General features: G+C 37.0%; 2 protein-coding genes, 1 long non-coding RNA gene and 1 pseudogene across 8 annotated transcripts in view; 1 reads left to right on the plus strand and 3 right to left on the minus strand.

Moving 5' to 3' along the window:
• The first annotated feature begins 7,618 nt into the window (after positions 1-7,618).
• LOC107819753 (uncharacterized) lies at positions 7,619-17,732 on the plus strand. 2 transcript variants are annotated; one of them, XM_016645899.2, is made up of 10 exons: positions 7,619-7,902; positions 10,545-10,742; positions 10,860-10,982; positions 11,893-11,921; positions 12,019-12,097; positions 12,834-14,445; positions 14,562-16,459; positions 16,548-16,649; positions 16,788-16,924; positions 17,116-17,732. In XM_016645899.2, exons 1-10 carry the CDS (start codon positions 7,786-7,788, stop codon positions 17,351-17,353), a joined length of 4,533 nt encoding a protein of 1,510 aa, XP_016501385.1. In that variant the 5' UTR covers positions 7,619-7,785; the 3' UTR covers positions 17,354-17,732. The 2 variants fall into 2 exon arrangements, with proteins under 2 accessions (XP_016501385.1, XP_075084542.1); XM_075228441.1 differs by lacking the exons at positions 7,619-7,902; positions 10,545-10,742; positions 10,860-10,982 and adding an exon at positions 11,683-11,749.
• A 21-nt stretch (positions 17,733-17,753) lies between these two features.
• On the minus strand, positions 17,754-17,853 carry LOC142168577 (U6atac minor spliceosomal RNA; annotated as a pseudogene).
• Positions 17,854-20,880: 3,027 nt separating this feature from the next.
• On the minus strand, positions 20,881-27,116 carry LOC107819276 (uncharacterized). 2 transcript variants are annotated; one of them, XM_016645375.2, is made up of 9 exons: positions 26,896-27,116; positions 25,267-26,664; positions 24,982-25,097; positions 23,657-23,687; positions 23,076-23,563; positions 22,678-22,984; positions 21,729-21,894; positions 21,403-21,502; positions 20,881-21,223 (listed from the first exon to the last, which is right to left on the minus strand). In XM_016645375.2, exons 2-9 carry the CDS (start codon positions 26,431-26,433, stop codon positions 21,106-21,108), a joined length of 2,493 nt encoding a protein of 830 aa, XP_016500861.1. In that variant the 5' UTR covers positions 26,434-26,664; positions 26,896-27,116; the 3' UTR covers positions 20,881-21,105. The 2 variants fall into 2 exon arrangements, with proteins under 2 accessions (XP_016500861.1, XP_016500860.1); XM_016645374.2 differs by having other exon boundaries at positions 23,645-23,687.
• Positions 27,117-63,651: 36,535 nt separating this feature from the next.
• Positions 63,652-72,089, minus strand: part of LOC107819275 (uncharacterized) — a 9,573-nt gene continuing 1,135 nt past the window's right edge. The window contains exons 1-6 of one of the 4 annotated variants that reach the window (XR_012698169.1): positions 70,453-72,089; positions 70,175-70,340; positions 69,176-69,265; positions 68,934-68,979; positions 68,712-68,818; positions 67,568-68,405 (exon numbers count right to left, since the gene is read on the minus strand). The exon at positions 70,453-72,089 is cut by the window's right edge and continues 1,123 nt beyond it. This is a non-coding gene — a long non-coding RNA (uncharacterized LOC107819275). Of the gene's footprint in view, positions 64,202-67,567; positions 68,425-68,711; positions 68,819-68,933; positions 68,980-69,175; positions 70,341-70,452 lie in introns of those variants that run through there. The other 3 variants (XR_012698171.1, XR_012698170.1, XR_001655683.2) reach the window with 3 other exon arrangements.

The following is a 72,089-nucleotide window of genomic DNA, read 5'->3' on the forward strand; positions in this document are numbered from 1 at the left end:
CACACTGTTGCGGCGTGCAACTCGATCCAAACAACATACCTATGGCGGCGTGCCACTCGATCCGCACAAAAAGAATCTATAAGGAAATACTTACCGAGCTAGAATGCTCAATACTACAAAACATCTGAATATCGGACACAAGAACGCTAAGTGCATAACACCATCACTGGAAGGACCGACATCGCCATACGCTACAAAACTCAAGCACAACTAAGGTGCGACATATGATCTGAATCTCGAGAGCCATCTTGCTCACATAACACTATCGCTACGCGAAACCTCAACACATAAGAAATTTATCAAGCTGTTTCACAACTCACACGGCACAATATAGTATTACATGAAATAACTGACGACAAAATGACATCCAACGTCTGAATACTCCTCCATAGGGAGCGTTTATGCTGAAATGAACACGTCCGGCCTGATATAAAGCCTGTATTCATATTTAAATCCACTGATTCTGATCGCACCGTAATAGGTTAATAACCTTTCAAGGATCCATAATAACCCTTTTTCCCATAACGCACAAGAACAACCATCATAACCGGAACAAACTTCCACAGTCCACAACCAAATGAACTGAGCGCCCTCCAGGCATAAATTCTCGAATTAGCGATACCGCCACAATCTTCATACTTGGTTGTTAAATATTTAATCAATTAGGTGATTACTTGTCATACTTATACAATCTTCCCGTGGAATACGCTCCCACGACCTTCCGCAACAGATAAAAAGTCTGCGCATCCATACCACCGGCCATACTAATACTGTAAGGAGAATCAAGGATCCACAAATCAATACACAAAGCCTCTTACACATAACACCAATCTCAGGTGACACTGAAGACAATACCAGCTTGCTTTAAACCTCTAAATCTTTTTCTGCTGGTCCGAGCTTGTGACACTCTTGTCAAAACCGAACTGCAACCTCGATCCTCAACTTCCATATTCCCATGCCGTTCATTGTACCTAGCATGCCAATACTCAAGAGTACAAGAATTCCATCATAACTCTTGAACCACTAACAGACCCAACACTTCATCATATAACAACCTTTTTCTTAACTCAATTCAGGATAACCATTACAACACGCGACTGAATTCCTATATCCGCAGGAAATAAACTCCTCAAGTAGTGGTCTAAACCACCATAACTCTCCCGGGATCCATCTACATATAACATGCCATAATACTTGAATTCCTACAAATACAATCAATTATGGTGGCCGTCAAGCCTCGCACGTACCGCCACAAATCACATGCATAACTTAATGCGCTGAAGGAACTGATCATTTCCACCATCATGCCAATTCAGCCATTGTTAGTTGACCCGTCTTTTTCTCAATTTGTTTTCAGCTTTCCTAAGAAATTATAATAGTCCCATTCATTACATCACAAATTCAAATTCGCACTCATCCCGAGTGACCTTTTTTCACGAGACCATGTTGTTTCAAAACCCACGAATCATCCCATACTCTTCCTTGTGCGCATTTTTACATCTTCAACTGGTACACCCCTTCTGATACTTCTTTTATGAATCCGAAGTTATTTTCTTTTGTTTTTCTACTGCTATACCACAACCTGAAGATAACGCAGAGTACTCCAAGCCCCATTTCATAATCTGCTGCAAAAGCTCGATACTCAACCATACTAAGGACTCGGGATCCTTAGACACCGTACTTTAAATTTTTGAACCCACTACGACCGTTGTTGAGAGTTACTTGCTCTGACTTGTTCCCAAACATGATCAACTCCAAGGCCTTGTTAACACATAGACACTTTATCAAGGAAACATCTGACTGTCTCACTTTCCCTGTGCATTACATATACACGAAGCATAAACTCTAAGTCTTCCCAAAGCCTGAACATGAATCGATAAGGTCAAATATGGCACACTTTCCCCCAATTCTGTGCTCAAATTACCACTGATGTTTTCTTTCCTTAGTTGAAATGACCCACCAATACACCAATAACCAGAAACCTCACAAATAGACAACCATGCAATCCAATTGTAGACGGTGGGGCTCTCCCACTTAGCTTGACTCTACAATTATATTAATTCTGGAATCCACCGAGATTCTTTCTTCATCGTTGACATGATTCTGCACACGCAACTCGTTTTTTTTTTGAAATCCTTCTATTAACCTTTAATAACCGCTCCGAACTACTAGCCACATTTACATATTAAATCTCTTACCGGGTGGCCAGTAGAATTATTCGCAGAAGCTTCGTCAACACCACGCGACTGCTAACCTGCTCACAGGAGATAACCCGCCTGTGAAAATTACATGCCGACATATTCCAACATCATTGCATTGTGTGCAATTACTACGAAATCAGTATATCATCCTGAGTCCGACCTATTCACCAGCTGCACCAGTCCGTTCACTCCTCATGGATGTCAACTAAAGGTGCGACAATACATTCTAATCCAAAGTCATGTTGTACCCTTCTTTATATCAAGTAACTCCCTCCTGTCACACCCAATCTTTCTCAATATAGCAGCCAATATTCCAAATTAAGCCCGTAGACCTAGTCACTATCTATCATGAATCCCAAATCACTCTAAACTTTCCTCAAGACGTGTAGTTATCCTACCCCGTAATCCCATATGCTACCTTGCCACTCTCCCACTTTGGTCAAACCCTGTCCTTTAAGCAATTACTCAACTTATGTTTCTCACACTTGGCCTTCTAGGAACTTAACCACCACAAGACACCTCCCACATGTCCTTCCTCATCCTTTGGGGCCCAGTTGTTTCCTTAACTTAAAATCCGTCTCTGTAGCACTTGAACCAATAGGTCGTTACCAGCTTTAAACCTCTCCGAAGATCATCCTTATAGAGCCATCAACGCTAGGAACACCGATTCGATCTTGAATCACTGCACACCGCGATTGCTGACAACTGCTTCCCCGATACCAATTCCTAACACCCCACCGTGAAGGCGAGTTGAAGAAAACCATAACACCGGCGAACTTTAATGCATTTAACAAGGAGATGACACCACATCACAATTGAGAACTCTACCACGCTCGAAAATATCAAGCTTCGTTACTCCATCAACCCCAAACCTGAACATTCATAGTCCGACTGCCTTTTCTCTGCTGGAAATAAAACCTGGAACCTCTGAATCATGTACTGAGAAAACCTTTTTCCGTTTATTGCCCTGACACCTAGACATGCATTCTACCATTACATAAACACTGTGCGATAACAACGCACGAATCGTCATAACAATCAATGCCAAATCTCAAAACCTTAGGTAGTACTTATACTGAACTGAAACGACAGAGCGGCCTTCCGCAAGGCGACGACAATAGCCCAATTAATTACGCAAGGAGAAGCATACTGCACTACATCTGTAGTACCATTAAAATTTCCTCGATCCCCAATTTATAACAAGTGCTTCCCGTCGCATAAGATTGAATAGGAAGGAAATGAAGGCATAAGCCTAAAAGAAATCGAATCGCACGATGAGGAATCAAAAAGAGAAGTATTTCTAACAGCCCTGTAGTCTCTCGAAGATAAGCACGGACGTCTACGTACCGATCCACAAGACTCTACTAGACTTGCTCATGACTCGTGAGACCTAAGTGAACCTAGTGCTCTGATACCATGTTGTCACGACTCAATCTCACCTAAAGGTCGTGATGACGCCGGACACCGCTGTCACGTAAGCCAACAATACAAACTTCACTTAATTACACAATTAGTATTTTTGAAATCAAAATTTCTTTAATGAAAAAGCAAGGATATAACGCATAGAGTAAATGATAAATATTTTTTAGCAACTAAATTTTTAAATAATTCGTAACTGTTCCCAAAATCCGGTGTTACAAGTGCATGAGCATTACTAAGAAATTAAAAATAAAATACAATATTTGTCCAGAATACAAATTAGACAGAAAAATATAAATAACTCTGAAGGAGACTCTTTTGGCTGCAGATCGTAATATAGAATGCAGCTCACCTAATTCCCCGTATTTTAACCACATCTCTGCGCCCACAAGGCTACTAGACATATATGTGCATGGACAATAAATGTGCAGCAAGTGTAGTATGAGTACGTAAACAACGTGTATCCAGTAAGTATCAAGCCTAATCTCGAAGTGGTAGAGACGAGATGGCCGACTTTGACACTCACTATGGGTCATTAATAAAAATTGAAATAAAACTAGAATATCTAAATCAGCATGATTCACAAAATTTACAATAATTTATTTAACCAGCAGAAATAATTAAATTCCTTCAAATGCAACAATTCTCAATATATTAATTAAATTTCTTCAATTTCAATAAATTTCCAATTTATCAATTAGTCTCATTTACAGGAATAACAATAATTCCTTATCAAGCAGGAATAATAATTCTTTAAATTCCAAAAAATTTTAATTTATCAATTAGCTTCGCAAGCTGCAATAAACTATCAAAGTATCATGTAATTATTATTATCAAGCACCATTTCTGCCGAGGTCGTACGGCCCGATCCAGAATGTTGTGTACACTGCCGAGGGACGAGCGGCACGATCCATAAATGCATCTATCCTGTCGAGGCGTTCGGCCTGATCCATAAGAAAGGAGGACATTTTCTTATGTACCTCAGGAATAAGAATATTTATTGTAAAATTTATTCAATAGGATAACAATTTATTTTAATAATTAATTAACCTAAACAAAAATTAAGTATATAAAAATTTCATCTTTTACTACATTTCATAACAATTCACAATATATATACATCAAATAATTTAACTAATAAAGAATACAATCTACACAAGTAATTCATGCTTTTAGTCCTAAACTACCCGGACTTGAGCATTAATAGTAGCTACGCACGGACTCTCGTCACCTCCTGCGTACGTAGCCCCCGCAATTAGCAATAATTATTTAATTTAATCACCTATGGGGTAAATTTTCCCCTCACAAGATTAGACAAGAGACTTACCTTGTCTTGCTCCAATTTAATCCACTAATAGGCCTTTTCTTCGATTATCCAACTTCGATTGGCTCGAATCTAACCAACAATAATTCGATACAATCATTAAAATTTATAGGAATCACTTCTATAAGAAAATACTACATTTTCATTAAAAATTCCGAAATTAATTAAAAAATCACACGTGGGGCCCACGTCTCAGAATCCGGCGAAAGTTACGAAATCCGACAACCCATTCAATTATGAGTTCAACCATACCAATTTCACTCAAATCCAACTCTGAATCGATACCGAAATCTCAAAAATTTGTTTCTAGGAGATTTCTAAAATTTCCCCAAATTTTAACTCAAAACACTAATTAAATGGTGAAAACAATGATATATTTGTATTTATAGACAAAATCGAAGTTAGAATCACTTACCTCAATGTCTTTTCCTTGAAAATCTATCAAAGATCGTCTCTGCTCAAGCTCCAATTTGTTAAAAATGACAAATGAGACGAATACCCTCTTTTATAATTCTGGCTAGGCAGCCTTCGATCATGGCTTCGATCCTCGGCCTCGATCGTGGCCTCGATCCTCGGCCTCGGTCATGGCTTTGATCTTGAGTGTCGATCTTGGGCCTCGATCTTGGGTTTGATTTTGGGCTCGATCTTGGCCCAGAATTTCCAGCATAAAGGAAAAATTGCAGGAGTTGTTTTAAGTCTAACTTTTGATTCGTTAACCATCGAAAACTCACCCGAGACCCTCGGGACCTCAACCAAATATATCAACAAGTCCTAAAACATCATACGAACTTATTTGAAACCTCAAATCACATAAAACGAAGCTAAAACCACTAATTATGCTCCAATTCAAGCTTAATGAAACTTAAAATTTCCAACTTCTACATTCGATGTCGAAACCTATCAAATCAACTCCGATTGACCTCAAATTTTGCACACAAGTCATAAATGATATTACGGAACTATAAAAAATTTTGGAACTGGATTCCCACTCCGGTATCAAAAAGTCAATTCCCCGGTCAAACTTCCAAACTTTAAATTCCTATTTTAGCCATTTCAAGCCTAATTTCACTACGGACTTCCAAATAAAATTCCGATCACGCTCCTAAGTCCAAAATCACCATATAGAGCTGTTGAAATCATCAAAATTCTATTCCAGAGTCGTTTGCACATAATGTTGACCGAAGTCAAACTTAGACTTTTAAGGCTAACTTAAGGAAGCGAGTGTTCTGATTTCAACCCGAACACTTCCAAATTCCGAACCAACCATCCCTGCAAGTCATAAATCAATAAAAGAACATTCGGGGAGTTTTATTTTAGGGAATGTGGTTCTAAAAGTTAAAATGACCGATTGGTTCATTACACTTTCCAAGATCTTTCATTTCAAACTCTTTCTTCAAACAGCCTACTGATTTTGGAAGTTTCCCAGGAGTTCCAATAATATTTAGATCATCAACATACACAACGATTATAACAAATTCAGATCCAGACCTCCTTATAAATACATAAGGACAAATTGGATCATTCTTATACCCTTCTTTCAGCAAATACTCACTCAAGCGATTATACCACATTCGCCCTGATTGTTTCAATCCATATAAGGATTTTTGAAGCTTTATTGAACAAGTTTCCCGAAAACTTTTACTAGTTTCAGAAACTTTTAGCCCTTCAGGGATTTTTATATAAATTTCGTTGTCTAATGTGTCATACAAATAGGTTGTGACAACATCCATTAGACGCATATCAAGTTTTTCATGGACTGCCAAATTTATAAGATACCTGAAAGTGATCGCATCCACCACAGGAGAATATGTCTCCATATAATCAATGCCAGGTCTTTGCGAAAATCTTTGTGCCACAAGTCGTGCTTTATATCTAACAACTTCATTTTTATCATTTCGTTTTCGCACAAAAACTCATTTGTATCTCACTGGCTTTATTCCTTCAGGTGTTCGGATTATACGTCTGAATACTTCACGTTTTTCAAGTGACGCTAATTCTACCTGAATAGCGTCTTTCCATTTTTGCCAATCATTTCTCTGTCTACATTCATCGACAGATCTTGGTTCAAGATCCTCATCTTGTTACATTATTTCAACAGCAACATTATAAGCAAAAATGTTGTCGACAATAATATTATTTCGGTTCCACCTTTTTGCCGCAGAGACATAACTTATTGAGATTTTTTCATTCTTATTATTTTCAGGTACCTGAACCCTCTCTGAGGTCTTATCATTTGTTATGTCGCAGGGCTCTTTTTGAGCAATTACCTCCATATTATGATCACCTAGATCATTTGCTCCTTTTTGCTTTCGAAGATTTTTATCTTTGGAACCAATTGGTCTACCACGCTTCGAACGTGGCTTAAACTCATTTGTATTTATAGATTGTCCAATCGGGATATCAATTCGAATAGGAGTATTAGCAGCTGAAATATGTGACTTAGTCACCCCTTAGTAGGTTATTGTTGTGGTTGTTGTAATAATACCTTTTTTCTTCTTCTTGTGACCAGTTGGAACGTAACCCATTATAACTAGAAGGTAAGTTGTTAATGAACAGTAAACGCCAAAATAACCCCATCTAATTACCAACCAACTCCAACTCCAACTCCTAAATTGAATAACGATAATGACAGCAGCGAATATAGCTAAAGCCCACTAGTGCGCTCTACTTTTATATTAGCACACAGCCCCCACAGAAGAGAATTCAGTTATCCACTCCACTCCTCTTTCCACTTTCACCTTCTACACACACAACGTCCCTCCCCTCCATTAATATTCTGCTATATGATCTTCTATATTCCAACTCTAGCTATTACCATTGCATTATTACTAAGGATTTGAGATGATGATCAGAGATAAGATTTTCAAATTGCACCGCCACAGGTCATCTTCTTCTTCGTTTTCTGAGAAATCAGGCCAACGACTCGATTTCTCCTTCTCCAATCTTCACGCTCGTCAGGTATGTGTGTGTGTGTGTGTGTATTTTGAGTACCTCGAGGTATAATTTACAGCTTAATATATACGAATTACACTATGTGCAATTAGCACTTGAAACTGATTTTTTTTTTTTTCTGTTTTCTTATGCTGTTCGATTGGTTTACTGTTTATATGCCTGCTCAAGTTCGGAATTTCTGCTATAATTTGTGATTTTTCTGAGCGTTGAACCAATAAATCAATATGCGTGTGTTTGTGTGTGTTAATACATGTGTATTTGAGTATCTCGAGGTATAATTTACATTTTGAGTATCTCGAGGTATAATATACAGCTTAATTAGTACGAATTGCACTATGTGTTAGCTCTTGATCCTGATTTTTTCCTGATGTATGATGCTGTTTAATTGGTTTACTATTTACATACCTGATTACAGTTTGGATTTTCTGTGATAATTTGTCGATTTTATTTTAGTTTAAAGCAAATAAATCAATGTATTGTGATACATATTGAATTGTGCTTTTTCGTGTTTGATTCTGGGTGTAAGTTACTGTTACAGCTTAATATAGAGTTTGGCAGAGTGTGTGTATAAAGGAGCAGAAATGCATGTGCGCTTTATTCTTATATTCTTCTGCAACAAGATGTGCTTTTATTTGGACATATCTGTTAGGTAGGCTGGAATTTATCTTCTTCTGTATTATTTTATTATAGGAGTATTTCTTATTGTTCCATGTCAGGGGAAGCTATTAGATAACAGTTAATTTGTTGGTTTATCGAAATAATAGTAGGAATTTCTAGAGAGGTGAAACAAAAACTTGTGATATACCAAATAGGGAAATTGTGCAAAGTTCTATGCTCCTCTGTCCCATTTTTATATGGCACATTTTCCTCTTTAGTCAGTCACAAAAGAATGACAAGTTTTTATATTTAGAAACAATTTTAACTTTAAACTTCTCATTTTACCGTTAACGAGATAATATATAGCCACACAAATATCTATGGTTTGTTTTAGATCGCAAGTTTCCAAAGTCTTTATTTCTTTCTTAAACTGTGTAAACTCCATGTCCAGTCAACCACTGTCATATACTGTCATATATAGATGTCCATGTAGCTAATGATAAATGTACATGTGCACTTGCAATTTTGTTCGCAAGTTTTGGTTCCTCTTCTGCTAATTTAAGTTGTAAAAGTAACTGTAGTCCTTAGAGTTCTTCTCATGCTAAAGTCATCTTTGGCATAGACTAAAACTGAAAGAAACCATATGTTCCAGCTATAGGACTGTTATTTACACATTCAACTTTAGTGGTGTAGGTACTATTGCAAAAGATAAGCATTATACAATTAGTCTACCCCTTGTCAATAGTCACTCAATGTTCCAATACGTAAGAAAAAAATTCACAAGATAATACCAGAGAAGCAACAAGAATTATTATAGTATTTTATTTTGAAAGTGGGGAGTAGCCAGAAGATACAGAAATAACTTCATTTGACCAGATAAAAGATGTCGGAGTACATCTGAGGCATTTTTTTCTCCTTTATTACATGGAAAAAGGATAAGGTTTTCTTGAAAGTTGACAGGAGACAGAAAGAAAGAAACACCAGAAAACGTACTTTTGAAAACAACTGAAGTGCCAGTTGCTCCGGAATTGATACAACCAGTCTGTTACTCTGATATCACTAGTAGTAAATGGTTGAACTAGGAAGCACAGTGTAGTATAAACCATATGTACAATGGTACGAATAAATGGCACGTTGGAGGTATATGGAAGAATTAGTTCCTGAACTCAAAAGTGGAAAACAGAAAAAGAGAACATAATACCTTGAGGGATAGTTTGGTACAAGGGATAAGGATAATTATCCATGATAGAATTTGGCATTGTATTTATCTCATATTTGGTTATAGGTATTAGCTAATCTCGGGATAAGTTTTACACTAAAATGGTGGGGGATAGCTAATCCCATGGGATACCTACCCACCCCATGGATATCCTGGTTTATCCCACCATTGTACCAAACGTCCCCTAATAGCATACAAGGAAATAAATATAAACAGTGCAATAGTGCATAAAGATTTCAGGGATAGAAAGTTTGACAATGTGGAAATAGAATAACTAATAGAGGAACCTTCAAAGAATTTAGGTCAAATTAGTCCCATAAACATGCCCTGCCACTTTATATGCCTCTTTCCATGAAACTTGGTGCTACTTATCTCCAATGTGGTTCAATTTCATTGATTTGTCCACACTCTTTATGAATCTAAGAGCTAAACTGTCTTGTCTCATATATTCACTTACTGACCGATATAGACTCTATTTTCCTCTTTTTTCACTTCGTACCTCATTAAATGTTTCAAAAGATCCAATCACTGGTCCTTTAAATTGTTATTTTTTAACATGGAATGGTTTAACATGGGAATGTCTTCTCTGCTTGCAGTATTTGTGACTGAACAGATACTCTTAAGATAATGGCAAGCTACAAAATCCTTTTCTCAAACTGTTTTTACCTGTGGAATGCTTTGTTTTTGTGTTTATATTTCTGTTGCTTAATAAGTGGATTTCAGAGATTAATCATCTAATATTGATGCCTTAATGGCCTCACTATATCATCTTGGCTGAATATTTCACATCTAATTTCAGATTTATCAAAGTTTCTATGGTTTGGTATCTCAGGTACCTAAAGGATGGGACAAACTTTCCATCTCTCTTGTCTCCGTGGAAACAGGGAAAACAGTAAGCAAATCAGGGAAAGCCTCGGTACGAAATGGCAATTGCCAATGGACAGAGACATGGTCGCAGTCTATATGGATTACCCCAGATGATATCTCAAGCCAACAAGAGCAATTCCCTTTTAAGTTTATTGTAACAATGGTCTGACATCTTCCTACATTTCTGTCTATTGATATTATTGGTTCAATAAGCTTTAAGCATTTGCTACACTTGACTCTCAGTTTTCATGCTTATAATTTTACCACCTTTCTGTTTCAGGGATCTGCGAGATCTAGCATCCTCGGAGAGGCTGCTGTAAATCCTGCTCGCTACAAGGATGCAAAAGCTAATACTCTCGTTTCCTTACCTTTGAAAAAATGTAACTATGCCACAGTTCTACAGGTGAGACCTCTTCTGATGCTTTCAAGTTTGATATTAGCACTTTAAATTGCAAACCATTATCTAGTATATCCTATGATTACCATTTCTTTCCTGCATCCCAGTTCAACATGTTCAGGCATTACTCTTTGTAGACCCATCCTATCGTATTTACCAATATTCCATGCTTCTTTTGCAATAAACCGGTTCTTCCTCTACTCAAGTACAAAGGGAAAAAAATTCTTTCCTGTTTTCTTACTGGACAAAAGCACAAAACAACCTGTTTTTCTTTTAACAAATGAATCAGTCACTACTTTTATCTGTGAGCTTAGCTCAGGAACTGTGTTTATCTACTAGCTTCTCAGATCTTAGTAATCCCCTAGAAAGCTTTTCATTTCATTTGTGCTTAATAATTCTCAAGTAAATAAACTGTAGGTTTGCTTCTCAGTAATACAATGTAATTTGTTTTCTGTTCAATAGTATACTTGTAATTATACAAGCTATATACTGAAAGGATATTAGTTTTATCATTTACTTTGCTCATAAAATTTGAGAGCCCCATCTACTACTTTGCATGCTTATGCTATATTTTACATACTTTGAATGTGAAGTTGAATATGTTATTATTACAAATTACTTAACTTAATAAACGTGATGATCAAAGAAACAATATTGGACAAATTTACTTAACATAATAAATATGTTTCCAGCTTTAACTTCCTCATCTGAACTGCACCAAATTACTCATAATTTGGAGCATCCTAATGTTCATCCCATCCTGAATACTCAAGGTACTTGTCAAAGATTTTCAGTCAATTCCCTTACGTGCTTGGCCTATATTTAATTCAACATGTTAGCTCAAGTACACCTGAGTACATACACTTTCAGTTTTTGGCCTTACCTGCCATTGATTCAGTTTCTTATGTTTCTGCAGCTGGAGATCAAGTGTCTGACAGCACTCAGGTTTGTCCCTAGAAGATAGCAACTTCTAGCTGAGTTTTCCAGATTTCTATTTCTTTTTCGTTATCCATACTAAAAAGAATCAGTTTGGAACTTGTAGGGGGAATGAATTTAAAGACATGCCCATCTACATAGAAGAAGAGAACGTGGAATACAATAACATGGAGATCAAATCAGAGGTATCTAACTATCTAGTCATAAAGATTTATGCATTTGTCAATATCCGTTAGGATATTATATGAGAAAATCTCTTTTTTCAACTAATTTCCAAATATTTGATTATTCACACAATTAAAATTTAACTAGTCTCGTACTTAATATTTGGATAACTACTACTTTTTTATTCACACATTCAGTGCAATTAATAATAGAAAATTAGGCAGTGAGTGGAATTGACCAATAGAATTATAGATTAATACGTCCTGTCTTCGTTTTCAGTGTTAGCCAGATCTGAGTTTCATGCATTGCTTTCAGTCGGTAATCTATCTAGAATTGACCAGGAAAAGAGTGTACCATAACCTCTCAGGAAACTTATGCCAGTTACTCAATTACATTTAAAGAGCTAAAAAGTGGCTGCAGTATTGCCTGGAATCTAAATCTTGAATTGAACGCAGCCTTAGTAGCTTAGACATGGACACAGACAGGTATACAGTTACTGCAAATCAAAATTTATGGGACACAACAATAAGTGCTAGTTAGAAATCATAGATATATATCAAACTACTTGAATAATTGAACCCACCGGATGCATATATAGACACAAATATAACAAAGCAAAGTATATTTCTCATTATTATTTTACCCATGTCTTCTCTTGGGGGTCTTGTATTACAAGTATCTATGGTGCATTTATTTGGTTGCTTTATCATCTCCAGCTTCCTATAGAATTTAAGCAATATTATGTTTTCCCAACAGGAAACTGGTTTCCGAGCTCTGAGTTCATCTCATAGCTTTGGCTCTACTGAGGATTCATTGGGCAGAGAAAGTTTTTCCTCCCTAAGTGACTCAAACAGGCCTGTTAATCACATAATTGGCAGACAAGAATCAATTGATTCCAGGAGTAGTGCATCCTGCAGTTCTTACTCTTTTTGTGAGTCGCCCAAATCATACAACTCTCCCTATAATTTAATGAATTCGGGATCAGGAAAGAATGCTCAAAATCAAAAAGATGATTTCAAACAGTTCTCACATGATAACACTGCATCAGTGCAACTTGCTGCTTCCTCTAGAAACTCCTTACAAGCCAAGGATATTACCAGTAAAGAACTAATTGCAGAGGCCTTGATGTGGGAACAAAATGCTCAAAGCTTAAAGACCGACTTGGAAATGTCAAGGAAGGAGTTTTTTGACCAGACACAGCAGATAGCAAACCTTAAGATGGAGCTTTGCTCATTGGGCACCGAACATGGTGGATTGGTGCAAGAAATAAAACACCTGGAGGTCCTTTTACAAGAATCCATGGAAAAGGAAAAAGCAACTGAGAGTTTAATGCTTCAAGTCAAAGATATGGAAAGTTTCCAAAAGATTGTAAAAGAGGAGCTAAGGATTCAGAAAGAATCAAATGACAGTATGGCTTTACAGCTAAGTAAAACTCAAGAATCAAATATTCAATTAGTCGCCATTCTGCAGGAGATGGAAGAAACTGTTGAAAATCAGAAGCTGGAGATTGAGAACCTACGTATAGTAAACCAGCAGAACCCAGAGGACAAGCTTCAACAGTTGCAGGAATCACAGATAAATCTGGAAAACACCACTCTCCATCTGGAAAAAATTATCAGGGAGAAATCTCATGAGATTGAACTCGAGCAAGGTCAAAGAACTCAGGCTCTTTTAGATTGCGAAGAAAAATGGAGCAGTAGGTCAAGAGAACAAGAAGAGGAAATTGCTTATTTGAAGGCAGAGTTATCCAGACTTTTAAGTGCAGAGGGTTCCGAGACGAATAAGGCCAAACCTGCAACTGACTGTGATCTAATGAAGGAAAATGAGACTCTCAAGGAAAAACTTCAGGAACTTGAGAGAGACTGCAAGGAGCTGACAGAAGAAAATCTGGAACTTCTGTACAAACTGAAACCAAAGGGAGCTTCCTCTATCAGTGGTCCCATTTTAAGTTCATCGTCTGTCGAGGGTCAGCTAAGTGAACGATCACCTGGTGGTTCCGAATTTGAAGTAAGTAACGGTGAGCTCCTTTCTTCACCATTTCAAGATGATATGGGGAAGAAGAAAATAATTGCTGAGACAGCTGCCTCCGAAAGTAAGCAGAAAACCTGTGATCAGGAAGAGAACTTAGCTCAAATGGAGTTGCACAAACAAGTTAAGGACAATACTTTGAGGTTTAATGCTGAAATCAACTCATGTTGCTTTGAAGTACAAGAACAAGATCAGAGAACTGAAATTGCTCCAATCCCATCAGAATGTCATCAGGAAGAAAGTTGTCATGGTGGTTTCACTCATGAAAATGTATCCGCATTGTTCCAGAGTTCTGAGTCAGGATGTATTGAAGATGTCTATGCCTTGCTCAATACATTATGTAAGTATCTAGACTGTTTCTCGTGCAACAGGAATACAAGATAAACTGTCCTTTCTTCACTATCAACACTGAGTTTAAAGATGCTATTTGTAATTTAGATCTTTGTGAATGTACAGGTCATACCACTAAGGACGAGCAAGCTGATATGGTGTTGAAAAAACTGCTCCAGTTATTGGGGTGCAGATCGGCTATATGTCTTGATGGTAGTAAACATATCGAGGATGAACCCAAAATAACAGTAAAGGATGCATGTGAAGTCCAAGATGGAGAAAAGGATGACCTTCCAGAGGAAAAAACTCTTTGTTCTTGCTGTCAAAGGCTTGAGGATTCAAATAAGGTGCTAGACGGCAAGGTTCAAAATTTAAGCAGTGATAATTTAGCAAAGAACTCGGAGATACTGGAGCTGAAAACAGACTGTCTGAAAAAGGATGCAGAGATCGAAGCTCTAAGGCACCAGGAGATTGATTTGAGAACTGAAATCTCTGATCTCCAGATGAACAAATGTCAGATGGAGGAAGGAATGGAAAGCGTGCAACAAGAATTTAGTGCCACCTCTAAATCTTTACAAACTTCCACAAATGGTTTGATGTTTCTTGATCAATGTATTTGTGGAGATGTCTCTAAGATGACATTCAAAATGAAATCATTAGAGCTAGAGAGTGATAAATATGAGTTAGAACTTAGTTTGGATGAATTAGAAAAAGAAAATGTAGATCTGTCGGAACGAGTATCAGGGTTGGAAGCTCAACTAAGGCATTTGACTGATGCAATGGAATTGAATCGTTTGGAACTGCAGCATTCAGGTAATCGCGTTGTGAACTTTCAGGACAAGGTCAGAGAATTAGAACATGAAAAGGATTCACAAAAGCTCGATATGAAAGAAAAGTTGCTGGAGATGCAACACCGATGGTTAGATGCTCAAGAAGAGTGCGAGTATCTGAAGAAAGTAAATCCAAAACTCCAAGCGACAACAGAAAGTCTTATGGAAGAGTGTCGTTTGCTTCAAAACTTGAACGCAGAACTAAGGCAACAAAAGTTAAAATTGCATACGAGCCATAATGTTTTGGAAGCAGAACTGAGGAAATCTCAGTATTCTTTCTCCACCTGTTTGAAAAGGATAGAGTCTTTAGAAGCTAACTTTTCATCAGTGCTGGAAGAAATTGAATCAAAAGAGAAGATCCTTAAGTTCAAACTTGATGATCTCCACCTACAGACTAAAGAGCATAGAGAGAAACTTCTTGTAGAAGAGTGCACAGTGCATGAAATATCGGAGAATACTGTCGAAGTTGAAAAGTTGCAAGAACAGGTACAATCCCTCACAGCGCAGATGTCAGATCTTATGAGTGATCTTGGTACTTCCAAAGCCAAGGAGGGAACTTTGGCAGCTAACTGTGAGAAGCTACTGAGGTCAACGGAACATCTTGCATCCAATGAAGCAAAGCTTAAATGCACCATTAATGAGCTTGAGTCAAAACTACTGTCTTCTGAATGTCAAATGCTGCAAATGACTGAAGAGAATTTCAGTCTAAAGATACAACTGCAAACATTACCATTACTTCAGGAGGAAGTATTGGATCTTAAAGGAGCACTATCTAGGATGAAGTTTGAAAGCGAGAGATTACAAGTTACACTGCAGTTGAAATATGAAGATTGTGAAGAGTCGAAGGCAGAGAAGGCGTCATTACTTCAGGAGATCTCTTACATGCAGAAGGCAGTGGCTGAAGCGGAAGAATGCAAATACAAGAAAATTTCACTAGAGGAGAAAGTTCTAAGGTTGGAAGGAGACTTAACTGCAAAAGAAGTAATGTGTGCCAAGGTTTCCGAGCTGAAAAATGAGCTTTGCCAGCTTAGAAGAGTAAATAGCCAGTTTCTGAGGAAAATAAAATCCCTTCAATTCGAGAAAGAGGACTGCTTGAAGCAAGTTAAATCCGTCGAGGAAGAATTGATGAGAAAACGATTAGACAACCAAAGAGAGGATGATGTTCCTACTCTAGAGAAGTTGAAGCTTTCAAAGGTTAACCGAGCCACTTCTCTTATTCATAATTTGAAGTCAATACAGTAGGCAATGAATCTGATATTTGTTTTGTTTTCTCAAAAAACAGGCAGCGGAGGAGGACTTCAGCAAGCAGTGCGAAATAATTACACAATCTCCTCAATCAGAGAAATACTTGAAAGTTCAGAAGATTCAAGGCAACTCTCAACAAGTACATGCTACTAGAACTATCCTCATTCCTTTGTGTGCCAAAGTGTAAATAGTTATTAATTACTTTCTTTTCTGGAAAATGTAGTTAATTAATTTCTTCTCTTTATTAACCTCATGTTATTCCCCCATATTTATTTAGGATGGCAACAAACAAAGCAACTACAAGAGAGATCTTCAAGAGACGGTCGCCAAAAGTGTATCTGCAATCCAATTTCCGGGGGATACAGTAGTTCAGATTTTAGAGAGCAATTGTATCCATGAATCCCATCTAATTTGGTGAGCCTATATAAAAATCTTTTGGTTTGTGTCCTAAGCTTTGTTTGTGTTTCTCCTGATGTTTATTTGTGAATTCTGGAACACCTTTCTGTGTTATCATATCTTCAGGACAACCAAGAGTATATATGATCAAATTTACAAGTTACAATTTAAGATTGAAATCTTAATATTCGATATGTTTGTATCTTCAGTTTGTCATCCAAAGGAATAGATGGGTATATGCAAAAAATATCTCAGCTTGAAGCTGAGCTGAAAGAAATTCGTGATCGGTACCTGCACATGAGCTTAAAATATGCGGAAGTGGAAGATCAACGCGAGCAACTTGTGATGACTTTGAAATCCATACATGATCAGAAGACAGGTAGAGGATCTTACCTTTCCTCTTTCTGGTCAGCTGGTGCTGATATGACTCTTTTCTCCAGTACATGATGTTCATACACAACTGATTCAATCAAGAATGGGGGTAGAAATAAATTGTCGCCAAAGTATTGGGGTTCATTTTCATTGAACGGACCCCGAGTATACCATAATTTAAAAAACGTGATAATCACCAAAAGATCAGCAGTTGTATAGGTAGTTTATGATCTCTTTGGTGAAGGAGTTAAGAGTGTCTCTTGTAGCAGAGTGCCAAAAATTTCATTTCTGTTGTTTGTACATGATCAGTCTAGGTAATTATTCGGATGCATCCTGCAAATTAGGCAATAGGCAATACGATTCATGCTTTGCTTTAGACATTGTTCAAGTCCATTTATGATCCTATTCCAAGACTAAGTATATTTTTTCTTATGAATATTTCTTCTTTATTTTGTATTCAACTTTTCTCAACTTGACAAACAATTCTCGTCGGATGTGTGGTAACAGGTAAAGCCCGAAGGCTGTTCCCGTCCCTGTCGGGGGAGATGCCAACCATCTCTCCTTTCTACGAACACAGCCTTCATTTGCTTAGCCTCAACATATATAGCAACTAAATCGTCCTTAATTTTTCTGTGTGGGAATCTGCAAAGTTCAATTACTCCACATCAAAAGACTATTTTATCCCCCCATAGATTAGTTTTCCTTTTTTATGTTTTGTCGTTTTCGTTCTCTTTTTGGAGTGGATTTCTATTTGTTTGGATATTGTTTTATTCTTGCAGAAAAAGAAGAAAGAGAAATAGTTGGAAAAGCAGTGCCATTTGTAAGATTTATGTGAGTTTCTTCAATCTTTCGTGACGTTACAAAGCAATACTTCAATTTTACTTTCACGCAAGAAATTCTTAAGTTTAGATCTTTTAGGAAAAGAGTTTGTGTTTTCCATAGAAACATTGGGGCCTACAAATTATCAGGGATTAGACTACCCAACTCCCTCAACAAGTTCCAATTTCACACTTCTCTTTTAACTAGCTTTGGTTTCCCACGCACTAACAGAAAATCCATTTGTTACTTATCATTTTCATTTCTAGCATACAATATTTGTAAAATATGCAAAAGTCCACATATTATTTTATACAAGATAAGATGTAACATAAATGTGTGTATTAGCAATATGTAGATAAAGATATCCGAAGTACACTCTTCTAGTAAAACGTCTCATTTATAGTAAGGCATCTTACTTAAAAAATAAGAACAAACGTTTTTATTCAATAAAAATGAAATTCATGATTGCATTATATAGGAGTATTAAAAGTTATAATATTTATTCTAGAAGTTATACGTTTAACTCTAATTATTATTTATTAGAGCTAATAACTCGGTTTTGGTGTCACGCATGTTGGTTTTCCAAAAATTACACAACATAAGGGCACAAATTCAGTTATATTTGCGCAAAAACAAAAATGAACTTACTATTGTACCCCTCATTGGGTAAGATTTATACCCAATCATAGTTCTTCAAAATTACAAAGTGATGTAATTGTCGAGTATATTAATAGAACTAAATTTCTTTATCCAATTAACAAAAAATAGTTTCAAATTCATGCATTATATTTTAGGGTCTCAGTACATAGGCCAAGAAAAACACATGCAATTGAACAACATAGTAACTCTTAATGGCTATATTACAAATTACAGTCCATATCTCGCAATCCTTGAATACTTATCTCATGTCAATTGATTTTGTGGCTCTTTACAAACTTATTTTTAATTTATACCCTACTTCTTTTTTCACTTTTTACGTAAGAAATCTGTCTTTTACACATAAGATATCTAAAAAGGTCATTTTTTAATTTTAAAATTATAAAGGGGCATGATGTACAAATAGCACAAATGGGTAATTTAAGGGAGAAATTCAAAAATAGCCAGATTTACAAGTGGTCATTCAAAAATAGCCACACTTTCAAAGTAATCGAAATTTAGCCATTTTTCATGTAAAGATAAATGTGAACAAAAATACTGTTCAAAATCCGGAAAATACTCTAGTATATTATACTGAAGTTCCACCATAAGTATACTGGAACTCCAGCATAATATAATCGGCAAAGGACCAAATATACCCCTCTACTTTCGAAAATGGTCTAAGAATACCCCTCGTTATACTATTGAGTTATCTATACCCCTACAGTCATACTTTGGGTTCAAATATACCCCTCATTTAAACAGAGGGACACGTATCATCGTCTTGTTGGTCAGTTTTAAATATCTCCTAATTAATTAAAGAGACCCATTACCCATACCCGAAAAATAATTTTTTAAAGCAATTTTTTTTTTGTAAAAACTGAAATTATTTTAACTAAAAACTGAAAAAAATGAAAATATTTTTTGTTTTCAGTTTTTACAAAAACACTGCTTTAGAAAAAATTGAAAAATATTTTCTAAAATAATGTTTTGTTAAACACTGGAAAAAAAAATTTGAAAATCAATTTTCTAAAGCAATTATTTTTGTAAAAACTGGAAAAAACTAAATTATTTTTACTAAAAACTAAAAAAATGAAAATATTTTTTTTTTAGTTCTTACAAAAAACCTGCTTTAAAAAAAACTGAAAAATATTTTCTAAAACAATATTTTTGTAAAAACTGGAAAAAAAAAACTAAAAAGCAATTTTCTAAAGCAATATTTTTGTAAAAACTGAAAAAATAAATATTTACTTTTTTTCAGTTTTTAGTTAAAAATATTTCAGTTTTTTCCAATTTTTAATTGCTTTAGAAAATTGCTTTTCAGTTTTTTTTTCAGTTTTTACAAAAATATTATTTTAGAAAATATTTTTCAGTTTTTTTAAAACAGTTTTTTTGTAAAAACTGGAAAAAAAAAATATTTTCGTTTTTTTCAATTTTTAGTAAAAATTTATTTTTAGTTTTTTTCAGTTTTTACAAAAAAAAAAACGAATATGGGTAATGGGTCTTTTTAATTAATTAAGAGATATTTAGAATTGACCAACAGGACGATGACACGTGTCACTCCGTTTAAATGAGGGGTATATTTGAAGCAAAAGTATGACTACAGGGGTATAGATAACCCAATAGTATAACGAGGGGTATTCTTAGACCATTTTCGAAAGTAGAGGGTATATTTGGCCCTTTGCCGTAATATAATGGAGTTCCAGCATAATATAATAGAGTTCCAGCCAGCATAATATAATAGAGTTCCAGCAAAGTATACCGGTCCAGTATAATATGCTGGAAGTTCATACACAGGTGCTCGAATCTCCAGTATATTATGCTGGAACTTTCCGCGTATTGGAGTTCCAACATAACATGCTGAAAGTTCATACACAGGTGCACCGAACCCCGGTATATTATGCCGGACCGGTCTCTGTTGCAGCAAAATAGTGACTATTTTTCAATGACTTGGCAAACGCTGGCTATTTTTGAATGAGCAGTCCGAAAACTGGCTAGCCCGTGCTATTTTTACGTAATTTAACTCTGCGTCCAATCAAATTGTGTGCCATGAAATGACACAAATGGGTAATTTAAACCAAAAATGAAACAAATATGAGTACTCTTTTCTTCTAGAAAACGATGGAAAATAAAAAGAATCAAAAAAATTGCAAAAGAATGAACATTTTTATTTACGAATGAATGATGCAAAAAAAGTGCCTTCCGTTTTTCCAATTACACATTGCATAGCATTTCATATATATAATCAGAAGAACATAGGCAAAAGTAATAAACACTCTACAGATAAGAATCTGAGAAGCTTGGTAGAGGGAGCATACAACTCCTCTTACACCTTACCAACTTCTGTCTTTACCCTCCTATCGCTTCGTTTTTTACAGTATCGAGTAGGCTCGGATCACCTCGACGATGGGTGCACGGCACAACGGACACTTCCCTCCACTTCTCACCAATTCATTTGCACATTTTGAACAAGTGCACATGTGCCCACATCTGCCAATGCAGGAAACAAACGATCAATTCTTTAAAATATAAGGCTAGTTACCTGCAACAACAGGTCAAGATACACTAATAGTGATGGTATAAGTCAAATCCCAAAACAAAACACTCAATCCTGCATATTCTGGACATTTGTTTGCAAGATTCATTAGATTCCGCAATATGAGTTTTACCTGTACAACAGGGAATCGATGTGACTATCACAACAAACACAGCAAGTACCCTTTTTCACGTGGCCCCACTTAGAACCATCAATTGAAGTCTCCGCAACCCCTGGTTTACAATCAAACCCAGTTAGAAGAAATAATAGTGTGACACAGTTAAAAAGATCGGTGTTTGGAGAGGTTTAACATTCTTAAGAGCAGCATTAACATTTCAAACACTATAGGTGATGAACAAACCTATAGTGTGAGGCGCAGTAAAAAAGGGTGGTTCGGAGAGTTTCAACATTCACAGGAGCAGCATTAACATTTCATAAAACTACAGGTGACGAACAAACCTTGTTCACCAGCTGATCGATTCAAAGCAGCTGAAACTTCCTGCCTGACAGAGCGTTGAAGCTCCAGTTGCATATCCATGCAAGATTCTAACATTCTTTGCATGTGGTTCATGCCTTGCTGCAGTCTTGCCATGTCTGCTCTAAGTTCATTTATCATTTCCCACTCCTGCTCCAGAACAGCACAAATTAAGCTCACAATAAAGTAACATATGACTCTTGTATTTACATAAAAGATGTAGAGTTGTGCCATTAAACACATTAAAATTTGAAACAATTACCAATTGCCTGGCTAAAACAGAATATAAGTGAGAAAGGTAACAGTGACTTAAACAGAATATAACTGTTCTTATTCACGACAAACACCAACCAAGATGCATTCTCTGTTTTAATACTGGTCAAGACTACCAGAATTCTGAAAAAAAAATAGGAAATCAAGAGAATTGGAGTACAAAAGATCTTGGAACATTTTTCTTCACAATCACCAGTTGCTAAAGAGTACGCCCAGCCTAAGTTTAAGTTTCTTCATATATTAGAATTGATTACTTGAAACCATTATCAATTGCTTGGCTTAATCAGAATATCATCTATTTATCTCATTGGCAACAAACGCCAAACTTAAACAGGATATCCTTTTTAATACTGGTACGTAGAGATTGCTGAATTCTGAATAATTAGTAAAATGAAGAGAACAGAAAAGATAGTATAAAAGATGTTGGCACATTTTGCTTCACAATCACCCGTTGGTAAAAAGAGTATACCCAGAGTACTTTTTCCTTTTCCGTATGTATTAAAAGCAAAGTCTTATTACTAATTACACGCATTAGATATCAAAATCAATATTATCATATATATCGGAGTCGATGCCGAAAAGGAAGCAAGATAAACCCCCGAAAGAGCAATAGATTCTCTTTTTGCTTTTCTGATAGGCAGGATGAAGCAGTTGACTTACAAGTTCAGAACGATGCACAGTGTGACGTGGCCAACTGGGGTGATGCAAATCCTGATGCCAAAGTGGCTGTGTTGGTGGCACAGGAGGAGAGGGTAGCACAAGTGAAGGCCTGCCAACTCCATCCTGCTGATCATCATTTTGCTCATCATTCTGCTGGTCCTGACCCCTTTCCGATGAAGCAGGAATGGGCAAGTTCCGATGCAGATCCCAATCAATAGGAGAGCGGCCTCGCCTTTCCACATATGACTGAATTAATTGGTCTAAACTCTCACGGAAGCCACTGCGAAGAAGGTTGGAAACACTCCTCCTACCAGACAAAGACTTCCAATAAACAACAGACCAAAAGTATGCCTAGGTAAGCATGGAGAGGGAAAACACAATCAAGAATCAAATTTTACCTGCTAAGAAGCTCTCTGAGTTCCATGCTATACACATTATCGTCATCAGGTGGATGGAATCTACTAATTCTCCTTAATGGGACAGGACGCCTCATTCTAGGAGGATCGGAAGGTCCTTCCGACCAAGTCTCTGCAGCTTCTCGTGAGGCATCCTCACGCCAAACCTCCTGGTTTTCTGGAAAACGATGTTCTACACTCCCGACAAATGCTGCTGTTTCAAGGGACCTAGCAGTTGATGGATTTTCTTGCCAATTCCAGCTTACATTTTCTGTAGTCTCATGAGTCCATCCATTAGAATCATTAGATGCTAAATTACCCTGTGTTCCTTCCTCAGCTTCAACAACAGCTTCCACTCGATCCCTTCCTTGGTGAGGAGACAGTTGTTGTCTCGTACTCTGACCAGAATTCTCACTGCGATCAGGCAACTGATGAACGTTGCTCTCCAGCTCCCCAGATTGCACTTGTTCACCACTTTCATTCTGGACTTCCTGTGAAGGATTTGCATGAGTCTGATTATTTCTAGAATCACTGTTCCTACTGTTAGATGAATATACAGAATTGCTGCTTACTTGACCACGTACAATGTTTCCTAATCTGGAGCGAAATCCTTCCCTGGTTGAGATAAAAAGATCACCAACTCATGAATTATAAAATGACAAATATTATCAATTTTCAACTGAGAAAAGAGCTGAAAATCAAGATCTGTTGCATGAATGGGTTGAGAAAGAAGCAAGAAACATTCCCTCTCAGTATCTAGAAACTGAATATCATCAATTGCCACAGAAAATAACTCATGCAAAGATGTAACTAAGCATGAAACAAATGCTCGTAAGTGGAAAAGAACAATCAGAATCCTTCAAAAGCTTATTTCAGAGAGGATAATTTTGTCTAAGCCTGAACAAGGCAACTACACAAGCATCACTACATGCACAAACAACAACACCAATACCAGTAATAGTAATGGTTATAATAACTAAACATCGGTATAATCAGGATAATATTCAGTCTTACGCGCATGCTAAGACCCGTAAAACATTTTAGAGTTCCTTTTGGTGGGAGTCTAGTGGAAGGCTTCTTCTACTTTTTCTTTTATTTTATTCCATTTTTTCAGAAACTTCTTCTAATATTATTATCTTTATTTTAGAGCACCTTTGAAGAGAACTCCCAAAGTGATGCAAGTGATGCTTAACAGAAACAATTTTCTTTTATATCCTTTGCTTACCAATTTTTGACAAACACAATGGAAGTAAAGGATCCCTATATGCGATACCAACTAGTTGTCAGTTTAAACTTAGCCTGAGTTCACCTCAGTCGCAGATCTACTAAAATAACAATTCTCATGCTTGTAGATTCATTTCTCAGGGCAGAAAATTGGCGATCAGCTTCACTTGTCCATCATTAGCACAGGTATCGAGAAGCCTCAGACGATTAGAAGTTTTAAGTATAGCCTGAAAACATTGCATTTTTGAGATCCAACAGTAATTGCCAGCTTCCACATTTTCAGCGAATCAAAGTTTTCACTATCATAATGGTAAGGGGATTTTGGTATATCAGAAGATTTTCTCACAACTTAGAGAGGAGATGCTTACGAGCAGATTTTTTTTCACAACTAAGAGAGAGATGATTAGGAGAAGACTTTATCATAACTAAGAGATTAATGTTATTATTTGAGTTAGAAGAGACACAGCACAGTAGCCAAGGAAGAGATTGATTTGACTATTGTTGTTTGGCCATGGCAATCAATCAACTGCACAACAGCATTAAATACACCTACTACAGTATTAGTCAAACCAACAATGCATGAAAATGAAGTCCAATTAATTAGCAGAACCGTTTCAAGAAGACAAATAGATCTAAATATTCAAAACTAACTAGGCTGCAACACAAGGCTGACTACATCACATACCTCAGCCCAGAGACAGTGTTACGTTGCCTTAGCTGAACTAGTTCACTTGCTGCTATCGAAGGTGGTCTCTCTTCCACAGGAGGCCTTTCATGCAAGAATCTTCCTCTGAGTAGCGACTGTAGAAGGATATAAAATGTAAAAAGATAAAACTTAGAGCCAAAGCACGACCTCACAAAACGTACACGGAGCATTTAATCATGATTTCTATTGAGAATGCCACACAAAAAAAAACAGAATGAACAAAGGTCTGGTGAAAGAATAAAAGGCATAAAATCAGCAACCAACCTGAATCCGATTGCGATGGGCAAAATCAGACACCGCACGATGCTCTAGTAAACCCTGAAGTTCCCTCTGCCTTTCCCTTTCAATCCTCACAAGCAAATCAAGGAGAGCCTGCCTCCCACGCAGCCTCAACATATCCCTACGAATGTGCTCTGGTTGGGCATCCTCATGGTCAACAACAGACCCTTCACGAACACGATCTACTTGAGAACTAAGCCCAGTAGACTGTTCTTCCCTTTGGCCACCACGAGCTCCTCTTTGTTGACTAGTCATTTGAACCCATTCCCGCACAATTCTCACCCTTTCACGCTCTGTCTCACCCAGCCATTCCCCTCTTGGACCACCGTTTCTCTGAGAGACATTAGATGAATGGTCACTGATCCCACTCTCCATCCATCCACGAACAATTTGCCTCACCCTCTCCCTCTCAACTTCACCTAGATCAGGAGACTGTTCACGGCTGGAGTTATCACGGTCCCTATGATCATTCTGCGGTCCAATCGGGTCATGAGACCAAGTACCATACTCATTCTCACTCTCACTAGCATCCACCAAACTACCTTGGTTATCACTTTCCCGGCTTTCTGACATATTCGCAGTAGAAACATTGGTATTAGAATCCATGCTCCTTCGTTGTGTCAACCTTTCCCGCACCCTCTCACGGGCACGATTCAACACATGTTCATCCTCCAATTCCCGCCACATCTGCAAAATAGTAGAAGCCCTCGTGCTTACTCTCTCAGAATCACCCTGACGCCTTGAGGTCGGAGATTGTGATTCCCTCAAGAAAGACGAATCAAGCATCGAAACAGTGTGCAAACCAGCAAGTGCCATCAACTCAGACTCACGATTCCTCCTCTCAATGGTAGTAATCATCTCTTGAGCCTGTCTTGCTGCCCATCTGCTCAAAATCCTCGAGTGGCGCCTCCTAGCAGCAGAAGACTCTGCCAGGTCATCGCCTTCAAGGTCGGACCTCCTCCTCCTCCTTACAAGCTGATCAGACTCTTCATCCTCATCCTCAGTATTACGCACCGAACTACACGAAGCATAAGACATACACTCGTCCAAGTGTCCACACATCAACTCCTCCAATCCCCTCTCAAACTCGGAGCGCACATCATCCCCTGTGCTTTCTGACTTCTGCTGCATTTGCTGCTGAATATCCTCCATCTTCAAAACCCACTTTATCCCAACTCTAACACCCTAAAAACACATTTCACCACACAAAATGTTCCAATATGGCAAAAAACAACCTAATGCATAACATCAAACCATTGTCCCCCACAAACCTGACCCTAAAACCAACCCTAAACCTAATTCCATAACAAATCTCATCAAATTCATAAAATTGCACTGCCTTTTCAACACTACCAAATCAATCGTTCTATACATATCACAAACCTGATCAAATTACACATGTCAGCACCACAAAATTCAGAAAAGCAAAAAAAACATGTTCATCAATACAAAAAATTAATATCAATTATATGAAACGTATAACCAAAATAATCAAAAATATGCATTAAGATCTAGGAAAATTCACCGAGGCAGCAGTGACAAAAAATTGTGGATAATTTGTAAGTCATAAAATTGAGGATTAACCTCACAAAAAAATTCAAAAATATAAATTACCTTTGAATCGTGGTTCCTTAATCCGCCAAAAGTGTGGGAATCAAAACCCTAACATGTAAATTGTTATCATATAAGTTATGTGAAAATTATAAAGACAAAAAAACGAAAAGCGAAAATAGGAAAAATCGATTGGAAACGAAGAGAGAGAGAATAGGGAAAGAGAAGCTGTGAATTTATTAAGAACGCAATGAGAGAGAGAGAAGAAGAGTAAGGAGTTTTTCGTTTTTTCGTAAATGTTGGAGTATTTAATTATTAAACAAATAAAAAAACAAAAAATTCATTCCATTTTATGTGACCTTCTTAAATCGAGAAATAAGTTTTAAAAAAATTATAATTAAAATCAAGCCATAAGCACTTGTGTAAAATATAAATTATCTTATTAGTGATAAAATTTTAAAAAGTTATAATTAAATTATCTCTGAAGGTAAGAAGATATTATTTTTTGTGATAGGTTATTATATTTTTTTCTCAATGACAGATTAAGTATATATAATCATAATCATAATCATATAAATTAAAAGAGATAAAATATTTTTTTCCTTTTTTTTTTATTTCTTTACTTTAATTTTTGAAGGTAAGATTTTTGGTTGAACACCCGCGAGTTTTGTGTATGGTGACACGTCATCCATTTTGTTTTCTATTTTTGTTTTTGCCTAATTATCCTTTTTGTTTTCTTTATTTTTAATTGGCCAAATAGGTGTACGGCCCCTTAAACTTGGCTCCAGTTTTCATTTTGACACTTTAACTTAGCGCATTTCCTATTGAACAATTTAATATTATATAAAGTGATCTATTGAACACTTTACTCATAACCAGTAAAAACAATAAGGTGCGTGTAATTCACACATGAATGACTTAGCAAAAATGACAAATAAGAGGGAGACACGTGGCATTTGGGCCCAAATAGTCAAAAAGAAGTTTTGAAAACAAAAAAAAATTATTTTATATGTAAATTTCCCCAACAATTTCATCGTCTTCTCTGCATTTTCCCACCGGTTCTATTGCCTCACACCAATAGCCGCCATGGACACTATCTTCTCCAGTTAAACCGAGAAGCAAAATGATCATATTGTTAATCTCATATTCCTAAAACTTCAATCTAAAAGAAACTTCCAAGCGTTCAAACATGGCGTTTGAAGAATCCGAGATCCAATCTATTGAACGAATCTCAAGAGGAAGAAGACGTCAACTAAGGTAAAATTTCTCCAAAAAAGAAGCCGCAAAGCTCGAGCCAAAAAAACGCCACCGTCAAGAGGCGACTGCAGCTGCCACCACCACTATTATATCTGCTGTCTCGGGTTTCACGGTACAGTTCATTTTGACTGTCTCAGGCCATCTGCTCATAATTTAACTAATGAATTTCACGGTGCACTTTATTTTTTTCATTAAAACTACTGAAATGGGCATTTAATCTGTAGCCTTCGCTGCTGAATTTCACAATATTTTCGTGGCGTGAAGGAGTTTTTTGGTCGGTGTGAGGAAATGATGATGGAGATGGTGGCTCGGAGAGGAGGAGGAAGAAGAATGCAAAACTATACTTTTCTTAAATAGAACAAAAGAAAAAAAATATATGATTTTGTTATTACTTCACGCGTCTAAAGAGAGGTGAGGCACACTCTTTTTGCCACATCATCAGACGTGTTCAATAGGCATAATTTATATGACGTTGAAGTGTTTAATAGGTACAAACTTTAGTTAATGTGTTAAAATGGAAATCGAAGCCAAATTTAAGGGGTTATCTAGGTATTTGGCCTTTTTAATTTAGTTTTCTTTTAGTGGTCATTTTCTCTAACTATTTAAATGGAAAGACTACCAGTATAGTCAATGACTCAATGGTACTTTGCGTATAGTACTAATTATAAACTATAGAAAAGAATGAAGATGGAATTAATTTAACTTTCCTGCGATAATATTAAACATTATCTACTTAAACTTTCATAGCGTTTGGTTATTTCACAACTAAAGCTTCCTAAAAATGTTCAACTACCAAACAATACTCTTTGATGTAAACGTAAAAATGAACACTTAAATTTAGTTGATGAATTAGCCTTTATTTCTTCTTCTTTTTCTCAATGAAGTGAAGATTGTATAGCCATAAGTTTTTAACCAAATACGTCTCGTATAATTGGAGGTAAATTTATTTTCCATAACAATTATAATCAAGGTTTTCTTGTTCAATTTTATTTTTGAGGGAACGCTTATTTTTTAATAATCCTTCTGCACCCAATTAACATGTAAAATCCTTAATCTTCATCAACGTGTTATACTTGGACACGCTTTCCAGCAATAAAATGAGTCTTTAACTCGTCAAACATAAAAATCTCTAAAAAATATGTGATAGTTGTCTCACATTGCCATATGTTAAGAAAGTAAAATATAATCCTACGTGATATGGCTCAAATAGTACGTCAAACTTTTTTTTACCAATTTACACGTACTTTGTGTTCTACTATTACTTATTATATATTCGATATAGAGATTTATTACCTTAACTCGCTAATAGATATTGCTTATACGAAAATCAAAGGACTAATAACTGTCTAAAAAGAAAAGCAAAACTGAAGATTCTTGATTTTTTTGGGGGGAGGGGGGGGGGGGAGGGGTGGAGGGTGGTGGAGTTTGTGAGGGAAATCAGGGCCTTGTCTTACTCAAGAGGTAATTGGAGAGTGCAATTTAGGTGCAGTGCATATGGGTTGAGATGCCCTTTTCAAAAAGCTCATTTGATGTTGAAATCTGTACTCTCTTAATTTCTAAAAACTCCCAAAAAGAAATTAAACAAAATGTGCACTTTTTTTTTCTCTCTCATTTTTGGAGCCAACGTGTAGATTTTCCAGAATATACCTTACTTCTCTCATGTTTTTATGTTAGGTCCAATTCAGAAAAAGAAATTAAAAAGTTTGTACTATAATGTTACTATATATTGAACATTTATAATCCTATATTCCTTCTTTTTGCTCTTACAAAATTCCCTCCTCCACTAGTCCATGTATTATTTCCTTTTTTTTTAATCAATCAGTCAACAAAAGTACTATAGAAAACATGACAATCACTATTAAAGGCAAAAGATTTTCCCTTTAGGAATATGAATAAACTTTATTAAAATATATATCTGAGAAGAACTAATTAAAAAGTTAGTGCGATCAAATCTTTGGAAAAAAAAAAGACTAATTAGTTCGGGAAAAAAACATATCTGCTTTTGCACATTTTCTCTTGGACATTTAAAAGCAAATGAATGCATATATTTATTCTCCCTTTCCTTCTTTTTTTATATATGTAATATTTATTAAATTATTAGTAATAAATATTAAAATTTAAATTCATAACTGTTAGTAAAATATAATATATTCAACGATAAAAATATAAAAGTTAAATTCATCACATTTAAATTTTTGTTCGCATCATTATTTCATAACTTCTTTTGGAGTGGGGAGAGATCTGACTATTTTAGATGTCTATTTCGTGTCATAGTCTATTTTTTATTTTTTGTTAAAAAAATAACAATCTTTTTAAATAACCTTATCTTTTTTTGGTTAAATTGACCTAATGTTTATGAAGAGCTTTATAGACCTTATAATCTATTTAATGAGGAACTCCTGAAGAATGTTAGTCTCTGGATTTTGTGCCCCTAAAGAAAAGAAGAAAGATACAGAAATATGATTTTGTTTATTAAAAATGTCGGAAATTGCGGTGACAAGCCACAACTATTAATTATATATATTTCTGAAATGGTCCATAAACACAGTATATATTAATTCATAGGTTAATAAGATCAATTATGATTTCGAAACAAAATTAAAACGTGTCAATTGTTGTTGCTTTGCTTTTTCTTTGGATTTTCTTAAGTAGCAACTGTAAGTACGCATTAATTAAGCGCCCCCGATTTCTCTCTCTTTTCCCATCAGTCGCAGCTTTCAAGAAAGGAAAATCAATCATCATGACATTTCACTAACACCCTTTTCTTTCCTGTACTCAACCGTCAAAATCTCTTCTTTTTAATCCTCTGAACCATCTTCTCATGTCTTCATTGTTCTTATCGCTCAGAAACCCTTCTTCAAAAATTCTCCAATGGCTAAACACTTCAAGAATCCCTCTGCCTCCACAAGAAAAAATACTCGTTCTAAGGGAAAACCCTCTTCTCAACCTCCAGAACAAGTAGACCTAGGGTCTGACCACTCATAAGGATTTGCCTCTTCTCAGGCAGAACCATCTAACCACTCTCATCGAATTGGAGAAAAAGCTCTTGGCAAAAGACATATGGAAGACCCCCTTGAATCTTTTACCCCCAAGAAATCCAACGTAGACCTCTCGAGTTTTTTAGAGACCGATCTCAATTTCTCGGATACCCAAAATAGAGATTTCTTTGTTGCTCTCAAAGACAAACCCATTGCTCACGGCAGAGTAATCGATCTTGATGACATAGGGGGCCTTAATTGTAAGGAAAATGATTTGTTTGTTTTTTTTAGGATGGTCTAAATTCCTCTCTATACCCCCTCCCAAAGTTTATGAACCTTTAGTGAGGATGTTCTATGCCAATCTTCATTCTAGCAAGCCTGATAAGTTAGAATCCCTAGTTCTAAGAAAATGCATTGTCCTTGATTATGCCATGTTTGAGAATCCCTAATTCTAAGAAAATGCATTGTCCTTGATTATGCCATGTTTGATTCAATTTTTTAGTGTAAGTGCTCTGGATTTCTCATACTTTTCAAAAATACCTGGCCTGATGATTTTGAAATTTCTTTTGATCAAGCAAAATATTGTATAGCTTTGTGTCCATCTGATTTCTTCCTAACTAGTTAGGTCCCAGTGATGTTAGTTTCGAAATCCGAGATTTGGCCCACATTGTTGCAACTACCCTTCTTCCTCGTACTGGCTCATTTTTCACCTTCTCTCAACGAGATACCTTTCTTGTCTACTGTCTAGTGACCAAACTTAAGGTTAAACTGTCCTCATGGGTCATAAACTTCATGATTAAAAGTGTTGATGACCCTACCACTCTACCCTATGGTATGGTTATCACACAACTCTTGGAATCCCACAACATCTCTATCTCATAATACCCCATTTGTTTATGTTTCAAAATTCTACAACTCTAGAGCCTTTGCCAGTATGGGGTATGTGTGTGTTAAGGGTTCCTTGGGTGAAGAAACAGGAGGGTGAAGTCAAGAATATTCAGCCTGATTCTAAGATCAAAGCCTTTGTTTCCCATTATAGTGTAATTGATCCTGATCTTATAGAAAAATTGACTGCTATTGACAACAAGCTGATCATCATTAAGGACCTTCTTGCTGCAACTCAATGAACTATTGAGGACATCCATGCCATCTCCAAAGAGACTCGTATGATATTTCAAAGATAAGGGTCAAAATTCTCAAACTTGCAGAAAACGCAGTCAAAGCTTTCAAGGAAGTACATGACATGATTGATGGGGCAACAGTTTCAGCTGATGCCAGCTTTGAGCGTCTAAAGGAGGCGATTTGCAACACTCTCACTTATTTCTTGTGTCGTTAGTTATGGATGTTTTAGACAATCTTCTTTTTTTTTTGCTGTTTTGGACTGGATAACCAGTCGCGGGATATTTTCTTTACTTTTGCTAAACTCTTCATGCCTATAATTTGTAAATATTTGCCTATAATTTGCCTGTTTATGTTATTTTAAACTATATATATATATATATATATATATATATATATATATATATATATATATATATATGCATATATAAGCATGTCGATGCCAAAAAGGGAGAGAAAAGATGGTTATACATTGCACGACAAATAGTAGCACCTGTTGAGGGGGAGTCGACTGAAGCATATGAAGCATATGCAATATGCAACACTTGTTGAGGGAGAGTCAACTGAAACATATGCAGCGGCACCTTTTGAGGGGGAGTCGACTATCACTCTATGGAAATCAACTTACAGGTCGACTACAGCAGAGCAAGCCAGCAAGGAAGTAAACTGTTATTTATATATTATTTTTTTTGTCATCATCAAAAAAGGGAAGATTGTTAAATATGAGTTCCAATGATGAAAATATAATAAATCGCGTTTGGTGCAGGATCACAAGGGATAAAATAAAGGAATCAAGATTCCTTATCATACAAGTATGGACTAAGGAAACAATCCATCAACGGGAGCTCTAGAAGCAAAGGAAAGGAAAATTATCAATGACTAAAGATGAAAAAGGAAGAAGCAGCGGAAAATCGAAAGAAGAATCAATCAATGATTTGATAGATGATTGACTGAAGCTATTATAGGAAGGCCCCAAAATCAAAGGAAAACAAGATTTCAAAGATCTACACTGGAGATCATTAAAGCCCGAAATCAGGGGATCCATCATCAATCACTCTTCCTCCCGCAGGTGCGGAAATAACAGAAGCAGCAGCTTCAGCTGCATTTTCCAACTTCGACAAATCCATTAACCACCCGGAATCACCCCGAGACCCTCGGGACCTCAAACAAAAATACCAACAAGTCATATGTCAACATACAAACTTAGTCGAACCTTCGAATCACTCAAAACAATATCCAAACACCAATTTATCCTCGGATTCAAGCTTAAGAACTTCTAAATGTCCAAAATTGGCAACCGATGCCGAAACCAACCAAACCACGTCCGAATGACCTCAAATTTTGCACACATGTCACAAATGACACTACGCACCTACTCCAACTTCCGAAATTCCATTCCGACCTCGATATCAAATTTTTCATTGCCGACCGAAATTGCCAAATTTTCAACTTCGCCAATTCAAGCCTAATTCTACCACGAACCTCCAAATCACATTCCGGACGCACTCCTAAGTCAAAAATCATCTAACGGAGCTAACTGAACCATCAGAATTCAAATCCGAGATCGTTTACACATAGGTCAACATCCAGTTGACTTTTCCAACTTAAGGTTCTAAATAAGAGACTAAGTGTCCCATTCCACTCCGAACCCACTTCGGACCCGAACCAACCAACCCGATACAATAAAATACAGCTAAATAACACATAAAACAGCAAAAATGTGGGAAACGGGGCTATAAATCCCGAAACGACCGATCGGGTCGTTACATCCTCCCCCTCTTAAACAATTGTTCGTCCTCGAACGGGCCTAGAAACATACCTGAAGTCTCGAATAGGCGTGGATATCTGCTCTGCATCTCCCGCTCGGTCTCCCAGGTGGCCTCCTCCATAGGCTGACCTCTCCACTACACCTTCACTGAAGCTATATCCTTTGACCTCAACCTTCGAACATGCCGATCCAAAATAGCCACCGGCTCCACATCATAAGTAATATCACCCTCCAACTGAACCGTGCTGAAATTCAAAACATAGGATGGATCTCCAATATACTTCTGGAGCATGGAAACATGAAACACTGGGTTCACACTCGACAGGTTGGGTGGCAAGGCAAGCTTATAAGCCACCTCCCCTATCCTCTGAAGCACCTCAAAAGGCCCAATGAACCGGGGTCTCAACTTGCCCCAATTCCCAAACCTCTTCATGGGTGATACCTTCAGCAAAACCTTCTCCCCAACCATGAAAGATACATCACGGACCTTCCTATCCGCATAACTCTTCTGCCTAGACTGCGCCGTGCGAAGCCGCTCCTGAATCAATTTCACCTTATCTAATGCATCCTGGACCAAGTCTGTACCCAAGAGCCTAGACTCACCCGGCTCAAACCATCCAACCGAAGATCTACACCTCTTCCCATATAAAGCCTCGTACGGAGCCATCTGAATACTCGACTGATAATTGTTGTTATATGTAAACTCCGCGAGTGGCAGAAACGGGTCCCATGAACCCCCAAAGTTAATGACACGAGCGCGCAACATGTCCTCCAATATCTGAATAGTGCGCTCGGACTGCCCGTCCGTCTGAGGGTGAAAAGTTGTGCTCAACTCAACCTGAGTACCCAACTCTCTGCACTGCCCTCTAAAACTACGATGTAAACTGAGTGTCCCTATCTGAAATGATGGAAACTGGGATACCATACAGGCGAACAATCTCTCGGATGTAAATCTCAGCCAACACCTTTGAAGCGTAAGTAGTACCAACTGGAATGAAGTGTGCGGACTTGGTCAGCCGATCCACAATCACCCAAATAGCATCGGACTTCCTCAAAGTCCGTGGGAGCCCAACTACGAAGTCCATGGTGATCCGCTCCCACTTCCACTCTGGGATTTCTAATCTCTAAAGCAAGCCACCCGGTCTCTGATGTTCATACTTAACTTGCTGATAGTTGAGACACCGAGTCATAAACCCAACTATATCCTTCTTCATCTGCCTCCACCAATAGTGTTGCCTCAAATCCTGGTACATCTTCGTGGCACCCGGATGGATGGAATACCGCGAGATGTGGGCCTCCTCAAGAATCAACTCTCGAAGCCCATTTACATTAGGCACACATATCCGGCCCTACATCGTCAACACGTCGTCATCACCAATAGTCACATCCCTAGCATCACCTCTCCGAACCATGTCATGAAGAACGAGCAAGTGGGGGTCATCATACCGACGCTCCCTAATACGGTCAAAAATAGAAGACCCGGAGACCACGCAAGCCAACACCCAACTCGGCTCCAAAATATCCAATCTCACAAGCTGGCCCGCTAAGGCCTGAACATCTAATGCCAAGGGTCTCTCTGCTGCCGGAAGATATGCTAAACTTCCCAAACTCTCCGCCCGGCGACTCAAAGCATCGGCCACCACATTGGCCTTCCCCGGATGGTATAAAATAGTGATCTCATAGTCCTTAAGAAGCTCTAATCATCTCCGCTGACGCAAATTAAGATCCTTCTGCTTGAACAGATGTTGCAAACTCCAGTGATCAGTATAGATCTCACAATGAACCCCATACAAATAATGATGCCAAATCTTCAAGGCGTGAACAATGGCTGCCAACTCAAGATCATGGACAAGATAGTTCTTCTCATGGGTCTTCAACTGGCGCGAGGCATAGGCAATCACCTTACCCTCCTGCATCAAAACACAACCAATGCCTATCCTCGAGGCATCACAATACATGGTGTAAGAACCTGAAGCTGATGGCAGAACTAATACTAGAGTTGTGGTTAAAGCAGTCTTGAGCTTCTCAAAGCTCTCCTCACATTCATCCGACCACCTGAATGGAGTACCCTTTTGGGTCAATTTGGTCAAGGGCGATGCAATAGATAAAAATCCTTCCACAAAGCGACGGTAATAACCCGCCAAACCAAGGAAGCTCCTAATCTCCGTGACTGAGGACGGTCTAGGCCAACTCTGCACCGCCTCTATCTTCTTCGGATCCACCTGAATACCCTCACTGGACACCACGTGTCCCAAGAATGCTACTGAACTGAGCCAAAACTCACACTTGGAGAACTTTGCATAAAGCTCCTCCTCCCTCAATCTCTGTAATACAATCCTCAAATGTTGAGCGTGCTCCTCATGGCTATGAGAGTACACCAAGATATCATCAATGAATACAATAATGAATGAGTCCAAATAGGGCTGGAATACACTGTTCATCAAATGCATGAACGTTGCTGGGGCATTGGTCAACCCAAAAGACATCACTAAGAACTCATAATGGTCATATCGGGTCCTGAAAGCTGTCTTAAGAATATCTGAATCCCGAATTTTCAGCTGGTGATAACCGGACCTCAAATCAATCTTGAAGAAAACCCTCACTCCCTGAAGCTGGTCAAATAAATCATCAATACGAGGCAAAGGATACTTGTTCTTGAATGTGACCCTGTTCAACTGTCTGAAATCAATACACATCCTCATGGAACCATCATTCTTCTTCACACATAGAACCGATGCACCCCAAGGTGACACTAGGCCGAATAAACCCTTATCAAGGAGTTCCTGAAGCTGTTCTTTTAATTCTTTCAACTCCGCCGGTGCCATACGATACGGTGGAATAGAAATGGGCTGAGTGCCCGGCGCCAAATCGATACCGAAGTCAATATCCCTGTCAGGCGGCATGCCCGGCAGGTCTGCAAGAAACACATTCGGAAAAATCATGTACAACTAGAATAGAATCAATGACAAGAGTCTCTGCACTAACATCCCTCACAAAAGCCAAATAAGATAGGCAACCCTTCCCAACCATGCGCTTCGCCTTCAAATATGAAATCACCCTATTTGGTACATAATCTACAGAACCTCTCCATTCAACCTTCAAAATTCCCGGCATAGCCAACGTCACTGTCTTAGCGTGATAATCTAGAACAGCATGACATGGAGATAACCAATCCATACCCAATATCACATCAAAGTCAACCATACTGAGCAGCAAAAGGTCCACTTAGGTCTCCAGACCCCCAATAGTCACCACACATGACCGATATACGCGGTCTACAATAATAGTATCGCCCACAAGAGTAGATATATGAACAGATAAAACTAAAAACTCACGAGGCATATCTAGAAAATGGGCAAAATACGAGGAAACATATGAATACGTGGAACCAGGGTCGAATAATACCGAGGCATCTCTGTGACAAACTGAGACAATACATGTAATCACAGTATCTGAAGCAATAGCATCTGGTCTGGAAGGGAGGGCATAGAAACGGGCCTGGCCACCCCCTGATCTGCCTCCCCTCTAGGGTGACCCCTAGTTGATTGACCTCCACCCCGAGCTGACTGGGCGGGTGGTGAAGTAACTGGTGCTGAAGTCAAAGGCTGACTCCTCTACTGAGATAGACTTCCATGACGATGAGGACACTGCCTCCACATATGCCCAAACTCCCCACACTCAAAACAACTTCCTGGTGTTGGTGGCAGGAACTGAAGGGAGCCCCGAGCACCGGGATAACCAGTAGAAGAACCTCGCATAGAGGAGCCCTGAACTGGTGGAGAACGAGACACACTCTGAGCTGGAAGGGCACTAAGTGATGAGTGGACCGGATGAGAACTGTGAGAACCATGGCCAGATGATGCACCACGGTGAAATGGCTGAGCTGAATAAGCTTGCCTGAAATGACGACCTCTACCGTGTTGAAACTGACCCCCAAAATAAGCACCGTTGAATCCACCCTAGCCACGAGGCATCTTGGCCTCCCTCTCTACCCTCTCCTGACCGCGAACCATCTCAATATGTCGAGCAATATCGACAACCTCATCAAAGGTAGCACCAGACACTCTCTCTCTGGTCATAAGCAACTATAGCTGAAAAGTGAAACCATCAATAAACCTCATGATCCTATCCCTGTCCGTGGGAACCAACCAGATCGCATGACGGGCCAACTCGGAGAACTGCATCTCATACTGTGTCACAGACATATCCCCCTGGCGAAGCCGCTCAAACTGCATGTGCAGTTCCTCTCTGCGGGATCGAGGCACGAACTTCTCCAAAAAGACCACGGAGAACTGCTGCCAAGTAAGGGGTGTTGCGCCAACAGGCCTACGCCTCTCGTAACTCTCCCACCATCTGAGTGCAGCCCCAGAGAACTGAAAAGTAGTGAATGAGACCCCACAAGTCTCCAAAATACCAGCAGTACAGAGTATCCTCTAACACTTGTCCAAGAAGTCATGAGCATCCTCTCTCTTTGTGCCACTGAAAGGTGGTGGCTGGAGTCTCCCAAACTTCTCTAGCCTACACTGATCATCCTCAAGCATAGCAGGAATCACATAATCCTGTGCATCTATAACCGGCTGGGCTGGTGGTGCCTCCGGTGTTTGAAGTCCCTGAACAACCTACTCGGGTGTGCGAGCGATGGGAGTCTGAGTGCCTCCCCCGGCCTGAGATGTGGTTGCGGCCGTCGAGATAGAGACCGCCTGAGCAAGGCCGGTACACACTGTCAGAATCTGAGCTAGGGCCTCCTGAAGGCCTCGAATCACAATAGGCACAGGTGGTGCCTGAGCTGGTGCATCAACAACTACAACCTGGTCCTGACCTAGGACAACTGGTGGATCTGCAGGTACTACCCCAGCTGTTGTACGAGCTGCACCTCTGCCCCTACCACGGCCTCTACCGCAGCCTCGGCCTCTCGCGGCCCTGGCTGGTGGTACTGGTGGCTGGCCCTCCTGCCCGGTAGTACGATTCCTCACCATGTGTGAGAGAATGAAACAACAGATGTTTAGTTGTTAGAATCAACAGATTTGCACGACAAGAATTCAAGAATGTGGAATTTTCCTAAAGGTTCTGCAGCCTATCGAAGATAAGTACAGACGTCTCTGTACCGATACGCAAGACTCTACTAAACCCGCTCATGACTCATAAGACCTACGTAACCTAGGCTCTGATACCAATCTGTCACGACCCAAACTAACCCATGTCGTGATGGCGCCTATCGTGGAACTAGGCAAGCCGACTCATTTCCAAAACAAACCGATATTTTCATTTCAAAGATAATTTCAATGCTATTTAACATAAAAATCTTCGTAAAGGAGTTCAAATCAAAACAAAAGTACGGAAAAGAAAAGCCTGACATCGGGGTGTCACTAGTCATGAGTAGCTACTACCATTTGTCTGACAATATTAAGACTAACATAGCCTAGAAAATAGCTAAATATAACTAAAGGAAGATAAGAGGGAGAAAAGCAGGGGCTGCGATCGCCAAGCAGCTACCTTGCTATCCCCGAGAAAATCTGCAACCAGAATAATCAACAACCGCTACCATGCCCAGCTACACCTGCATCTGCACCCAAGGTGCAGGGAGTAACGTGAGTATGCCAACTCACTAAGTAACAACAATAAATAAAGACTGAGCAGTAGTGACGAGCAATAAAGCATAAAAATTTCATATCATGAAACCCCAATAAAATACCATATGCTTTTAAAATCTGGATTTGAATCAAAACATCTTGTTTAAACCTAGTTTCAGTAAAATCATTTAAAGATATTTTTCAATAGTTTTTAAACAAAGGCTAAATGCAAAGGTGAGAAACAAATGATGAAATCATAAACAGCCTCTCGGGCAAAACATCACTCATATACAGCCCCTCGGGCAAATCTCACAGTCACTCATGCCTCTCGGGCATACCTCACAGTCACTCATGCCACTCGGGCATACCTCACAATCACTCATGCCACTCGGGCATACCTCACAATTACCCATGCCTCCCAGTCACTCGGCACTCGCACTCAGTAGGTACCTGCGCTCACTAGGGTGTGTACAGACTCCTGAGGGGCTCCTTAATCCCAAGCACTATATCAAGCCAAATCATGGCATAAATCACTCGGGCCCTCGGCCTAGATCAAACATGTTGTGGCGTGCAGCCCGATCCCATAAATATCCTCACAAATCAGGACATCGGCCTCACTCAGTCATAAACCTCTCAAGCCACTCGGGCTCTCAGTAAAAACAGGGTACTCAACCCAAAACAACATTTATATGCATCAAAACAGAGTAATAAAACTGAGTTATGCAGTAAACAGGTATAACCATGACTGATTATAGATTTTCAATCGAAAACAGTAAGAGGATAGTAAGAAAAGGCCCCTAAGGGTCCAAACAGCACTGGCACAAGGCCTAAAACATGGCATTCAGCCCAATTTACAGAAACTCTTTCTAAAACATATAAGTATCATATAGTTTTAATAAAATATGCAACTTTACAGTTGCTACAGGACGGACCAAGTCACAATCCCCAACAGTCCACGCCCACACGCCCGTCACCTAGCATGTGCGTCACTTCAAAATAATAAAATGATATGAAATTCGGGGTTTCATACCCTTAGGACTAGATTTACAATCGCTACTTACCTCAAACTTGTCAAATCTCTACCTCGCAATGCTCTTGCCTCTCGAATCAGCCTCCAAATGCTCCGAATCTATTCACAATCAGTACAATACCGTCAATATATGCTAATGGAATGAATTCCACAAGAAAAACTATCAAATTAGCCCAAAACCCGAATTTGGCTCAACCCGGCCCCCGGGACCACGTCTCAAAATCCGACAAAATTTACAAAACTAGGAAGCTCATCCACTGACGAGTCCATATATATGAAATTTATCAAAATTCGACATCGTTTGGTCCCTCAAATCCTTAAATTAAACTCTCTAAAATCCCAAGCCCTACCCCCTTATTTTCACTAATTACATGATTAAACAACGAAAAATCACCATACATACGAGTATTAGGGCTCAAGCAACTTACTCACTAATAGCCTTTGAATCACCCTTCAAAAATCACTCCAAAAGCTCCAAAAACAGACTTGAAAATGGTGGAAATGAATCAAATTTGCGAAGGGTTCTATTTATGGTTTCTGCCTAGGCTTTTCGCACCTGCGGAAAAATTTCACACTTCTGTGCCACCGTACCTACGAAAAATCCATCGCATGTGCGGAACTCACTCAGGAGCCCAGATTCCGCATCTGCGACCCAAAATCCCGCGCCTGCGAAGGCACACCTACGCGTTACCTCCGCTTCTGCGAAGCCTGCCCAACGCCCCCCTTTCCGCATATGCGCCCCAGGTTTCGCACCTGCGGGCTCGCAGATGCGACCTCCAACTCGCACCTGCGCATCCTGCCTAGCCCAGCACTGCCCACTCCTGTCGACTTCCCATGCGCACCAGCGGCCTCGCACCTGCGACTCTTCCTCCCGCAGGTGCAGAAATAGCAGAAGCAGCAGCATCAGCTGCATTTTTCAACTTCGACAAATTCGTTAAACACCCGGAATCACCCTGAGGCCCTTGAGACCTCAACCAAAAATACCAACAAGTCCTATGTCAACATACAAACTTAGTCGAACATTCGAATCACTCAAAACAACATCCAAACACCAATTTACCCTCGGATTCAAGCTTAAGAACTTCTAAATTTCCAAAATCGACAATCGATGCCGAAACCAACCAAACCACGTCCGAATGACATCAAATTTTGCACACATGTCACAAATGACACTACAAACCTACTCCAACTTCCGAAATTCCATTCCGACCCCGATATCAAATTTTTCATTGCCGACCGAAATCGTCAAATTTTCAACTTAGCCAACTCAAGCCTAATTCTATCATGGACCTCCAAATCATATTCCGGACGCACTCCTAAGTCCAAAATCACCTAACTGAGCTAACAGAACCATCAGAATTCAAATTTGAGATCGTTTACACATAAGTCAACATCCGGTTGACTTTTCCAACTTAAGATTCTAAATAAGAGACTAAGTATCTCATTCCACTCCGAAACCACTCCGGACCCGAACCAACTAACCCGACACAACACAATATAGCTAAATAACACATAAAGAAGCAGAAATGGAGGAAACATGGCTATAACTCCCGAAACGACCTGTCGGGTGATTACACAACCCAAAGGGACTAGACGTAGGATTCACATTGAAACCGAACTAAAATCATGGTGTCTTTATTTCTGCATTATTATTATTCTGTTCTTATCTCTAGTCGACTAATTGATATACTGGTCAGCTACTTAGAATACGGAAAATAAAACCGACAATTCACCCCGTACTTTCAAGCACTTGTTAATTGTTTGGAGGATTGATCGCACAACATACGGGTTTGCATAAATTCAATAGCTTTTGCCCAACTCTTTTTATATTAATAAGCTCAATAAATATATATAAATATTGATTATGAACCTAATTATTTATATTAACTTAAAGTACTAAATTCTAAATTCTAAATTCTAAATATATATATATATATATACTGTAACCATAGGACAGAACAATTGAAACAACCTTATAAAGACACGCATGAATACAAGAAATATTATGACTAATGGCCTTCTTCTTCTTTTTTCTTTTTTTTTTTCACTTGCATACATGATTTACTTGCAAAGAGGACATACAATTACATACATATTTTTTACCTCTTCAGGTTAAGAGAACTTACCATGATACTTATCTGTCTATAATAATATTCTTAAATTGGTACTTAATGAACGTACCAATTTAATCTATATCTATCTATATCTATATTATATTAAAAGCACGAAGGCCCTTAGTGAAATGTCGTTCGCCTTTTTTACCCTTAAAAAATATAATTCACACTCGATAGAATAGTCATTTTATTAATTTCTTAATATTTAGTATTTTGAAACCAACTACACTTAATTTATTATAGTAGGACATCTCAATATTTAAGACATTAAATCAACAAAAAAATTCCTTTTATAATTCAAAATTCTAATATTTAGGACCAAATATAACAACTAATTTTGACGTTAAACTACGTTTTAGGAATTCAAATTTTCATTGTTTAATATCTAACCACTAAACATTATATTTGTATTCAGGACATTAAAGTCAAAAAATGAAGAACTACTATTACTTTTTAATTTGAAGAAAATAAATACTATATTGGTTCTTTCATTTTTTTTTATCCAGTACTATTGATTATTCTAAAAGTAAAGTTAGACATGGAATTTGTGATGACCCAAAATGTCATCTTTAAATTTAATAAGTAATTTTGTGTTATAAGACCTCAAAAAGCATCATTTATCATTCCTCGACTTGCGCGCCCAGTCCGTAAATTGTTCCGAAAAGTTTTCATATGAAAAATGGATTAAAATGTGAAATAGAGCTTTGAAAATCAAATGAGTTGACTTTGGTCAACATTTTTAGCAAACGGACCCGGATCAGTATTTTGACAGTTCCGATAATTCCGTATCGTGATTTGGGACTTGGGTGTATGCCCGGAATTTAATTTGGAGGTCCCTAACTCAAGTTATGACCATTTAACGGAACTAGCAATTTAAAGGCTAAAGATTTCAAGTTTGACCACAGGGTTGACTTTTTGATATCGGAGCCAGAATTCAATTTTGGAAATTTGAACAGCTCCGTTATGTCATTTATGACTTGTGTGCCAAAATTGAAGTCATCCCGGATTCATTTAATATGTTTTGGCACGAGATTTGCAAATTAAAAATTTTAAAACTCAAAGTTTGAATCAGGATGTGAATTATAATTTCAGTGTTGTTTCATGTGATACGAGACCCCGAGTAAGTCCGTATTATGTTTTTGGATTTGTTGGTATATTCGTACGGGGTCTCGGGTACCCCGAGAGTGATACGGATTGAAATCTGATCAAGAATGAGACTTAAGCAAAATCTAAATTTTTGCCTTCTGTTATAATCGCACCCGCGGATTTTTGACCACAGGTGCGAGCTCGCAGAAGCGAGCCTTCGATCACAGATTCGCCCAGGCGTGGCTGGGCAAAAGTCCGCATGTGCGAAAATCTGCACGCACCCGCGCGTTCGCAGAAGCGTGTCCGCAGATGCGCACCAATCACGCAGATGCGGACATACGCTAGTAGCCCCTTTTCCGCAGATGCGAGAGTTTCTCGCAAATGCGAACTCGCATGTGCGAGCCCAGGCACCGCAGGTGCGAAAATGCCTGGGCAGTGTATATATCGAAGAGTCCGAAATTATTTTCATATTTTGGTCGTTTTGAGCTCGGTTAAGGCGAATATTTGGGCGATTTTCACGGAAAATATTGGGGTAAGTGTTCTTTATCCTATATTGATTATATTTCATGATTTCATACTCGTTTATATCATGAATCCGTGAATTTATGGAAGAAAAATCATTAAATTTGAAGGTTCATTTGATATCGGAATTGGATAATTTTTGCATGGTTGAACTCGTAGCGGAACGGGTGTTCGGATTTTGCGAGTTTTTTCGGGATGCGAGACGTAGGCCCCACTGTCAAATATTTTAATGAATTTCAGATTTTTATCCGAAAAATTGATAAATTCATATGGAATTAATTCCTATGATTCATATTGAGTATATTGAATTGTCTGTGAATAGATTTGAAGCTTTTGGAGACAAATTTAAAAGGAAAAGTTGTGGTTGAATAATTGATTGAAATTTGCAAAGCGAGGTAAGTGTCGTGGTTAACCTTGACTTAAGGGAGTAGAACCCTTAAATTATTTGTTATGTGAAAAGTATGTGAACGATGCATAGGCGAGGTGACGAGTGTCTATACGCCGTGAAATTAATTGTTTGCCTGCTTACTTGAAAAATCATAAATTGTTTTAAATCATAAATTAATTATTATAATAATTATTTCTTTCCTATTTTTTGTCAAATATTAATTCTTGAATTCCTGCATTAATTGTTACATGCTATTTGAATTATGTGTTTTAATTGTTATTTGACATTTAGCATATTAAATATTAAATTACCTTTTTTCTCTATAATTTTCATAATAAATTATTATTTGTCATTGTTTGGTTCATAAATAAATTATAATTATTGTGTGCCTTGATGTTTAATAATTTCTCATTGGACGTGGTATTTATTGGAGTAGGTTTTATTACATTTATGAGTTGTTTAAAATTATATTGGGGGAACGGTTGCACACCGCAACGGAAACGAAAGTATATGTATATATTGGGGGATCGGATTGCACGCCACAATAGACTTATTAAAAGTCATTATTGGGGGATCGGATTGCACGCCGCAATAGATTTAAAGAAAAGTCAATATTGGGGAATCGGATTGCACGCCGCAACAGACTTATTTAAAAGTCTATATATATACTTGATTGAAATAAATATATGACTGACTTGATTAAAAGGAATATATTGGGAGAGGTGGTTGCACGCTGCAACAGAATTGAATGTGAATATATTGTGAGAGCGGGTTGCACGCTGCAACAGAACTGGGTGAGATAATAATGGATTATGACTGCTGAGTTGGCTTCAATTATTATAAATAAGTTACCTGATTTATTTTTATTATTTGTTGTTGTTATTAATATTGCGTATATGTTAATGTAAGTGAACCGTCTTAGCCTCATCGCTACTTCGTCGAGGTTAGGCTCAGCATTTACCAGTACATGGGGTCGGTTGTACTGATACTACACTCTGCACTTCTTGTACAGATTTTGGAGTTGGTCCCAGCGGCGTGCCATAGACTTACTCGGATATCAGCTACTCGGAGGAGACTTGAGGTATAACTGCATGGTGTCCGCAGTTCTGAAGTCCCCGTCTATTTTACTTTAGCTATGTGTTTATTTTCAAACAACTTTATTTTATTCAGACCTTTATTTGTATTTATTCTAGAAGCTCGTGCACTTATGACCCCAATTCTGGGATGGTATTTAGACACCGTTATTTTTATGGATTATTTCACTCTATTTCAAACTTTGCTTTCGCTTTTGTTTCCTTGATTATTAATAATTTAAAAATTATTTAAAAATTAGTTAATATTATTCTAACGTTGGCTTGCCTAGCAAGTGAAATGTTAGGCGCCATCATGGTCCGAAGGAGGGAATTTTGGGTCGTGACAGAATTCACTTTGTCTCAAATTATTGATCATAATGTTAAAAATAGATATTTTAATTATTTATCATTTTAGAAGTTTAAGATAAAATTAATTATTTTTCCATTTTATCCTTAGTAATAATTATTCTTGAAGATGGAGATGACACATAAATAAAGTAAATGTTCAATGAAGAGATATTATATTAAAGACATAATAAGGGTAAATAGTCAAAAATTTATTCTTATTAATATTTTCTTTAAAGACGTGTAAAAGAGAAATACGCCAAATAATTTAAGACGGAGAAAATATTTATTAGTAATCAAGACTCAAGAGCCTTTAAATAGGTAGTCTTGAGTCTTTAAATAGGTAGAAAGATGATGAATTATTAGTGTTGTGAAATATTTAGTTTAACAACAAAAATATAACTCCAACCTAACAAATAATTGGTCAATGTCAGAAATCTCATCATTTGGTAAATGTTACAATTACGGATTATTAGTAGAAAAGTTGCAGTAATCAATAAAGTCACAAAGTTTACTAGAAAAACTAATTAAGTTTTGGTTGGTGGAATTGTATTTTCTAAAAGTTGAAGGCGACAAATTTTATTGGTATTTATCCTAAAAAAATAGAAGAAAAAAAAATTAACTCACAAAATTAAAACTCTGTATTAAAATTATTCAAAGTCGCAAGTCGATCTATATTTTTCTAAATACAAGAGGACTAAAAACAAATAACATTGGATCTTTGATTAATATTAATTACTATGTATATATTATTTTCGTCAACAACTAAAAAATATACATGAATCTCTCTCTCTCTCTCTCTCTCTATATATATATATATATATATATATATATATATATATATATTGACGTCTTTTTTAAAAGAAAAATGTGTTATGTAAATTGAAATAGAGGAAATAATATTTATATAAAATTTTAAAAACTTAACACTCACTGATATATATACACGCGCAAAGCGCGTACCCTAAAGCTAGTAATATTAAAAGCACGAAAACCCTTAGCGAAATGTCGTTCGTCTTTTTTACCCCTTTAAAATAGAGTTCACACTGAATAAAATAGTCATTTAATTATCTTCCTATATATAGTATTAATCATTCAATTTACTTTTCTAATATTTAGAAATACTCATTTAATTACTTCCCTATTTAGGACCTTGATTTAGAAAAGTGAAAAACATATTCCTAAAATTCCTACCATAAATAAACGAGAAAAGTACTTTTTAGAGAAGGAACTAAAATTTCTTCAATTCCTAAAATCATAAGTTAATTAAAAGAAAATATATATTTCAAGAAGGAATCAAATTATTTTAAATTCTAAGTTTTCCTATACATAAATAGAAAAGGACAATACATTAAAAGGAAACTCTTAACTACTTTTGTTATGGGTAATTTTTCGGCAACTTTATCAAACAAAAACGTAGAATTATTTTTTCCTTTTTTTTTAAACTTTTATATTTACATGTTAAATTTTGAAATGTTATATTTTTACTTTGATCTATATATATATAATTATGTAATCCATAAATATAATTATTTAGGAAGGGATTAGGTGGAATGAGTTCTTTTAGAGTGTTCCTACTTTCTCATGTGGTGCATAATTTAGAATTAAATGAAAATCTTTGAGATGGGAAGAAACATAAGACTCAAAAAATGGGATTAAATTGGGAGTGCCTGGCTGACGACCTACGAAGATTACCGAAACACGGATAGGTTTGCCTAAATTATAGGAGTGTATGGGGTACATGCAGAATAAATGTGTTCTTGTTATATATATTGTTATTGATTAACACGATAGATACGTGCAACGCACGTACACTAAAAACTAGTAGGTTTAAATACACTGTTAATATAAACGTTGTTAATGTATATAATTACAAATGTTTTTTAATATATACATCTACAAGTTAAATCTTTTTTATTATTATTATAATAACATATGTGTGTGCATATTCATATCTAAATTAATGAGAGTGTGTACCTAGTGATAATGACATTAATTAACTACCTTATAACATAAGCAATCGCATTACCTTTTATTGTCGTTCCATAATTTAAGAATTTCATTCTTTTCCTTAAAGAAGAAAAGTGAAGAAAAAATTTCATCAAGTATATTGGCATTTAAAAGCTTCCAAGTTTACAAAATGCCAAATTTGTCCTTTAAATGGTAATTGTTCTTCTGGAACACAAATGAAATTATACCAAAAGTTGGCTGGTCTTTTCGTCCAAGCGACTCCACATTCCACAGCTACAACACATTAATTTATAGCAAATACTTAAATAAATAGAAAATAAATTTATCTTTATCCTTGAAAATGAAAATAAATTTTGAAATACTTAAATCAAAATAGAAAATAGTCTAACAACAATCCTTACTTTTCTTTTTCTTGTTCTTCTTTCTTTTCTTTTTGTTACCTTTAAGTTCAAACTGCGTTAATAGAGAAAGATGTGTAATTAAAGCTCATTTTTTCTTTGTTCTTTATATTTCGTTTCTTAATCATCTTTAGTAACTCTTCTTTCGTAGCACGGGATATATTGTAAACAAAATATAAAACAGAAAAACGAAAACATACATAAAAATTTAGATTCTTTTAACACCGTGTTTTCTAATCTATTTCATTATAAGAATATTAGAGAGGCTAACATTTTATATATACAAGAAAGACATAAATTTTCTTAGCATAGGTTAATATAAATACAAGTGTGCCAGACAAATAATAAATTTATAATATTAGTAATAAATATGAAAAGACAGAATGTTCTATAGGGGCCAACGGGGTAAATTTAACAAATGGTCATATAACTATGACTTTGTTTCACCAAAGTCATATAACTATGACTTTGTTTCACCAAAGTCATATAACTTTATTTTCTCACACAAAAATTATATAACTATGACTTTTTTTTCATCAAAGTCACATAACTATGTTTTCTCACACAAAAATCATAAAACTTTTACCAACTCACACAAAAATCATAGTTATCGAAAAATATAATTTTTAGTAGTATTTTCTTATTTGTGGTTTTTTATTTTTATTTTCAATCTAATAAATAATAATCTAATTAAAATAGGAATGACTCAACCCGACCTGGCCCACCCGACCCAATACTATATAAATTAAAATAATACTAAAAGTAAATAGTAAATCCTTCAAAATATGATACTTCTATCTTTTATTTTTCTTTTCAAGATTTTTATTCAAATTGATAGAATTTTTATTTCAAGTGCGCTCTAATTATACCTTTCATTTCTTTAATTTTTTTTTTGTCAAAATCTCATGCATTCCGAACTAATTTTTTTTATGGGGGAAGAATTCACTTTTAGTATTATTTTAACTTACGTAAATAGGTATTAGGTCAGGTTGGGTTGGGTCATCCCTATTTTAAGAGAAAAACATAAAATTAACCGGCCGGCCGAAACTAATTGCATTTGCTAGCAAAAATATATATAGAATGTGTATGTTATATGTATATAATACACATATATATAAAAAAAATATCTTATCGGCAATTATTTTTAGGAGCAAAAATATACTCATATTTCTTCTATTTTAATTGGATAATTATTTATTAGACTGAAAATAAAAGATAAAAAACGTAAAATAAGAAAATACTACCGAAAAATTTATTTTTCGACCACTATGATTTTTTGTGAGTTAGTGAAAGTTTTATAAATTTTTTTATGAGAAAATAAAGTTATATGACTTTGGTGGGAAAAAAGTCATAGTTATATGATTTTTGTATGAAAAAATAAAGTTCTATGACTTTAGTGAAAAAATCATAGTTATATATATGACCATTTATGAAAGAGTAAAATTCAAAATAGCCAAATTTACAAGTGGTAATTGAAAAATAGCTACAGTTTCAAAAGTAATCGAAAATTAGCCACTTTTCATGTAAGATAAATCTGGACGAAAACACTGTTCAAAATCCGAAAAATATTCCAGCATAATATACTGGAGTTCAAATTTTTTACATGTGAACTTTCATAATATACTAGAGTTCTATCATAATATACTGGTCCAACATAATATTGTAACGACCTGACTTGTCGTTTTAAGATATAACGCCCCGTTCAGTGACTTAAGGTCTCGAGCAACTTTGCAATATATACTATGACCCGCGGGTGTGGTCGAGTTTGATTTACTGGAGATTTAGAATTAAATTAAAAGAACAATCCTTATTTAAAAGCTTAAATAGAAAGAGTTGACCGGAGAGTTTACTTTTGAGCAAACGATTTCGGAATAGAATTTTGATGATGTCAATAGTTCCGTATGGTAATTTTAAATTTAGGAGCGTGTCCGAAAAATTATTTGGAGGTCTGTAAAGGAATTTGGCCTGAAATGGCGAAAGATGAATTGTTGGGAAGTTTGACCGAGTGGTTGACTTTTTGATATCGGGGTCGGAATCTGATTCTGAAAATTTGAATACCTCTGTTATGTCATTTATGACTTGTGTGCAAAATTTGAAGTCATTCCGGATTGATTTGAAGTGTTTTGGCACAAGATATAGAATTTAAAAGTTCAAAATTCATAGATTTTGATTTGAGGTGCAATTCGTCGTTTTGATGTGGTTTAATATGATTTGAGAATTCTACTAAGGTCTTATGATGTATTAAGACTTGTTGGTAGGTTTGATTGAAGTCCCGAGGGGCTCGGGCGTGTTTCGGATTGATTTCAGACCATTTTTCCCTTCATTTTCCACTATTGTATTCTATTGATATCTGGTGCCTCAATCTTTCATCGCGTTCGCGTGGCAAGTGTCGCGAACGCGTAGTGCATTTGGATGGCAGTAACATTTCCTTCATCACGTTCGCATTCGCGTCCCCCAGTCCGCGTTCGCGTAGTGTTATTTTGGAAGGGGAATTATTTGTTCTTCGAGTTCGCGAGCTTACTTCCGCGATCGCGAGTTTCTGCCTTTCCCTTCTTCACGTTCGCAACTCTCTATTCGCGTTCGCGTAGAAGAAAATAGGAGTTGGGCGCTGGTGACTATTTCCTCTTCGCGTTCGCGTCCTTCATTCCGCGTTCGCGAAGGTATGTTATCCCATTCTTCGCGTTCGCGTACCATTTCCCGTGTTCGCGTAGGCCAGTCGTGAGCCATCAGACTTTTCCTCTCCGCATTCGCTAGCGTGTTGTCGTGTTCGCGAAGCACAAGCTGGGAAACACTCTTTTCCTTCTTCGCGATCGCGTTTGATGTTCCGCGATGGCGATGCTTTGACGCCTGGCAGAATTAAAAGTCCCAAAAATGGGGGTTTGAGTTCATAACACAAAAATCAAATTGGGAGCTCGGTAGAAGGCGATTTTTGGAGAGATTCTTGCGTGTGTGTTTGGGCTAAGTTATTCTTATCCAGTTTTGATTAATTTTCATGATTATGCCTTTGAATCTATCATTTAATTCGGATTTAAATGGAGAAAAATCAAGATTTTTGTAAAATCTTCCAAAAATAAAAATTTACGATTTGGAGGTCGAGTTGTTATTGGAATTCGATAAAATTGGTATGGTTGAACTCGTATCGAAATGGGTGTTCGGATTTCATGAAAATTATGTCGGGTTCCGAGGGGCGGGTCCAGCATTGACTTTTGTTGACTTTTTTTGAATAAATTTTTAAGTCGACGTATTATTATCCGAAATTATTTTCGATGAATTTTAATAAAGTTATAAAATTAATTTGGATAGATTTGAGCTGTCCGGAGGTCAATTCAAGCAACAAGGCGATTTTAAAATATCGACATAACTTCAAAGAGGTAAGTGTCTTGCTTAACCTCGAGTGAGGGAATTATCACTTAGGCATCGAGTCTTATGTGCCATTTGTGAAATGTGAAAAGCCGTGGACGCGAGGTGACGAGTACGTACTCGGCTTATATGTATAAAATTTTATTGAGTTAAAGTCTTGAGCATATTGTGTAGTAAATTGGGTAATTGTTGATATATATTCAATCATCTATTTGTCGTGCCTAAATCCTCATTGTTGTTGAATCTGTTGTTATATGACAATTTATTGTGATTGTTACTTGATTATTTATGCAATTCCGTGAATTTATTGGTTTGATAATTATTGTAATTTAGTTTCATTATGGATTTTTCCTCTGCAAATAATTAATTAAATGAGCTTAAAAAGAGGTATTTATATAATTATTAAAAATTTAAATTTAATGAAGACTTTACTTTATGTTGAGTAATTTCTATCTCTATTTGTTGTTTCTGGTGTTGTACACATTGTGTGGAGCTTTTGGCTATTTGTTGTGAAATTAATTAATTTTGTTATATCCTTAGAATTTATTGTGGCCATTGAGCAAACTGTAATGTGAATTGATTTTGTTATGTTGCCGTGATAATTTGCCGTGTAAATTATTGTGTTGTGTGAATTATTATTTTGAGGAGATAAGAGTGGCATTTCACCGTTGATATTATGTGGGTATAAGGGTGGTATTTTACTGTTGTTGTGTTGTTGGAATATTGTCTGGGCGGAGCGATAAGGGTGGCAATAGGAGCGATAAGGGTGGCTATATAAGAGATAAGGGTGGCGATAAGAGCGATAAGGGTGGCTATTTCCAGGGACGATATGTGATGATGTGGGGTTGTGGTGTTGATGATTTTCATGTGATGTTGTGATTTTCTTGTGTTTATTTTTATACCTTGCATAATTTGTCTTGTTGTTGGTAAATTGATAACAATCTGATTTATGTTGAAAATGAGAGCCTGTGGCTATGGCCACGCGGATTATAAAATGAAATGTGGGCACGAGGTGTCGTGAGTAAATAATGAGGATATTTGGCACGTGAATTGTCCGTGCAGTTGTGATATGAAATGTGGGCACGAGATGATGTGATGAAATGATAATGATAATTGACACGTGAACTGTCCATGCAGTTGTGATATGAAATGAGGGCACGAGGTGCCGAAAAAATATGATGATTTAATTATGGGCACGATGTGCCGTGGAAATATGAAAATGTGCTGAGACCCATGTTTACGAAAAATATGAAAATGGGCTGAGACCCGTATTTTTATGATTATGAAATAAGGTGTCACATGATGATTTTTTAATTGAAAGAATTATATTCAAAATATTTATTTGGAAGGATTTTTATTCAAAAAGAATTATATAAAAGAATTATATTTAAAAAATAATTATTTGAGAAAACTACTTTTATAAGAGAGTTATTTGGAAGAATTTTATGTGAAGGATATTTATTTGAAAAATTTGAATTAATTGGGTGTACATGTATTTATTAATTATTGAGTGATATTTATGGTATTCTTGTTGTCTTGTTGCGCATAACACTGGTTGTTTTATCCTGCCCTTATTGCTATCTATTTCCTAGTATTTTGTATATTATATTGCACAGGTTATTAGACTAGTGAGTGTCTTGACTGTACCTCGTCTCTACTCCACTGAGGTTAGTCTTGATACTTACTGGGTATCGACCGTGGTGTACTCATAATACACTTCTGTACATTTTTGTGCAAAGCCATGTATTGGAGATATCAGACTTGAGCAGAATTAAAGCGGGATCGTAAGGATTCAAGGTAGAGCTGCTTGGCCGTCGTGGTCCCTTGGAGTCTTTTTATTTCATTGTACTGTTAATTTGTAATCAAACAGTATTGTATATTGGGTCTTCGAGATCATTCCATGTATTCAATTAAAGTTCGTGACTTAGTACTACCAGCCTTAGGAGGTTGTATATTGTAACTATTTCCGCTGTTAGTTTAAAAAAAATGGCTTCAAAAGGTAATTGAAATCGACTTACCTAGTCTTAGAGACTAGGTGCCATCATGACGCATGTGGTGAGATTTTTGGGTCGTGACAAGTTGGTATCAGAGATCTAGGTTCATAGGTTCTACGAGTCACGAAAGAGTCTAGTAGATTCTTGCGGATCGGTACGGAGATGTCTGTACTTATCTTCGAGAGGCTACAGAACTGTTAGAAAATTTCCATTTCTTTCATTCCTGTTGTGCGGAATTTGTTGAATTTGGAATTTGAACCTTGGTATCTCCATTCTCTCACAGATGGTGAGGACACGTGCTACTGGGTTAGCTGAGCAGGCATCCACACATATTGCTAGGGCTGCAAGAGGCCGGGGCCGAGGTAGAGGCCGGAGTAGAGGTCGAGGAAGGTCACGTGATGCGACTAGAGCACTTGTCATAACAACAGTTGAGGAGCCACTAGTAGCTCCAGATGGGGGACAGGTACCAGAAGCACATGTTGTTACCCCCGGACTTCACGAGACCTTAGAACAGTTCCTGAGTATGTTTGGTACATTAACTCATGCGGGATTGATCTCTGTTGCACCAAATATTTCGCAGATTCGGGGAGTAGCTCAGACTCCTACTACAACTCCAGAGCAGCAGGTTCACGTTGGTAAGGTTCCGGGTGTAGTATCGGTATAACCTATTATTCCGGTTCGGCATGAGGTCAGGCCCGAGGCATCAACAAAAGAACAAAAGAGACTTGAAAGGTTTAAGAAATATGATCCACCAACTTTTAGTGGCACAACTACAGAGGATGCCCAAGGATTTCTGGAAAATTGTCACCGTATTCTCCGCAATATGGGTATCGTGAAAGTGAGCGGAGTTGCCTTTACTACATTTCAACTACCAGGCGCAGCGTATCGGTGGTGGCAAATCTATGAAGAAGGTAGACCAGCCGATGCAACACCACCGACTTAGACTCAATTTTCTTAAATGTTCTTGAAAGAGTTTGTTCCCCAGACTCTCCGAGATGCATGGCGCACGGAGTTTGAATGGTTGCGTCAGGGCACTATGACGGTGTCAGAATATGCTATCAGGTTCAGTGAGTTAGCCTGTCATGCACCTATCTTAGTTCCTACAATCAGAGAACGGGTCCGCTGATTCATTGAGGGGTTCGATTATGATATTAAAATATGCATGGCTAGAGAGTTGCAAACCGATGCTCTATTTCAACAAGTAGTGGAGATTGCAAGGAATATTGAGGGTGTTTTAGGCGAGGAAAGGGAGTCTAAGGAAGCCAAAAGGTCTCGAAGATCTGGAGGATTCAGTAGATTTTACTCTTCAGCTAGAACCCATTATAGAGGAGGCTCGAGCAGCCGGTCAGCTCAGTCCGCACATCAGATTATTCGGGGTGCTCCAGTTTATAGTGCACCACCGACACGAGATTCTTATAGTGGTTATTCCAGGTATTCGGCACAGACTCAGTACGAGCAGTCGCGACCTCAGAGGGGTTATTATGAGTGTGGTGATACTAGGCATATCATGAGAGATTGTCCCAGACTTGGGAGGGGTGGATTTCATCAGAACACTCCAGCTACAAGCTTTATTCCAGTTGATACTCCACGTGCACAGTCAGCTAGAGGTGGAGGACAGGCGGGTAGTGGGCGCCTAAGAGGTGGAGGCCCGACCCGTTGATTTAATAATTATGATTTGGCTGGGGCTAATACACCAGATGGTGTCGTTACATGTACGATCCTGATTTTTATTATAAAGGATAATTTCCCTTAATTTGATTCAGTTCTGAATATTGAGGTGAGTCCTCCTATTATGCTCCACTTATGGGTGAGCTTCGTAAATTTGTGACCCACTTATATGTTTATCCCTGTTGGGAGATTTAAAGATGTGGACGTGTCTGCCATTTTTTTTTTGTACACCAGTGAGGGATATAAGTCCAAAAGTAATTTTTATTATTCATTACTGAGGGTTTAATGTGTTTCGGAATAATTGATTCCAAATTTTATGAATTATATGCCCTACCGGTATGAGGGTTCATTATGTGTTGTGAAAACTGTTTACGAAATTTATTGAAAAGAAGAAAGAAAGGAAATTGAAATTTCACTTGGCACAATGTGCAAAATACTTGTGATTCGAAGTTGAGGACGAAATTCTCGCATTTTTATATGATGTGAAATATTTAAACCGGCTGCAAGCCGTGATGGAAATTATATAAGGACGAGGTCCTTGTGGTGAAATATTTATGAGTTTAAAATTCTCCCTTGTGAAATTTAATTTGTGCAATAATATTAATAGGGAGTCATGCCTGTTAGGCTTATTTGATAATGCTTGTATATTTTCTGTTCATATTCAGCTATTTTCGTATTGTAAATATTGAGTTTTAGCCTATGAGGTGAGTGCCTAGGTGACGTTAAATGTGACTCATTAATCCGAGTAAGTAATCATGAGGTCTTCATTCCTCACATTCTATTATCAGTGTTGTGCAAATTCAAAATGAGGTGGTGGTTAATATGAGATTAATTGATAATGCTGGAATTAATTATGAATAACTTTTAAGATTAGAGATGTGGTGATAAGCATACATATGATGTGCTTCATGTTCTGACATCATTGTGATAATGCAGGGCTTGTAATGTTGAGATTGGTGTTATTGATATATACATTATAGATGTATTGTTAGGAGTTATTTTGGTGTTACTCTGGCAGGTGGATAGGCCCAATTACAGGGGAGACTCTGCCGAAATTTCTGAAAAAAATTGGGAGTTAGAAAGATTTGGGAGATTAAAACGTGCAAAACAAGAGTTAAGTTATGTTATGTGGTTGAGGGCGAATGATCCTAACCGGGGGAGAATGTAATACCCCAGAAAAATTTTAAATACTTCAACACTATCAAGAAAGTTGATGTGTGCGTAGGCACAATTTGCTACAGCCGATTGAGACTAACACTGTGTCTTGATGTAGGGAATTTAAAATTTAATTAGAGTATAAGGAAATGGCTTAAAGGCTTATAAGTGTAAATAAAAGAAATAATCTCAAATGAGATAGTGTCATCGGGCTTATCTCAAATGCGGTAATGGGAGATCAATCGTGAGTATATGTGTAAAAGAAAAACCATCGATTTGGAAACCTCAGAATAATTCTTAGCCCGTTCGAAGACGAACACTTGTTTAAGAGGTGGAGAATGTAACGACCCGACTTGTCGTTTTAAGAATTAACGCCCCGTTCAGTGACTTAAGGTCTCGAGCAGCTTCGCAATATGTATTATGACCCGCGGATGTGGTCGAGTTTGATTTACTGGAGATTCGAAATTAAATTAAAAGAACAATCCTTATTTAGAAGCTTAAATGGAAAGAGTTGACCGGAGAGTCGACTTTTGAGCAAACGACTCCGGAATAGAATTTTGATGATGTCAATAGCTCCGTATGGTAATTTTGGACTTAGGAGCGTGTCCGAAAAATTATTTGGAGGTATGTAAAGGAATTTGGCCTGAAATAGCGAAAGATAAATTTTTGGAAAGTTTGACCGGGTGGTTGACTTTTTGATATCGGGGTCAGAATCCGATTCTGAAAATTTGAATACCTCTGTTATGTCATTTATGACTTGTGTGCAAAAATTAAAGTCATTCCGGATTGATTTGATATATTTCGGTACAAGATATAGAATTTGAAAGTTCAAAGTTCATAGATTTTGATTTGAGGTGCGATTCATCGTTTTGATGTAGTTTGATGTGATTTGAGAATTTGACTATGGTTGTATGATATATTAAGACTTGTTGGTAGGTTTGTTTGAGGTCTCGAGGGGCTCGGGCGTGTTTCGGATTGATTTTGGACCATTTTTCCCTTCATTTTCCACTATTGTATTCTGTTGATATCTGGTGCCTCAATCCTTCATCGCGTTCGTGTGGCAAGTGTCGCGAACGCGTAGTGCATTTGGATGGCAGTAACATTTCCTTCATCACGTTCGCGTTCGCGTCCCCCAGTCCGTATTCGCGTAGTGTTATTTTGGAAGGGAAATTATTTGTTCTTCGCGTTCGAGAGCTTCTGCCTTTCCCTTCTTCGCGTTCGCAGTTCTCTATTCGCGTTCGCGTAGAAGAAAATAGGAGCTGGGAACTAGTGACTATTTCCTCTTCGTGTTCGCGTCCTTCATTCCGCATTCGTGAAGGTATGCCATCCCATTCTTCGCGTTCGCGTACCATTTCCCGCGTTTGCGTAGGCTAGTCGTGAGGCATTAGACTTTTCCTCTCCGCGTTCACGAGCGTGTTGTCGCGTTCGCGAAGCACAAAATGGGCAACACTCTTTTCCTTCTTCGCGATCGTGTTTGATGTTCCGCGATCGCGATGCTTTGACGCCTGGGTAGAATTAAAAGTCCCAAAAATGGGGGTTTGATTTCATAACATAAAAATCAAATTGGGAACTCGGTAGAAGGCGATTTTTAGAGAGATTCTTGCGTGGGTGTTTGGGGTAAGTGATTCTTATCCAGATTTGATTAATTTCCATGATTATGCCTTTGAATCCATCATTTAATTCGTATTTAATGGATGAAAATCAAGATTTTTGTAAAATCTTCCAAAAATAAAAATTTAAGATTTGGAAGTCGGGTTGTTATTGGAATTCGATAAAATTGGTATGGTTGAACTCGTATCGGAATGGTTGTTCGGATTTCATGAAAATTATGTCGGGTTCCGAGGGACGGGCCCCGCGTTGACCTTTCTTGTCTTTTTTGGAATAAATTTTTAAGTTGACGTATTATTATCCGAAATTATTTTCGATGAATTTTAATGAAGTTATACAATTAATTTTGATAGATTTGAGCTGTCCGGAGGTCAATTCAAGCAAGAAGGCGATTTTGGAATATCGGCATAACTTCAAAGAGGTAAGTATCTTGCTTAACCTCGAGTGGGGGAATTACCCCTTAGGCATCGAGTCTTATATGCCTTTTTGTGAAATTTGAAAAGTCGTGGACGCGAGTTGACGAGTACGTACTCGGATTATATGTGTAAATTTTTATTGAGTTAAAGTCTTGAGCATATTGTGTGGTAAATTGGGTAATTGTTGATATATATATTCAATCATCTATTTGTCGTACCTAAATCCTCGTTATTGTTGAATCTGTTGTTATATGACAATTTGTTGTGATTGTTACTTGATTATTTATGTAATTCCGTGAATTTGTTGGTTTGATAATTATTGTAATTTATTTTCATTATGGATTTTCCCTATGCAAATAATTAATTAAATGAGCTTAAGAAGAGGTGTTTATATAATTATTAAAAAATTGAATTTAATGAAGACTTTGCTTTATGTTGAGTAATTTCTATTTCTATTGGTTGTTTCTGGGTGTTGTACACATTATGTGGAGCTTTTGGCTATTTGTTGTAAAATTAATTAATTTTGTTATATCCTTGGAATTTGTTGTGGCCATTGAGCAAACTGTAATGTGAATTGATTTTGTTATGTTGCCGTGATAATTTACCGTGTAAATTATTGTGTTCTGTGAATTATTATTTTGAGAAAATAAGGGTGGCATTTCACTGTTGTTGTGTTGTTGGAATATTGTCTGGGCGGAGCGATAAGGGTGGCAATAGGAGCAATAAGGGTGGCTATTGATATTGTCTGCGCGGAGCGATAAAGGTGGCTATATGAGCGATAAGGGTGGCGATATGAGCGATAAGGGTGGCTATTGTCATAGACGATATGTGATGATGTGGGTTGTGGTGTTGATGATTTTCATATGATGTTGTGATTTTCTTGTGTTTATTTTTATATCTTGTGCAATTTGTCTTGTTGTTGGTAAATTGATAACAATCTGATTTATGTTGAAATTGAGAGCATGTGGCTATGGCGAGGCGGATTATAAAATGAAATGTGGGCACGAGGTGTGGTAAGTAAATAATGAGGATATTTGGCACGTGAATTGTCTGTGCAGTTGTGATATGAAATGCGGGCACGAGGTGTTGTGATGAAATGATAATGATAATTGGCACGTGAATTGTCCATGCAGTTGTGATATGAAATGAGGGCACGGGGTGTCGGGAAAATATGATGATTTAATTATGGGCACGAGGTGCCGTGGAAATATGAAAATGGGCTGAGACCCGTATTTACAAAAAATATAAAAATGGGCTAAGACCCGTATTTTTATGATTATGAAATGAGGTATCACATGATGACTTTTTAATTGAAAGAATTATATTCAAAATATTTATTTGGAAGGGTTTTTATTCAAAAAGAATTATATAAAAGAATTGTATTTGAAAAATAATTATTTGAGAAAACTATTTTTAAAAGAGAGCTATTTGGAAGAATTTTATGTGAAGGATATTTATTTCTAAAACTTGAATTAATTGGGCGTACATGTATTTAATAATTATTGAGTGATATTTATGGTATTCTTGTTGTCTTGTTGCGCATAACACTGGTTGTTTTATCCTGCCCTTATTGCTATCTATTTCCTAGTATTTTGTATATTATATTGCATAAGTTATTAGACTAGTGAGTGTCTTGACTGTACTTCATCTCTACTTAATTAAGGTTAGTCTTGATACTTACTGGGTATCGACCGTGGTGTATTCATAATACACTTCTGTATATTTTTGTGCAAAGCCAGGTATTGGAGATATCGGACTTGAGCAGAGTTAAAGCGGGATCGTAAGGATTCAAGGTAGAGCTGCTTGGCCGTCGCAGTCCCTTGGAGTCTTTTCATTTCATTGTACTGTTAATTTGTAATCAAACAGTATTGTATATTGGGTCTTCGTGATCATTCCATGTATTCAGTTGGAGTTCGTGACTCAGTACTACCAGTCTTGGGAGGTTGTATATTGTAACTATTTCCGTTGTTAGTTTCAAAAAAAAAATAGCTTTAAAAGGTAATTGAAATCGGCTTACCTAGTCTTAGAGATTAGGTGCCATCACGACGCCTGTGGTGGGATTTTTGGATCGTGACTAATATGCTGGAAGTTCATACACAGATGCTCTAATCTCCAGTATATTATGCTGGAACTTTTCGTGTGCTGGAGTTCCAGCATAATATGCTGGAAGTTCATACACAGGTGCACCAATCTCCAGTATATTATGCTGGAATTTTCCGTGTTGCAGCAAAATAGTAGTTATTTTTCAATGACTTTACAAACGCTGGCTATTTTTCAATTACCAGTCCGAAAAGTAACTAGCCCGTGTTATTTAGACTTTATGAAATTTATCCGGGCCCAACGTATGGCAACCTCATATATACCTGCGCACGACAAATTAAAGGGAATTTGTTTGATTCTATTTAATTATAAGCTTGGTTGGAGAGGCACTAATAGCCACACCTCCGGGTAAAGGTGAAATTCATGAATTGAATCAAATGGGGCCTTCTAATTTAACTAATTTTAACTTAATTAAATTAAAGAGTCACGCGCTCCACATCCGTGAAGCACTTCACTTGCTCAAAAAGACACATAAAATTACTAACTTTTCGGTGTTGAAGGAAAGAGGCTTTAAACCTAGAGAAGAAGTTTTCCCGAATCAATGAGAGAGATCAATGTGCGAATTTCCTTTCCAATTTATCCGTTGTATTGAATCAAATCCTCAGTAGCCATGCCGAAAATAAACCAATGGCAACAGAGGAATTACGGGCGAGCAAGAAAACCCTGTGGCTAAGAGGACTGCGACCTCGGTGGTCAAAAGAAAGACTTAAGTTGACAACAGTACTTGTATCAAAAATGTCATGAAACTCAAACCATATTCATTAGATATATAGCTGGTCGTATTAAACTATAAATATATAGTATATAATTTAAAACATAAGCTAAATAGTTCCACAGTACAATCTTTTCGATTGTACACCTATACAACCTAGAAACAATCTTTTCGTTTGTCATGTTATTTTTTTCTTTCTAGATGCTAAAAGCTTTGTGAATCAATTACATGATAATCATTCAACTTGTCCGATTAATCACATCAACTGCATTATATTCTCGACTAAGCCTAACTAGACAATATCAATATAATGATTATGTAGTCGAATTGAACTAAAATCTTGAAAAGTAATTTACTACTGATATATTCTGATTTTTATGTGTCACATTTATTTTGGTCAAGATTTTCAATCGAAATAACATGTGTTAAACTCATGCTGGTCGACATTTCCAATCAATTATATCACACATGACTAAACTAAGGATAAAATAACAAGAAGATAGTCCAACAAAGTAATCCAACTTTAGCAAAACACCATGCATAAATGATTAGGTAAGACTGTACATAACATGTTGAAGATGTACCGCAAGGATAATACTTCTTTTTTTTTCTTTCCCTAACTGTATGGGTCAACTTACGTGCACTTTGACTATTTTCACGAGGCACATATTATCTTCCATCAGCACAGGCATTGAATTAGTTCACCAAAACTTTGACAGATATGACGAAATTATCAGGCATTTTTGCTTCCGTTGTAATTTAAACCTGAGGCCTTACGGTTCTCAACCCCGCTATGCTAGCCAAGGTTAATACTCCTAAAGTTTTTACGTATGTTCATTTCCCTAAAGACAATAGCATTGGGATGAACCAAAAATAGTGTAGTCATGTTAGGTCATCTGTCATTCATATGCATTCACCTTTCGCGGCTTCTTGTCTCCCTCTGCATTTCTCCTATCATTTGCAAAGGAATTAGCAAAACTCCATCTCCAAGAAGCCAAAAAATGGTGGCTTCCTTGGAAAACAAATCACATTGGTTTAACATGTCGATGTTTGGAAATAAGGGTATTGGGAATGTAGGATGGACTTTTTATTTTAGAATCCTAAGTTATAGATAAGTTAACTTTCTTCTATATTTTGGAAATTCACTGGCTCAACTATTCACATTCACATTGCGTAAAGCCCATAATATACTCATTCATAGATTTCTGTATTCCAAGAGCTAAGTCTGAAATCTCTAGTTAAGATTAGAGGAATCTCATTCATCCCACCACAACTTTTAATGGTACGAAGATAAGTTTTCAAGAGACTTTTGCATGGGTCCACGTATATATAGTGGATGATATTGTAATTTCTTGAAAGTATTTTAGTAAATGTCGATTTATATATAGATGAAAGAATATGTTTGATCTCTTTTAATCAGAAGTCAAACACTATCTCGCCATGATCGTTTGTAGTTTTATTGCTTGGCATATTGAAAAAGTGTTGTATCCAATCAAATGAAGCCGAATTATCTAGTCATTTATAATTTTCATGTAAATGCAAACCGTGTTATGAGCTTTCACAAAGAAAGCACAGCTATAATATGTGCCCTTTCACAAGACGTCACTGGTTCAAACCCAAACAATATTGATGACATTATTGAGATCCTCCTGACCAATCGAATTTAAGGCAAACTTAAAAACCAAATATATAAACTACTCATTTACCGCCTTACATATACTTCAAAGGAAAATCTAAAAAAGACAACTCCCATATTTTCACGCCAATATGAAAAACTGAAAAGAAAAAAGAAAAGCCAGAAGTAGGGGTGGCAAGTGGGTCGGGCCGTCCTAAACGGGTCTAATGGGTCGGTCGATCCGGGCTAAACATACTTTTTGTCGGAACCGGTACGGGACCGGGTCCATGAACTCATGGTCCCGGGTTAAACGGGTCGGGCTCGCCGTCCCAACGGGCTAAATGGGCCCAACGGCTAAGCATTATTTTTTTAAAAAAATTAAATAAAAATTAGAGACAAAAAGATGTTAAAAAAATATCTAAGGCAATGCCTTGTAAATTTATTATAGAATTGTGACCTAATTTTTTAATTCAAATTTAAAGACAAAAATATTGTAAAAAAATATTCAAATCAATGCCTTATAATTTTATTATAGCAATAAAAAATATGGCAATATCTTTCTTAGTCTTCCTCCCTCCTATGAAATGAGCACAACAAGGTGCTAATACCACCATTGAGAAGAAAAATGAGTTAATCAAGATGTGCCAAAATACAAGTTACATAATACATAGTACTAATTTTTGTTCATACAAGTTACATGTTATCTCTTACAAACTTCATAAATCCTTCAAGGTTCGGAGGAAGTTCCGTTGGTGGTGGCGAAAAAGTAGCTTGGTCATCGTCGCTTCCATTGTCGGGCGCAACATCCTCACCAAGTTCAGCTAGCATTTTTTCGTAAGTTTCGTCTTTCTCTGGTTGTGATTCAATAAGTCCAAAATTTCTTCTTTTCGAACGGATCCAATCTCTGAAAAGTATTAATTATTTCAAGCTCTCCATCATAGACGCTCTATAATCACCGATTTGAAGTTTTGCTTGACTGAAAGCACTCTTTGATGCCACTGTTGAAGCTTGAATAGTTAAAATATCTCGGGCCATCCTTGAAAGAATCGGAAAGTATTTTTCTTTGTCCTTCCACCATTGCAAAATATTAAAGGTACCGTCCGGATTCACTTCCTCAAGTTGCTGCGAGAAATAAACTTCAAGCTCATTTAGTTGTGAAAAATTATTACTACTAGAACCAAAAGAACCCCTAAACCCCGCCCAAGCACTAAGCCATCTTACTCCCGCACTTCTTTTAGAAGATTGAGAATCAGAAGAAGAAGAAGGAGTTGGAATATTTGGTCTAGCATGATTTAATAGCGCAAAAATTATTCATATTCATACTTATATTTATAAATATCACTCTTTACGGTTGTGCGAGAAAAACCTTTATAAGTAGGATTAAAAAAAATTCTAATATAATGTACAAACGCAGGGTCAGAAGAAAAACTATAGGGTAAGCACATAGCAGTTACCATTTTTGCCAATTCTTGCCGATCTTTTTTTTGTATCATAATATAAAATACCACTAGTAACAGTGTTAATTCCCGATTAAAATTGATTTGAACCGGTACTAGGGTCAGCCTGACTAGGACTAGGTACACTTTTCCCCTCGGCCAAAGCTTTCAGACGTTGATATCTGACGTTATCTTTAGGGTATTTTTTTATATGTCTAGCGAAAGATCTCGTCCCGCCCCGCGATCCCAAATATTAAAAGTTAACTCCATACCACAAGTTTTACACTTAGCCTTATTTTTAGAACTAGTTGAGTAAAGAATGGCCAAACAGAAGATATTTCCTGTCGTGTGGTAGGTTCTCTAGAAAAAGTAGGGGAGTAACGGGAGTATCAGATAGGTCATCATTTGGATCAGCAGCGTTATCGCTAGTTGGGTCAACATCAAGAGCATGACTAGTAGATGTATCATCGTCCGGTTGAGTTTCATCAAGATCAATTTCCTCATCATCATTTTCATCAATAGTATTATAATAGAGAGCATTCATTAATTCATGGTCTAAATGTTCACCGGGTAGAATATTATGGCAAAATTCAGTCTCGGTAAATTGTAATAAACTATTATCGGTATTAAGAATAGCAGATATAGGATGGGTATGGGATTTGGTTCGGGGAGCCGGGGGCAGGGGAGGAGGAACAGCAGTACCACTAGATTCGCCAGTCTTGGATTTTTTCTTATTCTTATTTTTACCAAAAATATTTCATAAGGAAGATATCTTAATTAATCAAGTAATAGCAAATAAATAAAACAAACAAAACTATAATATTAAGACTTAAGAGTTGAAACGAGTTTAGCGAATTGACGAACAATTTGTCGAAAATTGATTATCATTGAAGACTTGAAGACTTCAATTCACCAACTTCACAATTTTTTCACAAATTGTAACAACCTCAATATTTTTTGACTATTTTTTGGAATAAAGTAAGCAATAGTAGCAAGTATAGAAGAAAATTAGAGAAAGATTGTGATAGTTTGATATTGATTTTGTAAGAAAATGAAAGAATAAGGGGGTATTTATAGTTAAAAATAGGAAAAATTGTAATAATAAAAAGCTTGGGGTTAAAACTAAGTTGGGGGGTTAAATGGCTATTTTTTAAATAGTCAACGGCTATGTTTTAAACCCCAACAACTCTTTTTTTTCAAAAGGCAAACGGCTATTTTAAAAAAAAAATCCGTTTGGCCCGTCAAGGGATCGGTCCCGGTCTTGGTCTCTTGGCGGGCCAAACAGGCCCGGTCCTAACGGTTCCTAGCTAAGAACCGGCCCACGAGACCGGCACGAGCCCACCTCTAACGGTCCTAACGGTTCACTTAGCCCACTTAGCCAGTGGACCCGAGTCCGGACCGGCCCACTTGCCACCCTGAGCCGGAAGAGAGGAAAATGAATTCTCAGAATAGTTATTTCCGTAATCTGTCCAAGGGGAAAATGCTCCACTAAACAAGCACGCAAAAAATGAGTTATATCTGAAAAATCAACTTGAATTTGTCATTGTATTACAATTTCCTACCTTCTAATTACCTTGTCTCCAAGTGAAAGGAAAAACAAAAGTTAAAAGTACAATATCTCTAAAACTTTAGTTAGCAAGGGGAAGAAATTTATATTACCGCTTCAAAGTTTTGGTTATAGTTAAGGTGGCCAAGTTATACATTTGGCCTGTCAACTAAAAAATTTTACATCCACTAGCCAAATATATATATATATATATACAAAATATATATATTTTACCAGCTATTATTTTTTGGAGCGGCTATACCGTGTAATTTTCCCTTTAAAAGAAAAAAGCAGAGAGAAAAAGCAGATGTATAACTGAGTAAACATGGCATTCTCATCAAACCTAAGATTTATGCTAACTACTAAGGTTAGGCGATATGTTGTCCTATCAAGGGCGGATCCACAATGTCACATGAAACCAATAGTTTTTGCCAGACCTTGTATGTGTATTAAGAAATTCACTTGATGTCTAAATATTTGACCATGATTCCATTTACTATAACTTGAAGTCGATGTAGGGAACTATAAACTTCAAATCCTAAATGCGCCTCTGTCCTATGCCTGAGAAACACCAGAACTTTAACTGCTGTCTCATAACATGTTCATGTAAATGAAAAAGGAATCCTACTAATGTGCCCTCAGGAAATCAAGAAATCAAACATCTACACTAATAGCCCTCGGGATTTCAGACTAGGCCTTAATAGAGTAATCAGTGGGCTTCTACTTAGTTACACTTGAATATAGCTCTTGGGCTGTAAGACTGACGAAAATACCGTGACAAGTGCACAATTAGTCACTAATTAGAGATGTATTTACTTTTTAGTTACTGTTTAAAATGTATTTACTATTTCGCCAGTGCTTAATAAATTTTTACCCGCTCGGACAAAAATACATGTGCTAGACATGGGTGTTGTGTAAATATTAAGGACATGGTGTCCTTAACTTCATGAATGTTGTGTAAATATTAAGGACAAAGTATCATGTATTTACACTTTTCGTTGTTAAACTTTAGGGCATCATGTTCTTAACTTCATGTGTGCAGTGTAAATGTTAAGGACATAATGTCCTTAACTTGTATTTACACCTTCTGTTGTTAAACTTTAAGATCTCGTGTCCTTAACTTCATGTGTGCAGTGTAAATGTTAAGGACATGGTGTCCTTAACTTCATGTTTGCAGTGTAAATGTTAAGGATATAGTATCCTTAACTTTATGAGTATTGTGTAAATATTAAGAACATGGTATCCTTAACTTCATGAATACTATGTAAATATTAAGGACAAAGTGTCCTATAGCTGCACCTTCGGTTTTTAAACTTTAGGACATCATGTCCTTAACTTCATATGTGCAGCGTAAATGTTAAGGATATAGCGTCATTAACTTCATGTGTGCAGTGTAAATGTTAAGGACACCATGTCCTTAATATTTACACGGCACTCATGAAAAAAGGATAAAAACATCTTTTCGTATTAATTTTAATAAAGTAGCGGCTATTTTTGCTCAGCATTAAAAATACTGGATAAAAACTAAATACCATATTAAAAAGTTGCTACCCCACGCCATTTGTACGAAAATACCATCTCTCTGGATAAGCCCAAGATTAGGTGGCATCAGCGCATCCCTACACACCAAGAAAGTCGCTCCGATCTCTAAAAGAATTAAAAACTACATGACTTTATTAAGTCAGGGTGTCTCAAAAACTGGATTTTGCAGTCAATCCTAAAGTCATACTTTGTTCGTTCAAGACTTGGTTCAAGACCCTTAACTCCCAGATAACGGATGCCATTCCTCTTGGTGTCAAAGGGTAATTTCCTTAATCCAGCGGACATACTAGAAATCAAAGAATAAAAGGGCAACAAGGTGCACCAACCTACCGCATAGGGATAACTGTTACAGTTGCGCCAAGGCTCTCCTCGGCTAGCAATCAAAGCGTGCCAAATAAGAAACTAAAATTAAGAAGGGTAGATATATCACAAGATCCACGATAAGTCACATTCTGTTAGAGATCCCTTCCGATAAAACTTTTCAGAACTCAACAGCATCCTGCACCGATACAATCTGGGTGTGTGGGCGGAAAAAGGGCGGATTCAACAAACCCTTCCATACACAGGTCAAAACATTTAATGGAGGTTATGGACATCCCCGATAGCTTTCTCAGCCTACCTTCTTCACCTATCGAAATCTCCATTCTTAGCTAAGATATAAAGATCATTGCCTCATCCTTAAAATGTCTTTCTTTTCTCCATGGCAAAAAAAATTTCAACAAGCCTTCCTTTACTGCTAGCAATATTGATCCAAACTTAATGACACCCTGTCCAAATAAGGTCGTCCAACTTATACTACGATCTGCATTAATCCAATAGCACTGCATTAAAGTCTAGATGCTCATCCATATGGAAGCAAAATGTGTGTGTGTGTGTGTGTGTGTGTTTTGTTGGGGGGGGGGGTGTTAAGGGGGGATACAAAGGGGAATCAGAAGTTTTGAGCTCATAAAGAAAGGGACTTGCACGCTCGTCTATGTAAGAAATTCGAATATTAGCATTCAGAACAAGTGAAGTAGAGGCTGAAATATTCAAGTATAAGTGTAAAATAGAAGCTGTTTACTGTTCAGAATCAGAACCAAGTGAAGTAGAGGCGGAAATTGTAACATACTGGTGCATTAAACCTAGGAAACTTGATTCGTAGCATCTGATATATGACCTGAGCACCAGTTGATTCAATTGCCTGTACTCAAAATGCAAATGGAATCTCATTGCTGACTGCACAAATTAACCATCATATTCAATGCTAACTAAAGAACATCAAACGATATTTAATTCATTAAAAAAGTTGCATGCCCATGCCAAATCAGTGTTAAAGCACTCCGATTTTAACCTGTAATTGTTATTGCAGAGAGCACTTTCTCGCATCAGATTTTAACCTGTCAGAAAAAAGGCAAAATAACTGAAGTCAAACCATCATTCACAATGAAACAAAGGACATTACACTAGACACAGACACATTATGGTCAGAACTCAGAAAACAGCTCAAACAACAAAAATGAATCAAGACAACTACATTAAATACAATTGAGAATAACCAAAACTTCTGCGTGAAAGTTCATATTAATGACGTACATTTTAACAAGAAGTCAAATCCAGACTAGAATCCTCTCAAAGAAATTTGTATTGACATAATTTCACTCATCACCTTTTCAGACAGTTCATCTGCAAAAACCAAAGTGTTGATGGAAGCACTGTAGTATAACATGTTGAAACTGAGCTTTCACAGAACATGAAATATATAGACAGAATTTTCCATTCCAGCAATGTCAATAAGCAGATTTTCGTTAATTGACATGTCACTTAACTCTAACGGAAGAAAGTAACTTATGGGGCAATCACCTACTAGAGAACACTAAAGAGTCAATCCATATAGACGCTAAACCCATATTATTACTACTTAGGTATATATAAAACAGGTACACCATGGCATTATAAACTCGTGGAATATCGGAGAGCTCCAGAAATTAGAATCCACACTGATCTGCAATCTGCACAACTACATCAATGAGTAAATAAGGTGCATCCACATCCATCAGCAGTGGCGGATCTAGAATTTGAACTTTATGAGTTTTGGATTCTAGGGGAACAACCTCAATTGCTAGTAACTGAGTTCTAAATTTAATTCTGGTACTGGATTCTACCGAACCCATACATCAGCCCCTGTCCATTAAAGGATCATGTAAATGGTAGAAAGAACTAAATAAAAAATACTGCAAGGATGTCAAACAGCAAAAGACGAACCTCTGTACTAAAAGAACTGTTGAAATTTAAAGTAATGTACAAAAGATTTTATCTTCTCAGAATGAAACACACAGGAATAGATTCAAGTAATTCAAGAGGAAATAGATCTGCCAATTCCTGGTCAAATGTGCTCTCTGTTAATCCAAACAGTTTATGTGAAAATGACAAAAGTGTGTTTGATGACCAAAAGGATTGTTTGTTTGGTAATTTAGGTATACTTCGCAAAGAGAAACAGATTCACTCATAAGTATATAACAATAAATCCAACATAAAGCGTCGATTATGCTATTGTTTTAACCCAACATAGTCACTCAATTTGATGAAAGAGACCATCAAAACTTTTCAGCAAGGCAGGCTTCATCTCAAGGAAGACAAAGTAAGGCAGTATCAGTTGGAAATTGCAGCCTCCGTACTGTTGGAGCTCTACATTTCAAGAGGAATAATACGCACGCCTTCGAGATGAAAATTCAGGAATTACATCATTCCAAGCAACCTCCTGCAAAAGGAAACAAAATTAGCTTCTAGGAATCAAATTTCATCCTCACCATTTTGAACCAGCTTGTAAACAAAAGCATAGAATGGAAAATAAATTTGGAAAGAGGGATTACCTGAAAGACAAAAGCTTAATGCTAACACCCACCAAGCTGCTCCGCAACTCTCACCAACAATATATTACTTTAATTGCAAAGAACTTGAATCTATACACACAATACCTAATTGGATTTGGAATGAAGCTTAGACATGAAAGAAACAAATTCAACTCGATTAGTATCAACTTAATTTTTTTTTTGCTTCCTTCATGATTCAGTCATCCCATTCCTATCCGCCCAATATTCTCATAGTTAATTGAAGAATTAATCTAAATAGTAGCACACTCAATCGCTTAAACTAAAAATAGAGACTTTTGCATTTATACCCTGTTTTTGGATCACAATTGAACTTATACCCACTTTGCAAAAAAATTTGCAATCGTACCCACTTTACGATCAACTTCAGACTTATCAGGCCTGAAGTTAAAAAAAATTATTCTGAAGTGAAAAAATTGCACTTCAAATGCATTTAAGGCCAAATAGGTCTGAAGTGCAACCAATGGTTTCATGCACTTAAGGCTAATAAGTTTGAAGTGGAAAATTGCACTTCAGATGGACTTAAGGCCAATAAGTCTGAAGTGAAAATTTGCACTTCAGATACACTTAAGGCCAAAAAGTCTGAAGTGCAACAAACGTTTCCATTCACTTAAGGCCAATAAGTCTAAAGTGAAAATTTACACTTCAGATGCACTTAAGGCCAAATAGGTCTGAAGTGTAATCAATGGTTTCATGCACTTAAGGACAAAAGGTTTGAAGTGCAACAAACGTTTTCATTCACTTAAAGCCAATAAGTCTGAAGTGAAAATTTGCACTTCAGATGCACTTAAAGCCAAAAAGTCTGAAGTGCAACAAACGTTTTCATTCACTTGAGGCCAATAAGTCTGAATTGAAAATTTGCACTTCAGATACACTTAAGGCCAAATAGGTCTGAAGTGTAACCGATGGATTCATGTACTTAAGACCAATAAGTCTGAAGTGAAAAATTACACTTCAGATGCACTTAAGGCCAAAAAGTCTGAAGTGCAACAAACGTTTTGCTACACTTAAGGCCAATAAGTCTGAAGTGAAAAATTGCACTTCAGATGCACTTAAGGCCAAAAGGTCTGAAGTGCAACAAACGTTTTGCTACACTTAAGGCCAATAAGTCTGAAGTGAAAAAATTGCACTTCAAATGTATTTAAGGCCAAATAGGTCTGAAGTGCAACCAATGGTTTCATGCACTTAAGGCTAATAAGTCTGAAGTGAAAAATAACACTTCAGATGGACTTAAGGCCAATAAGTCTGAAGTGAAAATTTGCACTTCAGATGCACTTAAGGCTAAAAAGTCTGAAGTGCAACAAACGTTTTCATTCACTTAAGGCCAATAAGTCTAAAGTGAAAATTTACACTTCAGATGCACTTAAGGCCAAATAGGTTTGAAGTGTAACCAACGGTTTCATGCACTTAAGGCCAAAAAGTCTGAAGTGCAACAAATATTTTTATTCACTTAAGGCCAATAAGTGTGAAGTGAAAATTTGCACTTCAGATGCACTTAAGGCTAACAAGTCTGAAGTGCAACAAATATTTTCATTCACTTAAGGCCAATAAGTATGAAGTGAAAATTTACACTTCAGATACACTTAAGGCTAAATAGGTCTGAAGTATAACCATTGGAT

The sequence above is a fragment of the Nicotiana tabacum genome, chromosome 13, assembly GCF_000715075.1.
Source record: "Nicotiana tabacum cultivar K326 chromosome 13, ASM71507v2, whole genome shotgun sequence".
Classification (NCBI taxonomy): Eukaryota; Viridiplantae; Streptophyta; class Magnoliopsida; order Solanales; family Solanaceae; genus Nicotiana; species Nicotiana tabacum.

Coding starts and splice junctions, on each gene's coding strand:
- LOC107819276 (XM_016645374.2), bottom strand. CDS start 26,433: ATGGAGGATATTCAGCAGCAAATGCAGCAGAAGTCAGAAAGCACAGGG. Junction 25,098..25,266: donor CCCATCGCAATCGGATTCAG/GTTGGTTGCTGA, acceptor ATCCTTCTACAG/TCGCTACTCAGAGGAAGATT. Junction 21,224..21,402: donor ATCGATTCCCTGTTGTACAG/GTAAAACTCATA, acceptor CTGCATTGGCAG/ATGTGGGCACATGTGCACTT.
- LOC107819753 (XM_016645899.2), top strand. CDS start 7,786: ATGATGATCAGAGATAAGATTTTCAAATTGCACCGCCACAGGTCATCT. Junction 10,983..11,892: donor ACTATGCCACAGTTCTACAG/GTGAGACCTCTT, acceptor ATGTTTCTGCAG/CTGGAGATCAAGTGTCTGAC. Junction 14,446..14,561: donor TGCCTTGCTCAATACATTAT/GTAAGTATCTAG, acceptor GTGAATGTACAG/GTCATACCACTAAGGACGAG.